This window comes from Lactuca saligna, chromosome 8 (genome assembly GCF_052625555.1).
Source record: "Lactuca saligna cultivar CGN05327 chromosome 8, ASM5262555v1, whole genome shotgun sequence".
Lineage (NCBI taxonomy): Eukaryota > Viridiplantae > Streptophyta > Magnoliopsida > Asterales > Asteraceae > Lactuca > Lactuca saligna.
This window is the reverse complement of record NC_136424.1, coordinates 113,833,245-113,905,333: the sequence shown is the minus strand read 5'-3', so window position 1 is coordinate 113,905,333 and position 72,089 is coordinate 113,833,245. Positions and strand designations below refer to the sequence as shown.

The 72,089-nt window shown below is 38.5% G+C and overlaps 1 protein-coding gene across 4 annotated transcripts; it reads right to left on the bottom strand.

The window, feature by feature from the left end:
* Positions 1-42,578: 42,578 nt before the first annotated feature.
* On the bottom strand, positions 42,579-44,299 carry LOC145008664 (beta-1,4-N-acetylglucosaminyltransferase family protein). Of its 4 annotated transcripts, none has more exons than XM_078967262.1 (3): positions 44,069-44,299; positions 43,742-43,810; positions 42,579-43,592 (listed from the first exon to the last, which is right to left on the bottom strand). In XM_078967262.1, exons 2-3 carry the CDS (start codon positions 43,764-43,766, stop codon positions 42,691-42,693), a joined length of 927 nt encoding a protein of 308 aa, XP_078823388.1. In that variant the 5' UTR covers positions 43,767-43,810; positions 44,069-44,299; the 3' UTR covers positions 42,579-42,690. The 4 variants fall into 4 exon arrangements, with proteins under 4 accessions (XP_078823388.1, XP_078823389.1, XP_078823386.1 ...); XM_078967263.1 differs by having other exon boundaries at positions 42,579-43,614; positions 44,069-44,297; XM_078967260.1 differs by having other exon boundaries at positions 42,579-43,810; positions 44,069-44,297.
* Between the last annotated feature and the right edge of the window lie 27,790 nt (positions 44,300-72,089).

The window sequence follows — 72,089 nt, the reverse complement described above, 5'->3', positions numbered from 1 at the left end:
CAGCAATTTTTAATGAACCTGAGGATCCACCAACACCGAACCCAACATCAACATTTAGGGGAGAAGGAGATAATAAATTTGCAACACTAGATCTTGAAATGAGAGATGATGAAATCGATTTCAAGAAATCAACATGTGGGGTGGAAAATGTACATTGATGGGAAACTGAATAGGTTTAGGTTTTGTTGGTGTTTGTTGCATCTTTATCTTCTCTATGTATTTACTCCATCATCAAACTATATTATAGGTTTTGAAAAAGGTCCAATTTGGAAATCAAAATTGTGATAGTGCGATATCGAGAGGGACAAGAGAGATAGGGAGATATGAGTGATTTCAGATTTTGTTGAGAGAAGGAGATAGGGAGATAGGGAAATATTCCAACCGCTGGTCGGCATCTCTTTTATTATGCATAACAGGCTTGGGGTTGAGTCCAGGTTGAAGGCTTAGGAATTTCAAGTATGACCCGAACACCTGATTGGATGCAGGTTTTGGCTCAAGATATGTGTGGTTGTGATGGTTTGGGTGTGGTAAGTCCATTAGTGGTAACCATGGTTGGTTAGAAGTGTTGTAAGACTGGGATGGATCGTAGCATTCGGCAGTTCGAGGTAAACTATCGGTGGAGCTGGTCATGAGCGTAAATGGGGAATCAGTTCGTGCCTTGGGCACGCCGATAAGGATTGTTGAGATGTATTTCTCTCTTTTAGGTTGAGGACCATTGGGGTCCGAGGCGGAGTCGGGCATGTGTAGCTCTAGATGGGTGGGACCCGTAGGCGAGGCCGCTCCGTGGTATAGTTAGGTGGGACCCATGGGCGAGGCTCATGTGACTATGGCAATACAGGTGGGACCCAGCAGAGATTGTTGGGTCAAGATTTTGGATCTTGAGTTACAACACTTAGTAGGTGGTCAGTGTGTGGCACAACATGGTTTTTTAGGCTGGGTAGCCTTGTTATTTGGACTCTTGGGAACCCGGTGGTTGGACCAGGTTCGAGACTGGTAGTCTCGTCGATGGTTGGGAACCCTTATATCCCAGTCTAGTGAGGAGTTCTCATGAATCATAAGGTTTTGCGTGAAATTCAAGTGCAGATCCATGATCTCGAGTTATGAGCTGAGTATCGGGTTGGTTTTTGGTGAGACCTCGATTTAGGAATCCCGATTGTTGATGTGCAGGATTTTCTTTTCAACGGGATAAGAATTTGGGTATATATGTGTCGAGGGCATCACTCGAAGGGTTCAAGGGTAAGGAATGGATTCAAATTTGGCGATAGATCAAGCCCTTATGATTGTGTCTTGGATCGATTCTATTTTTGAATGGCGTCAAGATAAGTAAAGGCAATAGTATTGATTTGGAACTCGTGTATGGGGTTGCTCATTATTGGGAGAATATGTTAGGTCACTTGCAGTTTGGTTTAAATAATCTCAGAGTAAAATATTTGATCCTGTTGCACAACTCTCGTCTAAGTCTAACCGTCGCAGGGATAAGTCTTCTACTAGAAGCATTATCTGATCTTTATGTCAAGTATGAGTGTTCTGCAACAATAATTGGTCTGTGATTCTATTTTCTAGTAGAAACCTCCAGTTACCAGCAGTTAAGTAGTCAGTTGGCATGTATTTAGCAATGGTTCAGTATAGGCAGTCTGTTAGGGAGTCAGACCATCTCGAGACTTCAGATTTCAGGCAGAGTAGATGTGGTTGTTTCACAAGGGATTATTTCCAGGTGAATAAAGGATTCATTTATCTTTGGGTTGGAGAGCCCTGATCGTGTTGCTCACGTTGTCTGGCCTGCCAGACGATGGTAAGGAATGATTTCGAGGACAGAATATAATTTAAGTAGGGGAGAGTTGTAACGCCCTGTTATGAATCATTTCCTTATGCTGGGTGGTGACCCGAAGACCAAGCATCATCAAACTTAGGGCCTTTGAGGAAAAGAGATTTAGACCCATTTTGGTGTGGGTAAGGTAATTTGGATGATCTGGGAAGTTTGATTTTTGTTTTGGAGCCAAGAGTTATTTCAGAAAAGTGTTAGTTCGGGATTTTATGGAATTTGGATTTTTATTCGAGAGGTTTTAAGTCAAGTATGATTTGATAGAAGTGTAGAGCTTCTCGTTACCTATTTGTGGATATAAAGATCGTCGGAAACGGACTTATTACGAAGAAGTTATGGACTTCGGAAGATTCATGGTTTTTAGGGTTTAAGCGAGTACGTGGGGCATACACATGTGTATGCATGGCATACTAGTGTTGAGGTTAGTACAGTGGGCATATAATGTGTACGTTGGGCGTACTCCAGTCAAACCCAAATCTTAATTTAGGGTCTTGGACCCTATTTAAGCTTCTTAACTCACCACCAAACTCAATTAACTTCAGCCTCCATTCCTCTAAACCCTAGAAACGAAACCCTAGCCCCTATTTGAGTGGTTTTTGAGATTTTGGTGGTATTTCAAGCATTTTGGTGATCTTTGAAGAAGAAGGAAATTCCTGGAAAAGTGTGGGATTGATTGGAGATTTTGGATCTAGGCTTTTTGCATCTTGATCAATGTTCTAGAGGTAAAAAGTTGCTATCTTGATGACTCTAGGTGTTAGATCTACTTTAAGGAGAATTTTAGGTTCATTTTTGGTCCTTAGAGTCATCCATGTGAGTATAAGCTACTACATGAGCTTAGTATGCTGGATCTTGACATTTAGTTGGTCCATTGTTCATAAAAATGTCATATTTATGAGTTGTGTTGGACCATGCATGAGTTTCGGTGCTTATTATGGTTTGTATTAAGGTTTTGGTCCCATTAAGCCATGAAAAAGGAGTAAAGTTGCTAAATTTATGTATTAAGACATCTCATTAAGGTCATATATGAGTTTGGAAGTCGTTGGCTTAACCATTATGAGCTTAATATGTATTTTTGGTTCCTGATGAGTACGTTGGGTGTACGCAGCAATTACGATCAACGTAATGAAGATTTTGTGCGTCGTGCATTTGTACCTTGTGCTTCGTGGGTGAGTACGTAGGGTGTAACCATCCGGTACGTGGCACATACTCCCAAACAAGTTGATTTTTAGCTTTTAAGACACGAGCCTTGTTAGACGGGGTTCGATGTCGGGCAGGCCCGATGACAGGGCGAGACCCATTATGTGCTTATTTATTTATGTATAGTATGTGGTATTTTGGGGAACTCACTAATCTTTGTGCTTAAGGTTTTTAGTTTATATTTCAGGTGCTTCGGTTTTCAAAAGTATAAAAGCCCGGGATAATTGCAGGGCATACATCGCATGTTTCTGCATTCTGTGATTTACTCTGAATTAAGGATGTTTTTCTCAATCTTTACTACCTTGGTTTTATGTAAATGATATGTATTAATGATTTATTAATCTAAAAACGGAAATTTTATGTCATTATTTTTGGGACGTTACATATGTTATGACATGTACTCGCCCTGATGTGGCTTTTGCTTTGAGAATGGTCAGTCGTTATCAAGGAAATCCAGGTAGAGCTCACTGGATAACAATTAAGAATATTCTCAAGTATTTATGAAGAACTAAGGACTGGGACTTTGTGCTTAGTGGCAGTGATATGTTGAGCATGACAATTTGTTCTTCTTGTCTGTATAAAGTAAAATTTAAGATCCCAAATCGATAATTTGCTCTTAATATCTTATTATACATTCATATTCTGAAATAACAATAACAATGACGTCATTAGCTAACAATAGTTGAACAATGTAACATCTTAATTCCCATGTATGAGATTTAGTATATTAAAATCCAAGTTTCCCCTGGAACTCGTCGAGCTGATGGCCTCAACTCGACATGTTGAAAGGCCTTGGTTCACGCATCTTTTTGGACTAACTCGATGAGTGGAGAGGCGAACTCGATGACTTAGTGGCTGATTAAGAAACCGTAACTTTTAGGGTGTTGCACCCTATTTAAAGGCCTTATACCCTTTGGACGGCCTCTTTACTAATCTCTTCTGTCCAGAAATCCTAGTTTTTTTCATGCATCCTCTCACATATTTGTGTGTGTGTGAGAGAGAGAGCTTGAAGAGTGATTTCTTGGTGTTCTTTTGAAGGAGCTTGAAGTTTGAGGTGGCTTGATTGAAAGGAAGGCTATAGATCCAGAACCTACTCTTTTTTTGCAGTCATTTTGAGGTTTAAAGTCGACACCTTGCTTGTCTATTGCTTAGATCTCTTCCTTACAAGTCTATTGTCATATTTGGCTCATTTCTAGGTTTGTTAATGGGTTAAGTATTTTATGAAGTTATCACTTCAGATATGGACGTTTTTTAGCCTCATTAGACTTAAAGTTTCCAGCTTTATCAAGATCTAGGCCTCCTTCATGTTTTAGGTCCCTTATTAATCCTTTTTTTAGTGTTGGGGCCTCTTTATGACATGCATGGACATAAAGTTAGCAACTTTACTTGGTTTTTCAGCTCTTGGGTATCAAATCTACATTTTAAAGCATTAGACTTGATGAAAAAGGATTGAATGTGTTAAGCTAGGAAAACTCGGTGAGTTGGCTAGGGTTTTCCTGATTCTATGAATACTCTAGGAACTCGATGAGTTGGTAGGTGCACTCAACAACTTAGGTCAACATGGACTATTCACTTTCACATTGACCGTGGTTGACCAAGTTTGACTCTTGAGGGAATTTTGGGTATTTCGAGGTTTTGATGGGGTTGGTCACATGGTGGTTGTTGGCATTTGAGTCCGAAGCCGAGTTTGTAGTTGGATTCTACCAGCTCATCACTACTTGTGAGGTGAGTGTTCCTCACTATACTTGTTGGATCAAAGGCACCAAGGCCATCACTTTTGGATTGTTAACTTGATTATTGCATGATTGAGTATTGTAGTGATCTGTTAGATTTGTATCCTGGTAATAGGATGATGTTATGCTTAGTAATCTGTAAGATCTAACTATTTATCTATTGACTGGTTATGTATTTAATTGTTATGTATATGTCGACATGTTAAGGCCAACAGACCCAGGGCATCACGGATAAACTAAAGGCCAGTGGGGAGTACCAGTCAGGTCGAAATCCTGGAGAATGTTCCAAAGAGGCTAAAGGCTCGAGGTGGCGTACTAGTCACGTTGTAGGTTTTGTGAGCGTACCAGATAGACTGTAGGCCGGTGCGGCGTTCCAGTCAGACTGAAGGATCTGAATGCATGTTATTTGTGACATTATTATGGTCTTTGTATTGTGTTGGTATTTTGGGAAAAACTCATTAAGCTTTGTGCTTATAGTTTTGGATTATGTTTTATGTACTTCTAAGGATCACAGGAAGGCGAAGGCGTGATCGTGCACCACTCGTGTGAATCCAGTCTTAAACAAAGGAAAATGGTTTTCAAAATACTCAAGAAGGATGTGATGTGTACGATTAGCTGGAGACAGTAAGTAGACCCCAAAATGCAATACTATTATTTGATATTGTGATATGTTAGAACAGCATGCTAGTGATAGGATAGAAATCTTCAGGAATTACATGATAGAATTGCCTAATTATATGATGCCTGATAGCCTAGGGCCTTTCTTTTATGAAATTGACATCATTATTGTAGTTGCTTAGTGTATGTAGCATGGTTATATATAAATAAGATCTTAAATCCCGAGAATCTTTGTTTTGGCCTTATTTCTTGTTCATGTTTGATGAAGGGCTTAGGGTAGGATCAAATATTTGAATGTCTATAGGGTCCAGTGTTATGTATGGATAGCATACACGAGTGTTGTAGGGTTGGTGGAAGTTTCATGGATGAGTTGTGAAAGGTCAGTCGGCCAGTTATGAGACATTTAACTTTTCCTCTAGGGAGTAGGACTGAGTGTTCGTCTATGCTTATGAGTATTGTTAGGGTGAGGTGATGATCCTTGAGATAAATACAAGTAGGTGTGGAAAGCAGTATGGGCCTGTACTACTAGAAGTACAGGACCCGTATGCATAGCAAAGAAGTCACAACCCCTAGGGCTTTGTTGGGAGTTGGTTCCTCATTATTTATGTGGATTATCTGATATCTTCCTAGTGTACTTTCAGTATGGTGACTACGAGGCGAGTTGAGATTGGATCCGGGCCGGGATCAGGGACTGACAGTCAGATGAGATCAAATGAGATGGATGTCAAGATCAGGAGGATCCTACATGAGGAGGTTGTGGCCATCGTCCGGGCTCAGATTCCGAAGATGTTCAGGTCTATCAAGATTGTGATGATGAAGTTCTTTGATGATCGCTAAGCAACCATTTCTAATACGGTTGTTGTTGTAGCCACCGCAGCCATGGTGGCTGTTGGTGTTGGGGCAGAACAGGTTTTTCAGTATCTGGACTTCGATAATATGAAGCCCCCGAATTTCGATGGAGTGCATGACCTGATCGTATCCATAAGGTGGTTATCTGATTTTGAGGGGTGTTTCTTCACTTGTTCATGCCCTACTGACCAGAAGGTCAGGTGCACTATGAACCTTCTGAGGTCCGGAGCGAAAGATTGGTGGAGGCTTGTTATAGGTGATGGGTTTTGGCCATAAGAACATCCTATGTGCTCATACAAACTCTAATGCTTGGATCTAGGTTTCTCTATTGTACATGCAATTCATCCAAGACTATAAACCCTAATTCTAGCATATGATAATCGATATTAACATAATAATGGGTTTAAGATATTACCTTGATTGTTATGTCGCAATAACAATCACAATTCCTTCTTCTATTGACTTTTGAAAGCTTAGAGTCACATACGTCACTCCTCTAATGGTTCACAAACACCAAGAGCAAGAGGATGAAGAGGATAAGAGAATGAGGCTGCCCAAAATGTGTGGAAACCCTAACCAATTAGTTCACCACGTTTTTTAGGCTTAAGGGTACTATATATACATGTAGGCTATTAGGGTTTTCAACTAGGAAACCTTAATTTTGATGCTTATTCCCTAAGCAACCCATGGACACTTCCTTAATAACCCTTGGACGATTTCTAATGGGTTTCCCCATAGAATTCGTCCAACCTTATATTATAAGGTATTCCATAGCTCAATTGCAATTATCTTATAATTACAATTCCAGTCCCTTAAGTTTAATTAATCTCTTTTAGCCACAAACTTAATTCTTATTAATTCTTGACTAATATTAATTAAACAATATGATTTCTCCTTTAATATATTATTCTCATAATATATAAATAAATCATATTTAATCCTTTCTCTCCATAATTCATCCTATCAAGTTGCTTTGGTGAAGGCAACCTAAAAGGACCATGCACCATCGGGTCAAGTACATGCCAAAATAGTTATCGACCTAGACACTAATCCAACAATAGGATCATACATTGATGAGTAAAGGGATGTGGTATCTTTGGATCAACTCAGAGAGATGTTTCGTACTAGCTAAATTCCCCGGGTTGAGCGTGAGAGGTTGGTTCAAGAGTTTTTGGATTTGAGATAGAGATCAGAGTCGGTGATGGAGATCACCAGGATGTTTACTGAGAGGGCCATGTTTTTCCCTGAGTTTGCTTCGGAGCAGGCTCGGATGACCCGTTACTTGAGCATGCTCAAGATAGATGTAACATATCGTTTAAAACTAATTAAATAATTAATAAACTCTAAAGCCCCAAGATGCAATTATTATTATTATTTTATAGCACAAATCAATAATATTTAGTGGGGTGTTGGCTTTGGGGAACCAAATGATATAATTTGGATTTTTTGGGGTTGAATGTGTAATAGCAGGATTTATTTTGTAAATATTTTTTAAGGCTGAGGGTTGTTTGGTAATTATTGGATTTAAATTGAATAGATTTTTGGAAGCAGGGGCTAAAGAGTAAAATATAGACTTGGATTAAAAAGAATTGAGGTGGGAGGGGTTAGAAGTGCCAAAACCTTATGAAGTTTCAATGAGACTGGTTAAAACCCGTTACCTTACTCATCCATACTAACTCTAACCCTAGCCACGTTTTTTAGCCGCCACCACCTTCGGATCCTTCTCTGTCATCGTTGCCACAACAAGTCTGACTACCATTCTAACCTCCGCTACCTTGTCGTCGAACGCTGCCGTTACATCGCCTGCTGCCGCCAGTGACGTCGTGAACGGCCGAAGAAACTCCACCAAGAATAAAGATGGAGCTGTGACCGGCAAAACATGGGTAGTGTGCGATCGGAAAGCTCGCGTTGAGGCTAACTGCATCTATTCTCTCATCTCTTTCGCTCCTTTTTGGTTGTATGGGGTCGTAATCGCCGGTTTGGCAGCCTCCTCCGTTGGTCTCCATTTTTGATGCATTTTGGTGACGTCCTGCCACCTTGTAGGTGGCTAAGTGTGTGTATGTTCGCCAATAAGGGCTGATTTCGGAATTACGTGTGAAGTATGTGTGTTATTTTGGCAAGGAATCAAGATAACCCGCCACCACCACCGTGAGGTGGTGGCTATCATCTCTAACCACCATATACTGCCACAAGTTTGTTGATTGAGTGCATATCCCAATGTTGTTGTGTTTCAGACATGTGTATCTGTGTTGTTGTTGGCTGGAAAACCAAGGAAAACCCCACCACCACTATGAGGTGGTGGCTTCCACCTTCTGTCGCCGTTCTGCCACTACTAACCACCATCTCCGGTGGCTGTGGACTTTCGGGTTCGTTTGGATTGATGTTTTGAGTGCTTTTGGTGTTGCTTTGGCCCAAGATCATAACCACCACCACCGCGAGGTGGTGACTGCCGCCGTGAACCACCACTGCTCAAAGTGGTAGTGGGTGGTACCCGACTTGCTAGACGTTAATTACTGTAAAAACTTAACTATTGGATTAATTGGTTTGTGATTTGGTTTGAAATCCTAATTAGGTTTTAAAAAACCCTAATCGTGGGAATGTGAGTTTTGGATTTGTCGGGACCCACGTTTGGACCATTAGATTTGGAATTTTTAATTATGCTCGACCACATTGTATGTTTGGACTAGTGGAGTGGTGGACTTAATGGATTAAGTCCTTAATGGGTTAAGTAGGAACACTTAACCCTAGTTGTAATTTTATGTGAAAAAAACCCTAATTAGGTTTGGGTTCTTGTTGGGCCATTAATTTGACTAACTTGTTGTGGGCCTTCATGGTCCAAATAGGGAACATGTTTATGGACTAAGGAAATTATTGGGCTTTAGGATAAGACCCTTTGGAAAGGCTTTGGCCCAATTTGGAAAATTGGGCCATAGGTGGGCCATAATTGGGCCTTGATGATTATGAGATATTAGACCATCGGAATGTCAAATGTTTGGACTAGGATAAATGATTGGGCCATAAGATAAGTTCGTGCAGAGGTTTCGGCCCAATTTGGAAAATTAGGCCACACGTTGGGCCTTGGTTCATTGATTGGTTTTTGGGCCTTCAGAGTTTGAGTTTCGACCTTGGTTTTGAACCAAGCTAGGTTAGGGGTAAAATGGTCCATTTACCCCAAGAGTAGATTTATGGTTATGTATTGAAATCCAAATGGTTAATTGGGTTTTGTCTTGATGATTGACAATACGAGGATCGGTCAGCCAGCAGTCAGGGATTTATCCACGGGACTTCAGCAGTGCGAGGTGAGTCTCCTCACCATACCAATGGGTCGAAGGCACAAGGCCGACCTATTCAGTTAGTTAAGATGATTATTGTATAATCATTATTGATATGCCTAGTATGTATGTAACTGTGCTAGTACTTGTTGGTTATGCATGGAAGACTTCGGGGGGCCTCGTGGCAGCTGTATATTAGACCATGGGGGAGCCCATGGCATTCCACTTAAAGACCATGAGAGGGAGCCCATGACACATAGGTATAAGACCCTGCGGTGGAGCCCACGGCATCCTGGAGTAAGACCCTAGAGGGAGTACACAGCATCTCTATATGTTTAGATATGTGTTATGTAGTATGATAGTTATTTCTGTGATGTATGGTATGATTGCTGACTCTGTGTCATTTACATGGAAGACCCCCGGGGGGGGGGGGGGGGGGGGGGAGCCTCTAGCGATTGGATATTAGACCATGGGGGAGCCCATGGCATTCCAGATAAAGACTATGGGGGAGCCCATGGCACATAGGTATAAGACCCTATGGGGGAGCCCACAACATCCTAGAGTAAGACCCTGGAGGGAGTCCACGACACCTTATATGTTTATATGCATTGTTTATGTGTTATATGGTATACTAGTTGTTTATGCAGCATGTGGTATACTCATCGTATATGTGATGTGTAATATGTTAGTTGCCTTTGTGATATATGCATGGAAGACCACGGGGGGAGCTCGTGGCAGTTAGATATTAGACCATAGGGGAGCCCATGACATTCCAAGTAAAGACCATGGGGGAGCCCATGGCACATAGGTATAAGACCATGGAGGGATTCCACGCATCCTTATATGTATGTATGCATGGATTATGTGATTTATGTAGCCTATATAGCTAATATGGATTATATGATTATGTGGGTTGTGTGGGTTATGTTATAGGGAAATCACTAAGATTCGTGCTTACAATTTTGTTTATGCTTTCAGGTATCATCGGTTTGGAAAGGAAGGGTCCGGCTTGATCATAGCGCACACACCTTTGTTTCCATAATATGTGATTTTGGGATGAACTCTGATAAATGTTTAATTAGAAATGTTTTTGGAATACTTAGATTTAAAAGATATATGTGTTTTTATTATAATAAAACTGAAAATTTTACCCTTGATTTCTTGGTCATTACAACGGATATCCGACAGTTTGTTTCTACCCAGCGATGTGATACTTTACTAGAGTTGCAAGAGGCCGCCAGTCGGCGTGAGCTTGAGATAGAGCTTCGGTTGAGGGAGCAGAGGTCAGCCCCGACACAGTCGCAGCCAGCACCAAGGCGGTTCAAGGTTGTTGATTCTAGATCTGAGGGTCAGTAAGGCCGCACTTGTGGGAAGTGCGGAAAGCTTCATGATGGGGCTTGTGGATCAGGAGGTCTATTCCACCAGTGTACTAGGGAGGGGCACTATGTGAGGGATTACCGCCAACCAGCCCTAGTTTAGAGTGCGAGGATTTGCTACCATTGTGATCAGGTTGGCCATGTAAAGGTCAACTATCCGCTGCTCGCTGCCAAGCCGACGCAGGCTCCCGTGCTAGCTACTTTGAGGATCAATTACACTAGTCAAGGCAGAGTAGATCCGCCGAGGGAACGAGGTCGCGCTTTCCAGCTTACTGCCGAGGAGGCCAGGGTAGCACCAGATGTTGTCACCGATGCCTTTCTATCCCTTATCTTATTGATTATGTTTGTTTTATGTTAATCTGTTTGTACCTCTGATAGATACCTTCTTAGTGAACTCCTTCCCTGCTCTTGTATTGTTTGACTCGGGTACGAGTCGGTCCTTTGTTTCTCGGTCTTTTAGTAGGGAGTTTGTTTTGCCCATGGGGGAGTTGGAGTGTCCGTTGAGAGTTTCTATTGCCAACGAACACAGGGTTTATACTACTTCAGGTTATCATGATTGTGTTCTGGAAATCTTCGGGGTACTTTCTGATCGATTTGATTCATATTCCCATGGGGGATGTCTGCGTGATTGTGGATACGGATTGGCTGAGCCGTTTCGGTGCCATGATCAACTGCGAGGGATAATGTGTGGTAGTTCGAACCCCAATTAGGGGAGAACTGGTTATTTATGGAGAGGGCATCAGGTTGGGTTTAGGGTTTTGTTCGGCAGCCAGGGCTCATCAGGATATTTAGCACGGGTGTGCGGACTATTTGGCATATGTGGTGGATACGCGGGTCATAGATCAGGTTTCAGCTTCAGATGTTTCAATTGGTAGAGAGTTTGTTAATGTATTTCCGGGGGAGTTACTCGGTGTGCCTCCTGAGAGGTAGGTGGAGTTTAGGATCGACTTTGTGCCAGGTGTGGCCATTATTGCCAAGGTGTCATACCAATTAGCACAGCTGCTAGGCAAGCAGTTCATCCGTCTGAGCATTTCTCCGTGGGGAGCACCGATTCTATTTCCCAGGAAGAAGGATGGTTCGCAACGGATGTGCATCAAATATAGGGAGCTAAACAAGTTAACGGTGAAGAACCATTATCCCCTTCTGCAGATTGATGATCTCTTTGATCAGTTGCAGGGAGTATCTTGGTTCTCCAAGATTGATCTGAGGTCTAGATACCATCAGGTCAGGGTCAGGAAGGAGGATGTAGAGAAGACTGCATTCCGGACTCATTATGGCATTATGAGTTCGTGGTGATGTCATTCGATCTCACCAATGTGTCTTTGATATTTATGGATTTGATGAATATGGTATGCGGGCCAGTGCTCGATTGCTTAGTGATTGTGTTTATTGATGATATCTTGGTGTATTCCAAGACCGGAGAGCAGCATGAAGAGCATCTTCGAGAGCTTCTAGGGTTTTGAGGCAAGAACGACTTTATATTAAGTTCTCAAAGTGCAAGTTTTGGTTGCGAGAGGTTCAATTCCTTGGACACCTCGTTAAGCAAGATGGGATTTTGGTTGATCCGGCCAAAATTGAGGCAATGATGCAGTGGGAGGTTCTGAAATCTCCCAAGGATATCATGAGTTTCTTGGATTTGGCAGGGTACTACCAAAGATTTATTCAGGATTTCTCCAAGATTGTAGTACCCCTCACTCTTCTGACAAGGAAGGGGGTGGATTTCCGGTGGGGCCCTGAGCAACAGTCCGAATTTAAGACCCTTTGGCAGAGACTTCGCGAGGCCCCTATTTTGACCCTCCTTGAGGGAATTGAGGATTTTGTGGTTTTTTGTGATGCATCCATCACCGGCTTGGGAGCAGTCCTCATGCAGAGAGGACGGGTGATAGCATATGCTTCACGGTAGTTGAAGCCGCATGAGACGAGATATCCCTCGCTTGATCTTGAGTTGGGGGTAGTGGTTTTCTCCCTCAATATTTGGAGACATTAATTTTATGGAGTTTGTCGTACTATCTACACAGACCAAAAGAGTTTGAGGCATATGAATCAGCCTAACCTAAACATGAGGCAGCGCAAATGGCTGGACGTAGTCAAGGATTAAGACAGCAGGATCATTTACCATCCGGGTAAAGCGAATGTGGTGGAGGATGCCCTGATCCGCAAGTCAGTTGGATCTTATGTTCCAGTGACATGTTCGAGGATAGCTGTGGATTCTCCACTTGTGGTTTTGATTAGGGAGGCTTACACGGAGGGTGTTTGAGAGGAGAATTGGAAGATTGACAGGATCAGCGGTAAGATCACCAGGTTTATGCCAGACAGTCGTGGTTTGTTGACCCGTTGCGGACGGGTGTGGGTTCTTATGTCTGGTGGGGTCAGAACGATTGTGTTAGACGAGGCTCATAAGTATCATTTTTCTACCCATCCGAGGGCCAACAAAATGTATCGGATTTGAGATTGAGTTATTGGTGTCCATGCATGAAGAGAGAGATAGCTTGGTATGTCGAGAGATGCTTGACCTGCAGGATGGTCAAGGTCGAGCATCAAAGGTTGCATGGAAAGTTGCAGCCTCTGGAGGTTTCCCTATGGAAACGGGAGCATATATCGATGAATTTTATCACCAAGTTTTTGAAGACAGCAAGAGGTTTTGATGCTATTTGGCTCATTATGGACCGATTAACCAAGAGTGCCCACTTTCTGGCAATTCGGGAGAGCTCATCAGCTGAGAAGTTAGCAGATGTGTGCATTCTCTAGATCATTGCTCGCCATGGGTTCCGGTTTCTATTGTTTCAGACCGTGATGTTCGGTTCACCTCCCATTTCTGGTAGAAGTTCCAGGATGAACTGGGCACGAGGCTACATCTCAGCACAACCTATCATCCGCATATCGACGGCTAGAACGATCGGACCATTCAGACCCTCGATGGTATGTTGAAAGCTTGTGTTATTGATTTTGGTGGGAGATAGGACTCCTACCTACCTCTTGTTGAGTTCTCGTGCAACAATAGTTTTCACTCCGGCATCGGTGCTCCACCCTTCGAGCATTTATATGGGTGGGATTCCGCACCCCAGTCTATTGGGGAGAGGTTGGTCACAGGGTCATGGGTCATACTGAGGTGGTTCTACAGACTTCTGATGTGATCACACAGATCAGACAGAGATTGCAGACTGCACAGAGTCGGCAGAAGAGTTATGCTGACCGACATCGATCTGAGTTGGAATTTCATGTCGGTGACATGGTGTTGCTGAAGGTCTCACCTTGGAAATGCTTGATTCTCTTCAGGAAGAGGGGGAAGTTGGGTCCCCGATTTATTGGATCATTACGGGTTATTGCCAAGGTTGGCAAGGTTGCATATAGATTGGATCTTCCAGAGGAGCTTAGTCAGATTCATAGCACTTTCTACGTTTCACGATTGCGGAAGTGCATTTTGGACGAGGATGTAGTGTATCATTGGAAGATATTCACGTTCATGAGCTCCTGAACTATGTCGAGAGGCCGGTAGCTATTATAGAAAGGAAAGTAAAGGTTCTGTGTAGCAAGGAGGTACCTTTAGTAAAGGTACAGTGTCAGCATCGGAGGGCATACAAGTGGACATGGGTGTCGAAGGCTGAGATGCAGGAGAATTATCCAGATTTATTCATCATAGTAGGATTCGAGGACAAAACCTAGTCCAAGTGGGGGAGATTTGTAAAATCCCGATTCCCATGTATGGGATTTAGTATATTAAAAGCCAAGTTTCCCTGGAACTCGTCGAGTTGATGGCCTCAACTCGATGGGTAGAAAGGCCTTGGGTCGTGCATCTTGATTGACCAACTCGAAGAGTTGGAGAGGAAAACTCGACAAGTTGGTGGTTGATTAAGAAACCTTAATTTATAGGGTGTTTCACCCTATTTAAATGCCTTATACTCTTTGGATGGCCTCCTTACCAGACTCCTTTGTCCAGAAACCCTAGTTTCATGCATCCTCTCCCATATTTGTGTGTGTGTAAGATCTTGAATAATGATTTCTTGGTGTTCTTTTTAAGAAGCTTGAAGTTTGAGGTGGCTTGATTGAAAGGAAGGCTATAGATCCAGAACCTACTCTTTTGTTGCAATCATTTTATGGTATAAAGTCGACATCTTCCTTATCTATTTGTAACAACGAGATTTTCAAAACAAAATTTTCATTTTTCAACAACCAAATTTAAGTAAAAACATTCTAAAAAGTATTCAAAAATAGTTATCAAAATATAACATTTCCCAAGATCACAAGAAATCAAATCCTTTCTCTAATGTGTACAGGTCACGTCGGCGCCTTCCAACGGTCCTCGCTAATACCTGAGACACAAAACACAACAATTGTAAGCATAAATCTTAGTGAGTTCCCCAAAATACCATATACAACACATACGCCACTCGAGGCTACTGTACGACCCTCCGGTCTATGTGTCTCAGCGGGACCCTCCAGTCCCGTAGCTCGTTGGGCCCTCCGGCCCGGTCTAAATCATTGGACCCTCTGGTCCGGTCTGTATCGTGGGACCTTCCAGTCCGGTCTACACAATCATATAACATACAAATATCACATAGCACATAGATTCACATAATCTCATACATAACACATAAGACCCTCCGGTCCACATAAATACCACTCTAGGTAACGTATAGTGACAAGACTTACCTCGTATAGCTTGGTAACTCGTAAATCTCAGAAACCTCGGACTCCGTGGGATAAGATCTAGCCTCCGCCTAATCATATGAAATAAACACTCGACATCAATACATTTCCCAAGGCTAGACCATCCCTTCTCTTAATACTCTCATGAGGGTAAAAGACCATTTAACCCCTCACATGGCTCAAATACCCTAAAGTTGACCAAACCCTAAAAGTCAACAAAATTCAACCCTTCGGGTTACGCTGTGCGTACCAAACATGTATGTTGAGCGTAATCGATACCTTCAGAGGATCGGGGTGCGCCACCCCTTACGCTGCGCGTACTGGAAATACGCCCGGTGTAATACCCAGTTTCAGTCCTTTAGCTCTTGGGGTCTTAAACAGTTAAGACCCACGTCCAACTTTTAGATCTGATCATTTCTAAGCCTCTTAAACCATAGTCGATGACTTTAAGCCTTTGCATGGCTGAATAAGTCACTAGCACCCAAACATTTCATTCTCTAACCCTAGAAAGCATAGAACTCAAGCATGACCTCATATCAACGACCAAGATGGGAACTTTATGGATCTAGACCACAAATACTGTTAAAAAGGGACAGATCTCGGACATGGAGCACCTTACACTCATAAAGTCTCCACCTTTGGGGTTTTTAACCCTAGAAATGGCACATGCAACAACAACCAAAAAAAGAGGAAAGTTTTGAACTTTATACCTCTAAATGCAGCTCCTTTCTCTATAGATCTCAAATCCAAACTTGCACTTCAAGCTTTTAGTCTCCACAAGCTCCTTTCTTCCTTCTTCAATAACACACCAACGCATTATTAGCTCCAAGAACACAAACACTCACTAAGGATGATGGAAGGCTCTCTCTTAGGGTTTTACTCACTGATATGGAAGCTGAGAAATGAGCCCTAGCATCCTTTAAATAGTGCACAAGTCTTATTAGGGTTTTGCATCTAGGTTGGGTACGCCCGGCGTAACTATGGGTACGCCCAACGTACCTTAGCGACTCCGTGTCAACAATAAGCGCATATGTACGCACAACATACCCCTTTGGTACGCCCAGCGTACTCACTTGCAAGGCTTCCTCCACTCAAGGACTAATCATGACCAATTGACAAAGAATAAGGGTGGAATAAATGTACCTGAATCTCGGGGTGTTACAATTCTCCCCCACTAGAACCAGACTTCGCCCCTGAAGTCTAATTCTGCGAAAAACTCTGGATGTTGCCCTCGCATCTCCGACTCTGACTCCCAAGTCATCTCGAACCCCTTCCGATGTTGCCACTGAACCAGAACCAGAGGTACCTCCTTGTTTCTCAGAACCTTGATCTTCCGATCCAAGATTGCGATCGGCTTCTCAGCATAATTCAGACTCGCATCCACCTGGATATCCTCTAATGGTACCACTGCCGACTCATCGGCTATACACTTCCTCAACTGCGACACGTGGAAGGTATCATGAATTTGGTTCAACTCTGCGGGTAGGTCCAAGCGATACGCTACCCTGCCCACCCTCGTGATCACTCTGAACGGCCCAATATACCAGGGTCCCAGCTTTCCCCTCTTCTTGAATCGGATCACTCCTTTCCAAGGAGATACCTTCAGGAGCATGAGGTCACCGACCTGGAACTCGAGTTCGGATTGCCTATCTGAATAACTCTTCTGGCGACTCTGAGCGGTCAATAACCTCTGTCTGACCTGTTGTATCTGCTCTATCGTCTGAAGCACTATCTCTGTACTACCCATCACACGTTGCGCTACCTCGCCCCAGCAAATGGGGGTCCGATACCTCCTTCCATACAACAGCTCAAAGGGTGGCATACCAATGCTCAAATGATGGCTGTTGTTATAGGAAAACTCGTCCAACGGAAAATACGTGTCCCAACTCCCGCCGAAATCCAGTACACATGCTCGAAGCATGTTCTCGAGCGTCTGAATCGTCCGCTCGCTTTGCCCGTCGATCTGTGGGTGGTATGCGGTACTAAAATGCAGTCTCATACCCAATTCCTTATGAAATTTCTTCCAAAATCTGGAAGTGAAACGTACATCTCGATCTAAGACAATTGAGATCGGTACTCCATGCCGCCATACCAGCTCCTTCACGTACAACTCTGCCAGCCTCTCCACAGAAGAGCTCTCACTGATGGCAAGGAAATGAGCGCTCTTCGTCAACATGTCCACAATAACCCAAATTGCATTGACACCCCTAGCAGTCCTCGGCAATTTGGTGATAAAATCCATGGTAATCTGTTCCCACTTCCACTCGGGAATCTCTAACGGCTACAACTTACCATTCGGACACTGGTGCGCGGCCTCAACCTTGCGACGGGTCAAGCACCTCTCTATGAACCATGCAACATCCCTCTTCATACAGGGCCACCAATACTCCTTCTTCAAGTCCAAATACATCTTAGTGGCCCTGGGATGGATCGAGAACCTCGATCTATGCGCCTCCTCCATCAAGATGGTACGCGTTCCGCCTACAAACGGTACCCAAACCTGACCCTGGAAGGTCATAAGTCCTCGACTATCGGTAATGAACTCCGATACTTGTCCGATCACTCGCTCCCTTTTTCGGTTCTCTGGTCTTACGGCCTCCGCCTGGGCCCCACGAATGGTGTCCCGCACCTGAGTCATCACTGTCAATCTCATGCAAACGTCTCGTATCGGGGTTCCCTCCGTCCTACGGCTCAATGCATCGGCTACAACATTAGCCTTGTTAGGGTGGTACAAGATCCCATAATCGTAATCCTTTACTACGTCCAACCATCTCCTCTGGCGCATATTCAGATTGGGCTGATCCTTAAAATACTTCAAACTCTTGTGATCCGTGTATATTATGCAACGAACCCCATACAAATAGTGATGCTAGATCTTGAGGGCGAACACTACTACCCCCAATTCCAGATCGTGAGTAGGATACCTCAACTCATGAGGCTTTAGCTGTCTCGATGCATATGCTATCACATGCCCCCTCTGCATAAGCACCACTCCCAACCCCGATATAGATGCATCACAATATACCATGAAATCCTCCATCCCTTCCGAAAGGGCCAACACCGGGGCTTCGTATAATCTCTGGCGAAGTGTCTCTAACGAGGTATGCTGCTCTGGACCCCAAGAAAAAGCAACACCCTTCCGGGTCAACTTAGTGAGTGGCACGGCGATATTGGAGAAATCCCTAATAAATCTCCGATAATAGCCTGCCAACCCTAAGAAACTCCTTATCTCAGTAGGTGACCTCGGCACCTCCTAACTCATCACGGCCTCGATCTTGTCCGGATCGACCAATATCCCCTGCTGGTTAACGAGATGCCCAAGGAACTGGACCTCCTGTAACCAAAAATCACACTTGGAGAATTTGGCGTAAAGCCTCTCCGATCTCAGAACTCTAAGGATTTCCCTCAAATGCTGCTCATGATGCTCTCTGGATTTCGAATATACCAAGATATCATCGATGAAAACAATCACCGAATGATCCAACATCAGCCTGCACACCCGGTTCATGAGATCCATGAACGCTACTAGTGCATTGGTGAGCACGAATGGCATCACCATGAACTCGTAATGCCCGTAACGAGTTCTGAACGCTGTCTTCTGGATGTCCTCATCCTGAACCCTCATCTCGTGATATCCCGACCTCAATTTTATCTTGGAGAACCAAGACGCCCCCTGCAACTGATCGAACATATCATCGATCTTCGGTAACGTATAACGGTTCTTGACTGTCAACTTGTTCAACTCCCGGTAATCGATGCACATCCGGTGTGAACCATCCTTCTTCTTGACAAAGAGGATCGGTGCTCCCCAAGGTGAGCTACTCGGTCTGATAAACCCCTTTCCCAGCAGCTCCTAAAGCTGCAAGGATAACTCTTGCATCTCGGGCGGCGCAAGGCGATAGGGTGCCTTGGAAATAGGTGCCGCCCCTGGCACCAAGTCGATACGAAACTCCACCTGCCTCTCAGGAGGCACACCTGGAAACTCCTCAGGGAAAACATCAGGGAACTACCGCACAATTGGGACCTTATCAATCGAACTTGGCCTCCCAGCAGCCACTCGCGTATCTATCACATAGGCCACAAATCCCCTACAACCTTGCTGTAAACTCTTTCTCGCCCTAGCAGCTGAACAAAATGCTGACTCGGGATGGGTACCCTCACCGTACACCGTAAGTACTCCCCCACTAGGGTCTCGAATCGTCACCAGCTGATGCTCGTAGTCTGTAATAGCTCCAAATTGGCTCAACCAATCCATGCCCACAATGACACATACGTCCCCCATCGTAATCGGGACTAGATCGATCGGAAAACCCACACCGAAGATCTCAAGTCTACATCCTCGAATCACCTCCATGGCATACACTGCTCGCTCGTTAGCTATAGAAACTCACAGAGGTCGACTCAAAGCCTCCCGACAAATACTGATATGACGACTAAAGGCTAATGACACAAAAGATCGACTCGCTCCCGAGTCAAATAGCACTGAGGCAGGTACAAAATTCACAAGAAAAGTACCTACACATACCATGATATAAGCATAATATCTCAAACTCAAATAAATAGAAAGAAGAATACATACCGGCCACAACGTCGGGTACTGCGCGGACCTCCTCCGCTGTCAACTGGAAGGCCCTCCCATGAGCCTTTAGCGCCTCGGCCTTTACTGGCTGAACCTCGGTAGCCCTAGGTGCAGGCACAGATCCCTGCTGTAGCTGAGGACACTCGGCCTTCCGATGGCTGGTCTGGTTTCAATGGAAGCAAACAGAGAATCCCTTAGAGCAATCCCTTGCGATATGCCCCTCCTTCCCATACTTGTAGCATACCCCTGCCCTGCACGACCCCTCATGACTCTTGCCGCACTTCCTACAAGTGCGGCCCTTCACGCTCCCAGATCTCGAATCAACGGGCTTAGCCCGCTTGGCTGTCGGCTGAGACTGAGCCGGCTGCCGATCCATCCTCTGTGACTCGGCCTCCTCCCTGGCCTGAGTCTCCAACTCAATCTACCTCTTCCTTTCATTTTCCTGGAGCTCAGCAAGTGTCTGGTAAGTCGAGTTCTCCACGAACTCCCGAATATCTCTCCATAGAACACTCAGATACCGGCTCATGCGAGCCTGCTCAGTAGACACCTGCTCAGGGCAAAACATCGCCCTCTCGTGAAACTTCCTGGTAACAACTGTAACAGAATCAGTACCCTGCTTGAGGGTCAAGAACTCCTTAATCAACCGTTCCCTCTCCACTGGGGGAACATACTCGTCTCTGAACATGGCGGTGAACCTCTCCCGGGTCACCTCAGAAATCTCTGCCAGAGTGAAGCTCGCCGTAACAAACTTCCACCAATCCTTCGCTCCCAAGCGGAGCTGGTTCAGAGCGAACCATACCCTCAAGTGTTCTAGACAAGAAAACGTATAGAAACATCCCTCGATGTCATAGATCCATCTCATCGCAGCAATCGGGTCCTGCTTCCCATCGAACTCTGGTGGCTTCGTGTTGCTGAACTCCCGAAACAACAACGAGTCACCTCCCTGAGGTCTGGCAGCAGCAGTAGCTGCAGCCGTCGCAGCCTCAGTCACCGCTGCATACCGCTCGTCAAAGGTCTCAATCAGTGTGGTCTTGATGTCCCCAAACATCTATAGAATCTCAGCCCGGATGGCAGTGGCCACCTCCTCATGAATCAATCGACAGATCTCCTCATCGCTGACACCATTGCTCCCAGGTGTGTGTCGTGTCCTAACCATGATGCCTCCGAAATACAACATAAAAATATCAGAGACTTGATCGAGCATACTCGCACTTGATAACGCAACCATACTCATCCTCCAATATCCAAAGGATTCTTACTTGGTCTGCTCACTTATCCGGTGTCATTAGTAGTATGGGCCCTATACTACCGACCACACCGCATCAACATTCACCCCAAGTCCTCCTCCTTGGATCCCAGATCGCAAGTACTCTATTCTCGCTATGCATTGGCTACCCTCCGATAGACCTCTCATAAGCTCCTAACTGATACCTAGGCTAAGGCATCACAGATCAAGCCACTCTAGTCCTAATACGAATACCAAGGCCACTCTAGCATGCATAACATAACATATCATATAACACATAATGTAAGGGTATTTTGGGGATTCACCGTTCGGTCGCTGGCTGACCGTACACACTGCTCTGGTCTTCTCTTTTTAAACCTTTTACTCTTTTAAAAAAACTTGTTTTATTTTTAAAAAAAATCTCTCAAATCCTCAGTTTGAGTTCAAATACGCCCGAAGGTGCATCCGAATCCCTCAAACCAAGGTTCTGATACCAACTTGTAACGACGAGATTTTCAAAACAAATTTTTCATTTTTCAACAACCAAATTTGAGTAAAAACATTCTCAAAAGTATTCAACAATAGTTATAAAAATATAACATTTCCCAAGATCACAAGAAATCAAATCCTTTCTCTAATTTGTATGGGTCACGTCGGCGCCTTCCCACGGTCCTCGCTAGTACCTGAGAAACAAAACACAACAACTGTAAGCATAAAGCTTAGTGAGTTCCCCAAAATACCACATACAACACATACGCCACTCGAGGCTACTGTACGACCCTCCGGTCGATGTGTCTCAGCGGGACCCTCCAGTCCCGTAGCTCGTTCGACCCTCCGGCCCGGTCTAAATCGTTGGACCCTCTGGTCCTGTCTGTATCGTTGGACCTTCCAGTCCGGTCTACACAATCATATAACATACAAATATCACATAGCACATAGATTCATATAATCTCATACATAACACATAAGACCCTCCGATCCACATAAATACCACTCTAGGTAACGTATAGTGAGAAAACTCACCTCGTATAGCTCGGTAACTCGTAAATCTCGAAAACCTCGGACTCCATGGGATAAGATCTAGCGTCCGCCAAATCATATGAAATAAACACTCGGCATCAACACATTTCCCAAGGCTAGACCATCCCTTCTCTTAATACTCTCATGAGGGTAAAAGACCATTTTACCCCTCACATGGCTCAAATACCCTAAATTTGACCAAACCCTAAAAGTCAACAAAAGTCAACCCTTCGGGTTACGCTGTGCGTACCAAACATGTATGTTGAGCGTAATCGATACCTTCAGAGGATCGGGGTGCGCCACCCCTTACGCTGCGCGTACTGGAATTACGCCCGGTGTAATACCCAGTTTCAGTCCTTTAGCTCTTGGGGTCTTAAACAGTTAAGACCCACGTCCAACTTTTAGATCTGATCATTTCTAAGCCTCTTAAACCATAGTCGATGACTTTAAGCCTTTGCATGGCTGAATAAGTCACTAGCACCCAAACATTTCATTCTCTAACCCTAGAAAGCATAGAACTCAAGCATGACCTCATATCAACGACCAAGATGGGAACTTTATGGATCTAGACCACAAATACTGTTAAAAAGGGATAGATCTCGGACATGGAGCACCTTACACTCATAAAGTCTCCACCTTTGGGGTTTTTAACTTTATACCTCTAAATGCAGCTCCTTTCTCTATAGATCTCAAATCCAAACTTGCACTTCAAGCTTTTAGTCTCCACAAGCTCCTTTCTTCCTTCTTCAATAACACACCAACGCATTATTAGCTCCAAGAACACAAACACTCACTAAGGATGATGGAAGGCTCTCTCTTAGGGTTTTACTCACTGATATGGAAGCTGAGAAATGAGCCCTAGCATCCTTTAAATAGTGCACAAGTCTTATTAGGGTTTTGCATCTAGGTTGGGTACGCCCGGCATAACTATGGGTACGCCCAACGTACCTTAGCGACTCCGTGTCAACAATAAGCGCATATGTACGCACAACATACCCCTTTGGTACGCCCAGCGTACTCACTTGCAAGGCTTCCTCCACTCAAGGACTAATCATGACCAATTGACAAAGAATAAGGGTGGAATAAATGTACCTGAATCTCGGGGTGTTACACTATTGCTTAGATCTCTTACTTGGAAGTCTATTGTCATATTTGGCTCATTTTTGGGTTTGTTCATGGGTTGAGTATTTCATGAAGTTATCACTTTAGATCTGGACGTTTTGTGGCCTCATTGGACTTAAAGTTTCAAGCTTTATCAAGATCTAGTCATCCTTCATGTTTTAGGTCCCTTATTAAACCTTGTTTGAGTGTTGGGGCCTATTTGTGACATGCATGGATGTAAAGTTAGAACCTTTACGTGGTTTTTCAGCTCTTGGGTATCTGATCTACATTTTAAAGTGTTAGACTTGATGAAAAAGGACTGAATGTGTTAAGCTGAGAAAACTCGGCGACCTTGACTGTTAACTTTGACTTTGACCATGGTTGACCAAGTTAGACTCTTGAGGGCATTTTGGGTATTTCAGGGTTTTGATGTAGTCGGCCATCAAGTGGTTGTAGGCATTTGAGTCCGAAGCTGAGTTTGGAGTTGGATTCTACCAGTTCAACACTACTTGTAAGGTGAGTGTTCCTCGTTGTACTTGTTGGGTTAAATGCACCAAGGCCAACCCTTTTGGATTGTTATCCTAATTATTGCATGATTGAGTATTGTAGTGATTTGTTAGATTTGTATCATGGTAATAGGATGACGCTATGCTTAGTAATATGTAAGATCTGCCTGTTTGTCTGTTGACTGGTTATTTGTTTAATGGTTTTGTATATGTCAACATGTTTTTTGCGGGTGGGTTGAGGATAACCTGCTTTGTGCTGAAGGCCAACAGATCTAGGGCATCCAGGATATACTAAAGGCCAGTAGGGCGTACCATTCAGGCTGAAGGCCCGGAGAACGTTCCAGATAGACTGAAGGCCCGAGGTGGCGTACCAGTCACGCTTTAGGTTTTGTGAGCATACCAGATAGACTGTAGGGCGGTGGGGGCGTTCCAGTCAAACATAAGGCTCTGAATGCATGCTATTTGTGATATTCTTCTAGTTTTTGTATTGTGTTTGTATTTTGAGGGAAACTCACTAAGCTTTGGGCTTACAGATTTGAATTATGTTTCAGGTACTTCTGAGGATCGAATGAAGGCGAAGGTTTGATCGTGTGCCTCCTCATGTTTTTATTTCACGATTTTTGGATGTCTCTGATGTTGAAATCATTTTTTAAATATTGATTTTTTTTGGATTTATGTAAAAGTTTTAAATTTTTCAAAATTTTATGGATGTTACAAACAAACTCACCAATTTCTAAACCAAATCGATCTACTTTATAAACCTAACACCAGGTTCACATAATTTTAAAGACAAATAGGAAGATCATACATCTTCTACACCATAGAACAAATTAAATAAAGAAAAGTCGATACGGATTACAACTTTCAAGTACCAAAATCGAAAAACAAACAATGCACATATTTACGTAGCGTGAGGATATGATATAAACAAGAAACAAGGTACCGTATGAGTTTGAGGAGAATTATGTGACGACGAGTACTTAGTGGATCCACAACCATACGATTTAAGTCTTCAACAATCAATGCTGCAATCGGAGATGAACACGACCAGAATCAATCTCTTTTATCATGGATTATTCGTCGATGTTTTGCGATACAACTTGAATAGACTATTGCATCACAAAGAGATAGAGCATTCGACATTCAAAATGGAAATATTGGAGGTGTGTTGACGAGAATGACGACAATCAGGAAAGCAGAAGGCAACGCTTGGAAGGCTGATGACAGTGATCTAGAAACTAGATCGATGAAGATATAAGTGTGTGTGTGCGTTAGAGAGAGAAAGAAAGAAAGAAAGAAAGAGAAAGAGAGAGAGAGAGAGATGATACAAATAAGGAGATAGAAATTTTTCATAATTTAAATAATTATTAAGAAACTGATAATTTTAATGTCTAACATACCCCTATGATATTTTTAAAAAGTCTAAGATATCATTAAAATGGTTGGTAATTACAAAACTGTCATATTTCATCTAGACCAAAAAAAAATTTAGATCTAACGTTCCACTATTAGTTTTCGGGTTCTGAGGAAACTATAAGATATCATTAAAATGGTTGGTAATTACAAGTTCTGATGACCCTTGTTTGGAAGTAATGTGGATAACAAGCAAAACTATAAGCACACAAATACATAGTATTTAAATGGTTCGGTCAAGGTGACCTATGTCCATGGGTAAGAGCGGAGTATTGTTTATTTCAGAGTTCTCAAACAGAGGTTACAAGTACAATTCACTAGAGATTCGCCTATCACTCTAGAACTCAAGATACAAGGCACAAGAAGAATGACTCTGCATGCATCCCTATTTATACTTGAGGGATCAGACCTAAAACCCTAATGGGTCAAGCCCATTGGCTCATATGCTCATGAAAGGTGCCAACCAATTACAATCCGCCATGCAACTGTTGGGTTATGAGCATTCTAACACTCCTAAGTGTACATGCAACCCTAAATACCTTGGATCTATATTTTCTCTATTATACATGCAAATATGAATATCCAAGGTATTATCCTAAACTAGCATACAAAACTATCAATATAACAAGATAGAATACATACCTCTTTGATGGTGCTTGTCTTCATGAAGCTTGAGTGCTTAGTGCCCCAAGTGTGACACTTCAAATGGTTCACAATCATCAAAACACTTAGAATAACTTAGAGAGAATTCTACACTTCATGAAATCGGCTAGCCCTCTTCAAGAATAATACTAGTCTTTCTAGTGGCCGATTTTCCTCAATAATAAGATGCTTATATAGTTATACAATTAGGGTAAACCCTAATTGTCATGACTTTCCATTTTCTTGGATCCATGGGTTCAAATACACCATGGAGCATCCATGGAGCATCATATGGGTTTTGGCCCAACTAGATAATCCATGGAGCATTAGCCCACTATACAAGTATGGATGATTTACACAATCAACCCATATATTTAATTAGTCTTCTTTTGATCACTCAATTAATCCTAGATTAATTCTTGATCAATACTAATTAAATAATCTCATTATTCTTATTATTAATATACTAGAACTTATAATATATTAATAACCATAAGTGTCTTATTTCTCTCATTTAGTCTATCCAAGTGCATGATGGTATGCAACCCAAATGGACCATGTCGGGTCGGGTCAAGTCTTACCAATTATAGTTATGGACTTAGACATTAATCCAACAGTCTCCTACTTGGATAAGTCTAAAACTATTATTGCGTATGACTTCAGGAACCAACTGGCAATCGTAGCTCTCAAAAGCTTCTGTCGAACTCTGACCTTGTAGATGAACTCTGATCTTGTCAATGACTTGTCCATTAGATAAGGGATCATATATTCCTCCATTCTAGATATCATATGGACTGAGACATGGATTATAATCATTCTCTCTGTCAATTAGTTGTTTCCCGATTTCCGATTTATGACGACTGACTAATTGAACAAATCAAATCAGTCCTGGCTCGGCCGAGCACTTCCATTTGTCACCATCAAATCATCGAGGGGCCCACAGATATCGCTTTTATCCCGAAGGTAAAAGGAATGGATAAACTTCGACTCATATGGCTTGTTCTACTACTTGTTGAATCATACACAAAGGCACGTTTTATAGCACCGAGTTACCAAATGCGGTTTCGTGCAATCAATGTACAACCAACTCATAGTAACAACTCATATCTCTAGGTTTGAAGAATATAAGATATTATCGTCTCATGATCACCCGTGATAAAATCCATGAAGTGATTCCAATGAGCGCGGGTTGAATCCAATACTCAGAACTTATGAGCACTCATGAGTGTTGTAGCCCTTTGTCTAACACCTTAGACCTCTACAAGCCAACCCATGACAGTCTTAATTCATATCTACTTCCAACATATGACCAACTATGAATGGTTTGAATAACTTAGTCATTCCGGAAGAATAACCAAGTTTATTCGGGAAGTTAAAACATGCAAAGTGAAACACAATAATAACTGAATCCAATATGGTATCAAAACCTATGAACATAAATAAAACACCTTCTATTTATCACCATATGATTACACATTATTCATTGTCTACTGTTTCAGCTATCAACTTTATTCTTGAATTTAAAACAATAGTTGTCCCATGCTCCAAGCATGTGCACTATGTTTTCTAAACACTAGTCATGCCATACACCAAGTATGCATACTATGTTTGTCTATGATCTTTACTTTGTGAACTAGATCAATTGAACATAACTTCAATGATTCTCTTTTCACACTCCCAAATCCTTACTGCAAATACAAGAATTCCAAATTCATGTCATTTACTGAAATCTGTTAGATTCTAAACTTATATGCATTGATCCTCTTGTAATGATTATGCACAAAGTCAGAAAGACTTGGCAACAATCATTACAGAGTATTCCAAAGGAGATCAATTCCTTGGAAACATCCTTCTTGCATTAAGTTTCCTTAATCTTACACAGATTCAAATTTCTGACTTTGAAACATTTCCAGATTCATTTTGACTATCATTTCTGAACAAGAGTTGCCTCCTTACAGATTATGTCAATATGGTCCTTCCAGAATTATCACTATACTTCCAATTGTCCTTGAGCAACCAATCTTTGGTAAACCTTAGCTTTTCCTCGATAATTGTTTAATCCTTTTAGTCATATCCAGTTCTAAACCTTTTCCCTTCTTAATGCCCTAGGCATTTGGAAACTTTTAGAACGGATAACTATAGCACATGTAATCGATCCTATATCCGAAGCATATGGGACACGATTCATGATGTCTCACATAAAGACTAAACTAGTCTTTTGCTATAACATTTCCATTTCTATTTGCCAAGTTCTCATAATTCAGATTATGAAAAGGGATGTCGTAATCATAATCGAATTTTAGAACGCAAATAATGGACCCATATACAGAATTTCCTTATGTTGAGCCATTCCAACATGAAATTCATATATATCCTTGACTAAATGATTAAAACCTCACGATCTAAGCTTATAGATTTGAGATGAAGTATAATTTCATCTCCCTTAATTATAGCAAAACAACTTTTTCCCAATTGAAACCTTTTGTTTTCTATAATTAACATTGCTGACTTGCAATACTTATCATAATTATCATGCTCCCACTAACATGATGATCATTAGCATAACACTTATGCTCCCACTAGCTTTGACATGTACTCAGAAATCAGCTGGACTTCTAGAAATCAATACTTTATTGACTTTCTTCCTAAAGTTCAGATTTCTGATACTGGATTGTTTTGATAGAACTTTATCAAAATCATACACCTTCCCTTAGATAGAACATTTGTGTGTCTAAACAATTATGAAGAGGGATGCCGTAATCATAATGGTTAGACCTTTTTGCCACTTCTCACAAGTCCACGTTAGTGTGCCGGTAAACCACACACGCTCCACTAACGACTTTGAGAATGCAAATATCACAATTGCTATCTAACTAAAATCTACTTAGTGAAAGTGTTTCCTCACCATCATTTTCATGAATCGAAGAAAAACCTTATGACATTTAGATTTATATGGTGTATGAGTTCCTACCCATATGAATTTGTCAAAACCATAATCATAAGACAAAGATAATGACAAATCCAAAACCATATGGATTGAACTTCAATCTTAATTTCTTGCCACCTGGCAACTCAAGGACCTGCCATTGCTTCCAAGTTGTTGTGCAACCACTTGAGAACTCTAAGAACTCATATGCAAAGCTAACTTTAACTAGAATGGGCACAGAATATGTCAACACGATAGGTTATAAACCTCAAGTTGTGTGCTAGTGAGGAACTTCAGGTTTCATTCTTGATTAGTTCTTGAGACTTTCAAGGCCTTTAAGACTCCCACTGTCCTCTTACCTATAAGACTCCCTTTTCAAACATCCAAGAGATAGTGCGGATTCTAATCAAGACAAACACTTCACACAATTGGCCTTAGTTGGTCTTTGTTTTATCCAAAACATCACAACTTACCAATTTCAAATGTACAAGAGTAGAAAACTTTTACTCTTACATTTGATAAGTGTTTTAAACCTTCTTAAAGACATGTCACTTAAATTACAATCTTGGAGTATGACTCTAAGACTTGTATTGGAACGAAGTATGACTCATCTTCTTGATTTAACCATTTCAACAATTCAAGATCCCTTCTTCTTAGTCATAAGAATGCACTAAGACTTCCTTAGAGAACAAATTTTGATATGGTTTCTTAATCATTAAGATGATCACAAAACTGATACTAAAGTACTCTCCCATCTTTTCAGATTTGAGAAACTTTTATCCTTCTGCCTAATTTGATTCTTCTAATTCGCTCCGCCTTACATTGGAACCTTTTCCAATGTCTCAGAGTTACACTTAAGCCTGTAAGTATAATCATATTTACTGAGCTTTAGTAAACTATGACGAATGGTCTTATTAATCTTTTGTGGTGGACTTAATCAGTGCACATGACTATGTACTCGATCCCTTAGTCCATTACTTGACTCACACATCCATGTGAATAAGTAATTAGTCTTAATTTTCCAATACTTGAAAGTTCTCATTCATCATGCTATACACCTTGCATGATTCCAAGTTCCGGTCCAATTGAGACTTGGGTGACGAGAATCTTTCCTTTATTTGATAAATTTAGACATTACCACAAATGAAAGAATCAATTTCATACTTCCACTCTTGCTATTAATGGAATCATATAAGCAACAATTTTTCCTCAAATGTCATTGTAAGGATATTTTAAAATAACTAAAATAAAAAATTTTCTTTTATTTTAAAACTATGCGGATAAACTTATCCTTACAATCCATATGAAAACCTGTTGTTATCTATTCCTTAGCAATATCTCATAACTCCTAAGAAGTAGCTCAAGAATCCGATTTTCAAACTACGCGATAGAAATCCATCTATGCGATCAGATTCAGCATATTCTTTCTTTAAGTTCCTTTACTTTTCTTTGATTCTTAAAACATTACCATGTGACCCAGTCACATCATGTATCAGGAATCTCAGAATAGAAACTTAACAGAGTTAGATTAGTGGACTTTACCTGAAGTAGAGTCAAACTTATTGACTTTAACATCCTTAGGTAAACTTGGCAGCTTCGCAACCAATGCCCCTTCCTTTGGCAATATAAACATATGGACCCTTTGATAATGGTACACGAGACTATCACAGACTTAGACTTTTCTCTTTACCATTTCGTCAACCAAGTTGACTATGGCCGATCCCTTTCCATTGGGAAGAGAATGATTTTCTGGATTTCCTGTGTCACTATTGTCAATGTCCATCAAGTTTTGAGGAAGTTGATCTTAACAAATAGATAAGATCATTAAGGGTCTTGTCATAGTCTGTTTCATAGGTGTTCCAAAAGAACTCACTATGTGACTTAGAAAGTAGTTGAACCACCAACTTTCTCAAGACTTTGACACCCTTCTCTCCCGGCTTGTCAATATGTGACTACATCTCCAAGATATGATCACACCTAGACCTTGCCTTGCCAATGGGGCTTGAGTGATATTAAACTTTTCAAGAACTTGTGGGTTAGGGAGAATAACTGGAGGAGGAGAAAGAAGTATGATATCCATGGGACATCATCTTCATTAGGAATGCTTGTTTCAAGAGATTTGGGAAGATCATAAATGTCTAAAACAGACATGTTTTGGGAGATATTCAAGATAGTTGATCTTAAAGTCCTTAATATGACACCCAATATGAAATATTAAGGCTAGGACCCAACAAACTATTTTATAACTTAGAAGAGGTATGCCGTAATCCAAGCTATAAAACAATTTGAAGGTAGGTGAATGACGATTCACCAATTTCCACCAAGATAAACGAAATGTATTATTAGGTTTTAATTGGATTTGAAATTCCTAGATCTTTTGAGATTCATTGAACTGTTCAATGGCATGTTTCAATCTCGAGTGTGCCCTTCAGGTTTTGTGACTGGGATGCCGAGGATCACAAAACAAGGTGTGAAGTAACCATGCAAATTACTTGGTACCCTTAAATGTTTATCCCTCAATCGATGCGCCGGTTAACCACACACGCTCCATCGATACTATGATAAACATTAAGTTACCCTTTGCCTACCTTGTTAAATACGAGTTAGTGTGCCGGTTAACCACACACGCTCCACTAACCGACTTAAACAAAGTGCAAAGTGTAATTTCATGGATTAGCACCTTCTTCACATTTTCCTAAGTAACTAAGATTGGGTATTTATAAGAGTTTAGTTACTTAGTATTTATCATTAATACTTTTAATGAAGGGAGAATTATAGTCCTGTCAAACCCGTTCGGCTAACGACCCTCCACCAGTCAAGCAAGCGGTGGGTGAGAGTGGACACCCATTAAGTTGCCATTTTATAGGCAACAACCTTATACCCACCTTATACACCGGCTTCGTGAATGAGGCGTACTAGCGGTAAGACCGACTTTACTCTTATACATGTATATATTATTAACTTATAATATTATAAAGTATAAGGGTTGAATTTTAACTTTTAAAATTCTAAGGGCTAACTTGGAATTAAAGTATTCATAAGAGAAAACTTTACAAATTCCAAAACTTGAGGGCAAGTTTTGAAACTATTCAAAACTAATTAATTCCATAACTTATGTATTTAAAGTAGTTTTAATCCAAAAACTCTTCAAGTTCCATAACTTGTGGACAAATTATGAAAGACTTTAAACTAATAAAGAATTAACTTTTCTTTATTTTATAACTTATGGAATTAATTAAGGTTACATTATTTTTTTTATTTAATTTAATGAAGAGACTCTTGGTCCTCCATAACTTGAGGACAAATTATGGAGTCATAACTCCAATTAATTAGAACTAAACTCTTCATTTTTTTTGTAACCTTTGCCAATTTTATGAGTTTTATGAGTCTTTAATGTGACTCTTCATGTAACTTGAGGACAAGTTACACAAACACATTTTATACTCAACTCTTAGATTAAAATGGATTGAAAACAACTATTTCATTCAACTTTTCTATTAATCTAAGAAACTCATAAGAACAAGATAATTCAAATCAAACTTTTTCATGTAATTAGTCTAACCTTTAAACTAATACAAAACATGAATCTATTGACAAGTATCTTTGAAATTGGATTAGCATGAACATTACCACAACAAAAACAAGTTTATAAGTTCAAAAACAACTTAGGGTAATGTTCCTAGTCCATTTCTAGCCAAAAAAAACTCGAAAATATGCTATCTGGGGTCCAACTCGTCGAGTGCATGAACACAACTCAGCGAGTTGGATGCATTTTGCCTTGGACTCGTCGAGTCCCTTCATGGACTCGGCGAGTCTGCTGGGCTGACAGCATCAAAACTCGATTTTTCAGCTTCTATTGCAGGTATAACAAGAAAACAAGCCTAGGCTCTGATACCACTGTTGGGTTATGAGCATTCTAACACTCCTAAGTGTACATGCAACCCTAAATACCTTGGATCTATGTTTTCTCTATTATACATGCAAATATGAATATCCAAGGTATTATCCTAAACTAGCATACAAAACTATCAATATAACAAGATAGAATACATACCTCTTTGATGGTGCTTGTCTTCATGAAGCTTGAGTGCCTAGTGCCCCAAGTGTGACACCTCAAATGGTTCACAATCATCAAAACACTTAGAATAACTTAGAGAGAATTCTACACTTCATGAAATCGGCTAGCCCTCTTCAAGAATAATACTAGTCTTTCTAGTGGCCGATTTTCCTCAAGAATAAGATGCTTATATAGTTATACAATTAGGGTAAACCCTAATTGTCATGACTTTCCATTTTCTTGGATCCATGGGTTCAAATACACCATGGAGCATCCATGGAGCATCATATGGGTTTTGGCCCAACTAGATAATCCATGGAGCATTAGCCCACTATACAAGTATGGATGATTTACACAATCAACCCATATATTTAATTAGTCTTCTTTTGATCACTCAATTAATCCTAGATTAATTCTTGATCAATACTAATTAAATAATCTCATTATTCTTATTATTAATATACTAGAACTTATAATATATTAATAACCATAAGTGTCTTATTTCTCTCATTTAGTCTATCCAAGTGCATGATGGTATGCAACCCAAATGGACCATGCCGGGTCGGGTCAAGTCTTACCAATTATAGTTATGGACTTAGACATTAATCCAACAGCAACATCTTCAAGAACATCCTTCCATGTCATACACCCATAAGCATTAACAACACACATGGTAGAGCACCTTGTGCCATAGTGGAGCATCATGATGTACAAGTGGCGCATCATGAATACTAATGGCCCAACAACCATCATGGTGGCACAACATGGTGTAATCCTTGACTAATACCAACTTCAGATCATCCTTGAATGATCTTGAGCATCATAAAGGACTTCATAGTATACATGGCTCATCAAGGACCAAAATGGTCCAACTTGACCAATATCTCAAAATGGTGTAATAAGGAATATCAATGGCGCAAAAGGCTTCAAGTGTGCCGCAAGAACATCAAGATTTGACCAACAACATCACCATGGCGCAATAAGGCCATGTATGGCGCAACAAGAGTACCTCATGGCGCAAGAGAGGTACCCCATGGCGCAGGAGGGAGTGTCATGGCACAAGAGCATCACTCTTGGCCCATCCCTTTATTATATGGTGCAACAAGGTTCCCTTGTTGTTCCATATCACTCCCAAGTGCTCCAAATCTTTTCCAGTTGCTCCAAACCCCCTTGTGTACGATCTGTTCCTTTGACACTTGATCTGTTCCTTTGTCAGGCGATTTGTTCCTTTCTCAGATGATCTATTCCTTTGTAACATGCTCCGTGAACCCCAAGTGCTCCAAATACTCCATGAACATAATCCAAGTGCTCGAGTCACATTTAACATATATATATATATATATATATATATATATATATATATATATATATATATATATATATATATATATATATATATATATATATATATATATATATATTGTTTATACTCTATTTTAATGGCTCGATTCTTCCCACTTTAGACAAAGTCTAATACATCCATACGACTTTTGCATGTGGAAGAACATATTTTTAGTCATAGCTTTTTATATATTGTTAAAGATGCAATTTAATATATTTTTATTAAGAGGGTTGTTGGGTCCAGATTCATCTATTTGTTAATATATTTATTGTTTATCAACTATTAATATTTTAAATTATTTTAAACGAATACAACATGTTCGCATGGGGTACCTATTTCTGTATGTATATCTATGAGAAGACGGAAAATAATTTTAACAAGATTGCAACTTATGTTCGAGATATCATTGATTTACGGCATGAAAAACTCTCAAGTACATGTGTTTAGGTATTTTGTTTCCATGAGGAACCCTGATCAAAACACTAACCTCCTTTCCAGAAGCAATCACCCGGTCGAAAGAAATATATAAGCGATGCTCCATCATCCACGAATGCATCATTCTCATGCAACTCCCGTCACTTGTCGTCCAAGACATCTAGCACGTTTGATATCATTTTTTCCCTACAATATGGAAAATGTTTTATAAAGCATTTTACTTGTGGAAAGAAGTCTACTGACCCCTCTGTGGACTTATTGATCACAATAATATCATTTAATCGTGCTAGTGGTTTGTTCAACGGTTTAGTGTGTGTGAATGTGTGTATATATATATATATATATATATATATATATATATATATATATATATATATATATATATATATATATATATATATATATATATATATATATACACGCACACTAGATGTATGCCCGCACAAAACAACGACGATATATAGTTTTTGGGCGAATAGCTTTTTACGAGATAATAATTATTAGATTTTGTTATTAGTTATTACGTAATAAGAAAAATTACCATTTTTAATTAAACTATTTATGTTTAGAACTTATATTTATATTGTGTGTTTATACATTTGATGTAAATTAATTATTATCGGCATCTAGCTTAAGATATGTAAATTAACTTATGTTGATGGATTTAATATTTTAAAATTGTTATTTTGCTCCAAAATATTTTTTTAATAACCTTCCTTAATTCAAGTCTTTAAAGTTTTGACAAGTATTAATAGTTTTTGTACAAAAAACTTTGTACCTTGTAGCTCTTAAAATTCAAGATATGACTAATATGCTTTATATATAGTCAGGGTCGGCCCGTGGGCATGGGCAAGCTGGGCGACCGCCCCAGGCCCCCAAATGCTACAGGACCCTAATTTTTAACTTGTTATTTTGGTTATATACTAATAGCCCATTAATTTTTAGCCTACTGGAGTACTTCAAACCTCAATACTTTGATTAGGAACTAATCCAAAAGACGGAGCATGGGAGAGAACGAGACTTACCTGGCGTACTTCCTAATTCCAAGGCGCCGTAACTCTTCAACAGTAAGATTTCTATAGAAAATCCAAACATTGCCATGGAAAATCCAAATGACGTCTTCTCCAAAAGCAAGAGTTAACGATCATTCTTTTATTTCTTATTCAATTTTTTAAGTTAATCGATTTCTTTCATTCTTTTCTGATTTTCTGAATCCGTCCACAACAACCATCAGTGAATCAAATGTTATTTTAGAATTGAGAGACTGATTGTGTCTCGTTCTTTTCACGATTTCAGAAAACGAGAAACTCTATTGTTTCCCTTCTTGTTGTCGATTTCCTTTTTCTAATATAGCACCAATGGGAAGTTAATCAGATTATTTGATTTATTTTATGAATCCGGCCTAGATATTTGAATTGAGAGTTCCAGTCACCGCCTCAATTGGATTTCTTTCTCAATTGCTAGAAATTTGAAGGTTCAATTTTCAGAATCGATTGTTAGAGGTGAAATTGATTTATGATAATATGACTGTAAATCTCTATATGTTCTATCGCTCTTGAAATTTCTTATTCTTTTTTTAAATTCGATTTTTATAAGGCTGTTCAAGTTAGAGACATAATCAAATGTTAATATTTTTGAGTTAGAGACAGTTCTTGAACTTCATTGCTTAATTTTGATTTGTAATTTTAATATTCTTATTTTTGATTTATGAATGGTACTCTTTTTTATTTATATTTCTATGTTTTTGATATGTATAGAATTTTCTTGTTGTATTGTTTTTTCAACTACTTTCTAATTATTAACAACAACAAGCATTCTGGATTTAAGCAATTCACCTAACAACTTTTTATCGATGATAAATCTACTTCAGTTGGAGGTCAACAACTTATGTACAGAAACAAACAAAACTGAACAAGTTAATGAAGAAACAAAGGGGATGGGACTTTAGTAATTTTGTACTTCTAATAGCATTTTACTTTTAGTTTTCCTCATTCTATGGTGTACAAATTTAAATGTATTGTTATATATGTATAAAATAGTGTAATATACGAATACGTAAAATTTTTGAAAGGGCCCCATGTTTTATTTTGCCTTGGATCTCCAATCGTCTTGGCCCGGCCCTGTATATAGTTTAAGATATAGTGTGTGTGTGTGTATATATATATATATATATATATATATATATATCTTTTAATTTTAATAATTTGTTTTTATTTGGTTTATTAGTTATAAATACTACTTTATTTGTTTTGTAGATTATTTTCCTCAATCAGAAAAACATTTTTTCTGGTTTTAGGCAAGCTAGATATTAGGACATGGACTGTAATTACTTATGATAGTTATACGTCGGAGAATTACTTCATGAAGCTCAAATACCAAGGCAGATTTGCAACTTTTAGTCGTTGTATCGCCCAAATTGTAGTTGAATTTTTTCTATTGGTATTATACGGGGCATGAAGACAATGGATGATAAATTGCACTCTGTTGAGGCTAAACATGTGTCACTAAGGGGGACTTTAAGATATTGAAGTACTTGTTTTCATCTTTATAGAAAAAGTAGTATCCGTTTACGGTTATAACAACCATTTAAAGATGCCATTACTGATTTCCGACGTAGGGTGTATAACATTTTTTTGGGATCAAGATGAATATTGTACCGCAAACTCATTTTAGATGTTAAGGTACTGTTTGTTTTTTAGAAAAGAAAATGTGTGAAGTCTGCGGACCACCTCTGCAATCCACTGTAGCAGAAGAGGTGGAACAAACGGGTGCAGCATATAATAAAAAATATGTTTGTTTTTTAACGTATGCAGACTGTTGCAGTAAGTTAGGTGTTGTTTGTTTTTTATGAGACAAAATCTCTGCAGCCTACGGATCACATTTATGGACATCTGCAGTAGAAGAGGTGGACCGAACGTCTGCAGTCTGAAAAAAGAAGATTGTTTGTTTTTTTAACATCTACGGGCTACTAAAATAAATTGAAATATAAATAAACTGATTTTTTTAAATTTCAAAGTGATTTTTTAATATTTTTATCACTTTGTGATAAAGAGTTAACAATCTAGATCAATTTTTATTTATTATTGTATAAAAATAAAAATAAAAATGGTATGAATTAATGTATATATTTGATAAAAACCAACAACTTTATAACTAAACATTATAATTAAGGATCAAAGAATTTGATACATAAATGGACGAAAATAAACTTCGATTTTTTCAATTAAATCCATTAAAAACGTACCATAAATATTTTCTAGAGAAATTGACGATACTTTATTAAATAATATTTTACAAAATTTGGCAAAAAAATATAAGATTATATTATGATTTTTTTTTCATATTTATATAAACAACTTCAACGACTATTATTGTAATAAATCTTTATTTACAAATTTGTCAAAAATATCATGTTTGCATCGTCGGACGTTTTTTTAAGTTTTGTAATTTTTTTTTCAAATTGTTTATCATTAATAAAGTTGGAAAAAATATAAATTAAAAAAAAAAACTTTAAAAAAATAAAGATATATATGTTTTTGGGAGAATTTCATATATGCCCTTCTTAAACCTCAAAATATCATATTTGTCCAGCTTAATTTGTTAATATCATATTTACCCTTCATAAACTTTCAAAATATCATATTTGCCCAAATCCTTTTTTATAATGTTTTTAATATTTTATAATCATTTTTTATAACTTAAAATTACTATAATAATTAAAAATTTAACGATATTATCCTTACGTCTATGATAATGGAATGTGAACTTCTAAATTGTTGGAATGTCGTCTTCTTGACAAACAAAAATATTCATCTTCAACCCTCTCTATGAAATGTATATTTTGATTGTTTAGTTTTTTTTTTTATGATTATGTTGTAAATGAAGAATATTTTAGATACTACCATTGATATTTTGATGTTTAAAAGGTGCATATACAATATTTTGATATTTAAGAAGGACGTATATGATATTATGATGTTTAAAAAGGATATATATGATATTTTGAAATTTTATGAATTGTAAATATGATATTTAGAAATTTTATGAAGGGTAAATATGATATTTAGAAATTAAGTTGGGTAAATATGATATTTTGATGTTTAAGAAAGGCATATATGAAAACACTGGTCCACATATGCGCCAAGAAGAGGGCGTGTACACATTTTTAGGTTTGCAGTCTTAAAAAAACAAACAGTCTGCGAAGGCTAATGTCTGCGCGTTGTCTGCGCGGTGCAAAGAGAAGAGGCTACGCATATCTGTAGACAAAAAACAAACACTACCTTAAACTAAGGCGTGAAGATGTTTGAAGCAGTTAGTTTAGTATTGCGACATGCAGTACACACGCAGCAGTTTTTAAGTCAGAAGTTTTCTGAAAAACAAACAGTTGCGAAGGCCCAAAGTGTTACGCATGTGCTGCGCAACGCAACAATAAATGATATGAAGTGGTTTTTGTTTTAAAAACAAACAGTACCAAATAACTTTTACTATAGAAAAACTAGCATCGTATATTATTTTACATTATAGCAACCACTTAAAGATGCAACTACTATTTTTCGACATAGGATGTTTAACATTTTTTTGGGATAAAGATAAATATTTAATATTGTACCGCTAACTCATTTTAGATGTTAATGAACTTTTAATATTTGTTTTTTTTTATTCTTGAAATTTATATCTTTACATTTTAGTTTATCTTCTAAAATAGAACATGCAATAGATTTTCATCACAATAACATTAATTACACATTACAAGACAAATCTTTAACATTAATTTAATAAAATATGATAAATAAAATTATATACGATACGGAAAAAAAAAAAATTATGAACCGGAAGTCTAGAAATTGGTATGGAAATTTTTGTTCTTTTTGTGAATCGATTCTTTCACTAATGGGGATAATGATAGTCCTTTTACTTGCATGTATCTTTTGTGGCATGAGCTAAATGATAGCTTGAAGCCCCATTAGATTGCAATATTGCATGATGAATTTTGACGAGGCAATAGACATTTTTTCAGTAGTTTGCAATATTGCATGATGAATTTTGATGAATCATATTACATTTTTAGTAGTGAAGAGGAACTGAATATTTTTAGTGAAAATTCTTATGTATTACTGTGCTTAAATAGATGATTTGATTGAGTTGCTAGGTAGAAAAATTATTATTGGTATATGAAAAAAAAAAGTTTGTTAGTTCCCAAAAAAAAAAAAAGGCTATGTGAAATAGGGATGGGAATTTGACCCGAAAACCCGAACTGAACCGAATTAGACCCGAATAAGCAATTCGATTCAGTTTTCGGGTATCTATATAAGACTTATTCAGTTTTCAGGTTATTTGGTCCGAGTTACCCGAATAAGGACTTATTCTGTTCAAAAAGACCGAACCGAATATGAAAAGTCACATTTTCCCCCCTTGTACGATTGATTATTCGGTCTTGTGTTGTATCAATCATTACACAAAATACTCATGCAATGTTTAATGTTTAACTTATATACTTATAGATATATTTTTGAGTGTTTTGGATGTTTAATGTTTAGTGTTTAATATGTTGCTTAATAACTATATCTTTAAGATTGTGGTGGTTGGATTTTACATTTTATATATCAAAAATAATTAATCTGTGTTATTCGTGTTTATCATAAGCTACAAAAGTCATACAAAATATAATATTTATAATCACAATGTAAATGTTATGTGAGTTATTCGGGTTATTCGGCTCCTTAATCATCTTGTACATGTTATTTGGGTTATTCAGGCTGGAACCAAACCGAATAATACCCGAACCAAACTGAACCTGTATTGCTTATTTGGTTCGGTTTTCGGTTCATACAATTACCCTTATTCGGTTTTCGGTTTATTCGGATTCGAGTCGGTCCGATTCGATTCCGACCCGAATAACATCCTAATGTGAAATGTTCGTGCTATGATCGTTTCACATAGCCTCTTTTACATACCGATCAATTTTATTTTATTAAAAAAACACAAGTTTTATAAGGAAATTTGGGTCCAAAGCGAGTCCTCTGCAAAATAGTCATTTATTTACTTTCTTTTGTTATTTTTATTTGAAAGTAGGATAGTAAAATGGTTATGTTGGACCATTTCTCTTGTAATAATACTAAAATCATATCCATAAATAAATAACTTTAATTTAGAAATAGCTTTATGCACACAAGCATAGTTATCGATCCGTTACTCGCAAGCTCGTTACTTGAATTGTTAAATATTAATGTATTAATGTGCATTTACTAGAATATTTTTTAATACTCTAGGAAAGAATAAAATTAACAATAACAAACTCAATAAACTAACAAATCACTAAATAGATACAAATAAATAAATAAAAATTTAATATAAATAAAATAATAATATTCTAACCCAACAAATAATCTCATTAACTTGGATACTTATAGACCAAAGTTAGCACAATTAACCTCTAATATAGACCAATAATGTACCACTAAAGAAGACCTAATTTCAAATTTTGGGTCTTAGAAAGAGTGTCTCTCACCGTCTCATTCTTCTTTCCATCTCATTCTTTTATGTGGTACTAATTTACTTTCGGTTAATATGTTAAACTGTTTTTTTTCTATGCTATCTTCCTCTCCTCTATTTTTTTCAAAAACAATTATACTAATCTTGCTCTAAACTAAGGTTATTAACCAATGTATAACACAATTACCTTATGGACCACTCGATCATACATAGGCCACATGACTCGTATGAGTTGCAAGTTGAGTCGACTCGTGACGAGTCAAGAAGTAACTCGATAATTTTAATTTAGCAACATACAAAATCGAGTCAGCCTAACAAGTCAACTCTTTTAGGGTGTTAAATGACTCGACTTGTACGAGTTTAACTACTCACAATAATGGTTGATTTTTTTTTCAATCCCACGCTCCAAATTAGTTTTTCAGGCTCTCACCATATTTGTTTTCTCATATAATCCTAAGTACATTCATCCATGATGTATTTTTCATAAAATTGCACTTTATGTCGACCATTAAACCCTTTAAGTCGATGGAAATTTTAACCATAAACCTAATTGTGTCTAATATATAACTAAGCATCATATTTCATCGAATAGAGAAGATTCATCGCCTTATAATTATACAATGAATAATTTCTCTACATGTCATTTAATTTTAATATATATATATTTTAGCTAGTTAATCAATTAGTTATTAACAAACACCATTTTTATGAACTAGATTAAGAGTAAGCAACTAGCTTTTCATTTTAATTAGACTGTCAACATAGCCTTAATCCTCACCATAAACCACACATAAATGACATACCCAAAATATCAATATTCTACCCAAAACATCAAATATTCTATGACTTCCCACATTGTTCTTGAGACAAGTTGAGGTATGTCGTTGAGATAATGCAGTTTACTATTTGAAAGCTAATTCATATATGATGGTTTTTTTTTTCTATACACAAGTAATGTTTACCCAACTCTATAAATCATAAATTAAATTGTTATGTATGAATAAAACTACTATATACAAATCACTTCCCTTACCATTAACACTTAATGACTTGTTATTGGTTAATCGTGTTTCTGTGAAAATTGACCAAAACCTAACCAAACAAAGTGATCCGTATTTGGTTACCAAACCAAATTAAGAAAAAACCAAATAATCCAAGTCGGTTCGGATTTTATTATTCAGTTTCCATATTTTTCAATATCCGTACTTAATTGATGTACATATCTACTACTTTATGAAAGTAGAAATTGGTCTATTTGGTCAAAGGTATCTTACTTTATATATATATCATCATTTGTTTGACATTTAGCTATAAGTATAGTATATCTTTTACCAAAATGTTAACATTGTTATTCCTTAAAATTACCAAATCTTTAATACATCTATAAACAAATAAACTGAATTTGCTTCATTACTTCTCAAAATACGGCAAATAAAACTCACTCAGGTGAACGCTGACAACCACCGGGAAGAAGAAACTTAAACTGCTCGGCGTTTTCTATTAAATATCCCGGAAGATGAACCGCCGACGACGAACGAGGCACCGGCCCCATTTTTCCGATCAACTTCTTAAAACTAAATTCCTCCGGCAACATATCATACAAATCATCTCCACCACAAATCTTACGCTGAATCCTCGAGTAATCCAAATACTCTTTTCTCTTCACTCGATCCGCATGACTATACCCCGTCATCTTTGTAACGAACTCACTCAGGTGCCGGAAACAGAAGCTGCAGTGCCATCCGGCGTCGGAGAGTATCAGATCCGTCTGGCGGGAGTGGCGGTAACGACTCCACCGGCTGTATATATGAGCGGTGGCCCGCCAGCTATTGTAATCAACCGGAAACTCAAACGAGTAAAGGTAATTTCTCATTTCGAGATGCAACACCGACGGCAACCCGTCGCACAACCGGAGAAGATTAACAGTGTGTGAACTCGGAATCTCGTCGGTGTCTGATACAATCAGAAGATCGCCGTCGGAGATTCCAGACCGTCGGATTAACTCGTTCATGATGCTCCGGTGATGTGACTCGATCAAAAAGGGGTCGATATGGACATCGGAAGGTGGGACGTCTACGGGGAGGAAACCGTAAATTATTTTTTCTTCAGCGAAAGCAAAACGGTGGCGATTTGAAGCAAAGGTGAGAGGTTTGGGGATTCCGGTGAAGGTCATGTTTGATTCGAGGATTATGAATTTGGTGACGTAAGGGTAAAGTTCACGCCATCTGAGTTCAAGCAAGTCGAGTTCGTTGCTGAATAGGATAGCATCGAAGACGTTGCGTGGTTCAGAGCTTAAGGTCCATCCATGGAGGTTGCAGAGGTTGTTGATGGAGGCGTTTTCTGCGTAGTAATGAGGTATGTACTGAAATGGAGGTGGCGGTGTGTCCCAAAGTGGTCGTAAGAATGAAGTTATGTTTTGGAATTGGGGGTGGTTGAAGATGGCGATAAAAGAAAGGGTCACGAGTATCAGAAGCAGAAGAAATGTGTACCTAATAAACCCTCGTTTGGTGACATTCCGTCTTGCGTCCATGATTCAGGGCTTTCTTTCACCTCATGATCTGCACAAATGGAGGATTATTAGTTTTGAGCCACGAATAATTTTGATTACAAACTCATCTCTAACATTCAATGGTTTTGCATTTCGATTATCAGATTATCAAAGATGCCAAATTAAAGGTTCAGATGCCAGATCTAAGTAAGTATCCGTCGAACCACCAACAACCCCCCCCCCTGCTCTCTCTCTCTCTCTCTCTCTCTCTCTCTCTCTCTCTCTCTCTCTCTCTCTCTCTCTCTCTCATCTCCCCCTTGCTGCTCACCTGCGTACGCTCGCCCTATCTTCTCTGCTGTTCGCCGGACCGATCACGGCTCACCTCCTCCGACCGGAGTCCTTTGTGCACCACACCACACCACCACCTCCGTCCACTCTCTCTCTCTCTGCTCTCCACCGGATTTGGTACGCTCTCTCTTTCTCTTTGTTTCTCTCACTTGTGGTCATCTACTTATCTGAATGATTAGAATAAGTGAAACAGTGAACTGTGAAAGTCTGAAGAGACTGAAAGCCCGACAGCTCATTTTGTTTTTCATTATTATTTGTTACTTTTTTATTTGTTATTTTGTCCAACGAATTTCTCATTTGCTATAGTTTAACAAAATTTCGTAAATGGTCCTTTTGTTTGACAAAATATGTCAAGTTTCGTTCTTACAAATAATTTCTTATAAAGATGATCCCAGACTTTGAAAAAACATCCAAAAACAATCTTTTGGTTATTTGACTTTCATTCCTGCATCCTCATTTAAGTAATTTTAAATAATATGTTTTCTTGCTCTTTTTGTAGTTATGAAATGCTACAACCAAACTAAATTTATCTATTTCCCTCTGATCTTTTTAGGATATTTAACACTGACAAGTTTCACAATCACAATACTCATTATCTATGTGCTAATCAAACTTCGTTTTTGTAAGGAAAAAGCATTTTATGTTATTTTATGTTCATTGTCCAAGTACTACTTTAACTTGAATTGTTTATTTCCCTTAAACCAGCCTAGACTTGGATATAATTTTGAGAAACTTGGTTTGCTAATGATATAGTCTCTTTTCGGTTTTTCATCAAAAACTTAGCGGATGGGATTTGAAAATGGGGTTCAACACACTTTTCAATAAAGGGATGTTACAAACGACGATCATGCAAGAAAATTATAGTTTTGTAGCTTTAATTATTTCTATTGCTTCTGTTTTTTTTAATGTATAGCAGTTATGGCCTAATACAAGATTACCATCTATGACCCATGCTTCTTCTTTTCCAATATTGTAGCCTATGAAGAAAAAAAATAGTCGTTGCAAAGATGATCCAACAAGGTCAAGTCATCGAAATCACGATCAGGTTGCAAAGCAACTCAATGTTACACGTATAAAATAGAAACCTCAAAACGAGGTTTCAATATTTGTTTATATCGGTGCTTTTATATTAATGTAATGACTAATTTTTTCTATTCAAAGATAAACTGAATGTACTTTTTAGACATTTCCGTTTACTATGTTGGATATATTTCTCAAAAGGATGTTCTTTATTTTGAATAATATTTTTCTACGATAAGAAACTTGAACTCAATTTTAGGGGTGGTTTGGTGCACAAAAACCTTCCAATGAATGGCTAGTGTGCTTCATCTATCATCTAATGGAAATGCTTCTATTGAAAATATTGTTTTTAAAATCCATAATGTGACTCCTTTCTATTTAATATATTTTTTGATTAATCAAATTACAGTTAACACATCAAACTTTATTAAAAAAAAAACATTTACAAATCTATTTGTAATAATAATCATTTTTATATTTTATATGTTATTTTATTTTGTGAACCGTGGATTCCACAGGTTATAACCTAGTGATTAGAATAAGTGAAACAGTGAACTTTGAAAGTCTGAAGAGACTGAAAGCCCGACAGCTGATTTTGTTTTTCATTATTCTTTGTTACTTTTTTTATTTGTTATTTTGTCCAACGAATTTCTCATTTGCTATAGTTTAACAAAATTTCGTAAATGGTCCTTTTGTTTGACAAAATATGTCAAGTTTCGTTCTTACAAATAATTTCTTATAAAGATGATCCGAGACTTTGAAAAAACATCCAAAAACAATCTTTATCTTTTTATCTAACTCTGTTAAAAATAAATATTAACCTTTTGTGTGTCATACATATCATTATCATTACTGGAATTTGTCTTAAAAACATAAAACCTTAGGGAGAACGGCGTGCAGCGGTTTATTGGTGGGTTAAGGCGGTATCAATCGTACCGTCGGGCTGTGGTTATATGACTGGCGGGTCTAGCAGGTTCGAGGAGTTATTCGGCTATCAGCGTGTTTGTAAACCTATGAATTTATGTTTAATGCATACATGTAACCTTTTTTTTTGTTTCATTGTAAACCTATGAATTTATGTTTAATGCATACATGTAGCCTTTTTTTTGTTTCCATGCATCTGGTGAAGACCAAAGCTGCCTCTTTATTTATTTTTTTATTTTTTTTGTGTGTGTATATATATATGTGTGTGTGTGTGTGAGAGAGAGAGAGAGCATATCTCACTTGTAACGTTCCAAAAATTACAATAAATTTGGACTTTTAAAAACTCGTTTATTTAATATAAAATCTCAATTGTTTCATGACTTAACAAAAAACTGTTAAATTTGGGATGAAATTAGGTCCAAAACCGGACCGGTTTACCCGGACCCGAAAAACCCGGAACCCGAAATTGATGAATTATAAGAACCGGGAACCGGATAGGTATATGGTAACCAGTTCCGATTCAATTCCGGTATCAAACCGGGTAAAGTGGATATGGAACCGATTGGAACTGAAAATTAATAATTGGAATCAGACTTGTGTATTAGACCCGGAAATAACCGGAAACCAAGAAATGAAACCGAAAACCTAGAATTTTGGAACAAAAGAAAAAAAATGTTGTAACATGATTAGAGGTTCTAATGAAAAAAAAATTAGAATAATTAAACAAAAAATTGAATATATAACAGTTTGTAAAAGATCCATTGTATGTAAATAGGCTAAAAACTTATAAAACTTTAACTCATTAAGCCAACAAAAAGAATTTACTAAAAATAATAAAACTTCAGGCTAAAAGCTTATAGAACTTTAACCCATTAAGCCAACAAAACAAATTGATACTAAAAATAATAATACTTGATTTCACCCTTTTTGATCAATTACACTGTTATGTAGTTAAATTCACTCAAATTAAACAATATAACTTGTTACAAAAATTATTACAGTATAACGTATTTAAGCAGTTGCATAAGACTAATTTTTCAAAATTTCCTACAAATGACGAAATCACCCTTTTTAATTAAACCATTCTTTAACATATAAAAACCAAACTTATAACCATTTATCTAATGTTAATATTAACATATGAATTATGGTTCTTACAAATAAAGTTCCCGAGAGAGGAGAATGAGAGGTAGGCTGGGGTTTGGTTAAGTAAATAATTCATATCGTGAGTTATTCATTACTTCAATGTTTTCTCTCTTTTTATTATGAGAGCTGATATGCAATTTGAGATTATTATAAACATACATATATTTAGGCCATCTCCATTACTTCAATGTTTTCTCTCTTTTTATTATGGGAGGTTCAAATCGGTCAAGGCACCAAGTAAACTCAAAATGGAAAGACCTTTAAAAGAAATTTAACGATTTCAATCGCGTCTACAACCGTATGATGAACAACCTGGCTAGAGGGAGATCTGATGTTGGTGTTTTAAAAGATACACAAAGCGAGTATCGAATGACTTAGTAATCAGAAAGCCTTTCCTCATGAAAAAACTCGGGAGTAGTTGAAAGACCATACGAAATGGGCACTGGTTAAAAAAGTTGGTGAAGACTCCCTGCCTCCTTCTTTAAAACATACTAAAACATCATCCAACGCTTATACATCTTCAAATGCACATTATCCTCCCAAATTTCCTTTACAACAATAGTCGTTTGATGTTGGAAACTCACCGCCTCAAAGAAAAAGAAAAGAGTAAATTACACTAGTGGTCCCTATGGTTTAGGGGAATTTGCACGTTTGGTCCCTAACTTATTTTTTTAACTCGGAAGGTCCCTACTATTTGTTTTTGTTACGCGTTTGGTCCCTATCTTACCTAAAAAGACTATTTTATCATTGATTTTTTAATTTATTTAAATGAACACACCCCCAACCCCACTATCATCACCTTACCTAATCTATCCCACAATTTTTTCCTATTTAAATAATAGTTTTTTAGGTAAGACAGGGACCAAACGCGTAACAAAAATAAACAGTAGGGACCATGCACATAACAAAAACAAATAGTAGGGACCTCCGGAGATAAAAAAAAAATAAGTTAGGGACCAAGCGCACAAATAACCCCAAACCATAGGGACCATTCGTGTAATTTACTCAACATAAAATGAAAGAAAGTGACATCTACATCATCAGCATATAATGAATTATTTGATACTGTCAACAGAATTATCGGCATCAACACTACAATCAGGAAAAAAAAGGTGGAAGGAGTAAACGGTCCGGGGAAGAAAAATTACATATTTTTCAAGAAAATGGAAAACGAAACGCTCAACTGTTCAATCAGGAGATAGAGACCCAAGATATGAAATATTTTCTCCAACAGCATGATCATTTGAATGGATGTATTATGTGCACGATGCTTGAAAAGAAACGATAAATTGCAACTAAATATGGTTGGAATTTGTAGAATACGTGAAATTTAAAATATTTTATCTTTATCTTTTAGATGATCTTTTTCTTTTTCTCTTTCCTTTTCAAAAGATTCTTTATATAAGACTTTACATATATATATATATATATATATATATATATATATATATATATATATATATATATATATATATATATATATATGGGATAGTTCAAACAAAAACAGTAAATAGTGTGATAACGTAAAAACACCTTTTCATGTTATTATTCAGCAATGAATTTTGTATCGACACCTTTATGTCATTATTCAGTAAAGAATAAATGAATAGTCAAAGGTTAAAATTAAAATTAGAATTTACTACAAAAATGCTCATACATAAGTTTATAATAGAATAATAACATTATAAGGAATATATGACTAGTCGAAAGTTAATATTTATATTAGAATTACTTTAACAATACACATATACAAAATTCATTACAAAATAATAACATAAAAATAGTGTTTTTACGTTCTCACACTATTTACTGTTTTTATTTGAACTTATATATATATATATATATATATATATATATATATATATATATATATATATATATATATATATATCCTTAATAATTACTCTATTTTCTGTTTATACAAAATGAATCTAAACGTTCAGAAAATAGAAATGGATGATAATCACTATAGTTGATCATTTGACAATGAAGTTATCAAAGATAATTTGTTACCTATATTATGTCGTACAGCACAGCATTTGCATCAGAATAATGCTAGTTCAAACAACATTCAACGGAGAAACACCTAAGTCAATTTTTTTAGCCACGCTCCAAATAGATCATTTAGAAGTTGAACAACTACAATCCGACATTACTTTGCGGATGATTCAGCCTATGGTAAAGAACAATTTCGTAGAAGGTTATGTATGAGAAAAATGTTTGTTTATGCGACTTTTCATTGACCTGGAGATGAATTATTCATATTTTTAAACAACATGGGATGCAACAAATCAGAAAAGTTTCAGTGTGTTACAAAAATGTACATCAACAATACATCAATTAGCTCTTCAAAACTTTTGCTATGGTGTTATCCAAATGTATAAGGATAAATATTCATGTCGTCTAACATCCGCTAACATTCAAATTTTATATGAAGCACATGCAAATTGGTGGTTGTCAAGGCCAACAAAATTAATAATCCTAAATCTTTTACACTAAAATAGTGTATAGTGGTAAAATGGTCGAATCCACGGAGATTGGTTCAATTTGTTACTCAACGAAAATCTTTTTGTAAAAATATTTTTTAAATAACAATAAAAATAAAAATGGGGAGTTTTGGTCTTTTGAAATACTTGAAATAAACTAAAATTAAACTAAGTGTAACATCCCAAGGTCAGAATCAAGAGTTCAAGGGAGTAAAGTGTAAGTTTGGAAAAGAGGAACTCGGCGAGTAGGAGCTGCAACTCGTCGAGTCTAAGCGTGTCGGCCACATGATGAGTGACCGGACTCGCCGAGTCGGAGGCTGGACTCGACGAGTCTGTGCTGGAATGAGAAACCCTAATTCCTAGGGTTTGTACCATATTTAAGGAGCCTTAAGCCCCCCATTTCGGCCCCTTATTACCCATCTGAGGACCAGAAGCCCTAAAATCATAAGAGAAGAGCCTTAGGAGCATTTTGGAGCTTGGATAAGTGATTTAAGAAGGAAATCTTCAAGACTAAGGAGCTTGGATCAAGGAGGCTTAAGGAGATTTGGTTTACTCTTCAGTTGGAGGTTGTTTTGAGGTAAGGCTTCGTCATCTTGGCTTTATTCCTTCTAGATCCACCTTTTTGGAGCTTTAGGGTTTGTTTGGAAGAATTTTTGTTAAGATCTTGATGCATGAGTTAGATTTGGAGTTGAAACTCTAGATCTGAGTTCCATATGGATTCTATGTGAAGAAAGCCCTTTGATTAGCCATGCAAAAGCTAGCTCTAATGAGTTAAGTTCCATTTTAACTTGGTTTTTGATGAATGGGTCATGGAAGCACGTAAAGGTAGCAAATTTATGTTGCTAATGAACCATAGGGACCTTGGTCTAGTGTTTGGAGTAAGGGAGTGGCTCTGTGACTCGAGATTATGGAACTTCACGTTGGACTCGGTGAGTCTGGGAGATGACTCGGTGAGTCAGACTAGAGATTTGTCATGAGTCGCGTAGTAATTCGGCGAGTCACACAGGTGTACTCGACAAGTTGCATGAAGAAAGGAAGGAACTCGACGAGTTGGAAGAACAACTCGGAGAGTCTATTGAAGATTGCCTTGGACTTGGCGAGTCTGTTCATGGAGTCCTAACCTTTTCTGGTTGAACGGTGAATCGGTGAGTCGAGGGATGACTCGGTGAGTTGAGCGAAAAGGGACTCAGAATTGTGGGACTCGACAAGTCGACTGGGCGACTCGGCGAGTAGGGTCACACAGGAAGTTGGACTTTGACTGAGGACTTTGACTTTGATCAAGGGTTGACCAGTTGAATTCCAAGGGTATTTTGGTAATTATTTGTATTTATTGAGTTCAGTCATTTGGAATTGATGAGTGGCGGAGTTCGTATTGGAGGTTGGAGCAGGGTGATCTCATCTCTTCAGTCAGTAGTTGTGAGGTGAGTTATCATCACTATATCGACAGGGTCTAAGGCACCAAGGTCGGCCCTTTATCGGATGGAAATCTGGGTAGTTGTTATGTTATTGCTTTGCTATATGTTTGCATCCTGGTAGTTAGGATGGTATATGTTAGAGACCTGGTTAAGGTCGGAATCCTGGTATATAGGATGATGCTATGTTAGTGACCAGTTAGGGCGGTATCCTGGTTAGAGTGTGCTATGTATGTGATCTGCTAGATCGGTTGATTAGTGATGAATTGCTATATGATTATATGTTTATGTGCACATGGTTGATTGACTGGGGTTGGGTTGAGGTGGGTCCTGCTTTGTGCTGTAGGACAACATACACAGGGCGGACCGGATATCCTGAAGGCCCAGCGAGCGGTCCGGATAGGCTGTAGGCCCCACGAGGGCAAACCAGACGTGTCGAGGCTCGAAGAGTGGACCAGGCCGAATGAAGGCCCGGTGCGGGCGGACCAGTCATACTATCGAATCAGAGAGTGGACCAGGTGGGTTGAAGGCCCGGTGCGGGCGGACCAACCACACTGCAGACTCGATGTATATGGCTAGACTCGAAGGTTGGACCAGGTAGAGTGAAGGCCCAGTGTGGCGGACCAGCCACGCAGTAGACCCGAAGTGCATGACTGTTCTGTTTATGATATGATATGTTATGAGTATGGTATATGTGGTTGGTATTTTGGGGGTAACTCACTAAGCTTTCGGGCTTACAGTTTTCAATGTATTATTTTAGGTACTTCAGGAGATCGTGGCAAGATGAAGGTGTGATCGTACCACTCCTCAGGTTTTATGTATTTATGATGTGGTTCTGGGAAATACTCTGATAATAAATGAATTGAAAACCTTTTTGTAATGAATTAATGAACATGGGTTGTTTTTGAAAAGTTTAAATTGGTTGAAAATTTTTGGATGTTACACTAAGATTTAAATAGATAATTTAACAAAAACAAGAGTTTGATGTAAAATCAATAAGAGAAAGATGGTTGACTTAAAGTTTCCTCACTTTGAATTTTTGATGAACATATCATTAGAATCTAATGGTGCAATACTTTTTTTAAATCCTTAATTTGGATATGGTAATCCAAGAAGCTGTAGATTACCTAGACTTTTCTTCGTTGTTAAAATAGTTAGAGAAGATCATAACAATTTCCTTAGTCAAAGTCAGAATTTCCATTAAGCATGTAATTAGTGAAAGTCAACTAGCATTAAGAACCAAAAAGTCACCAAATCCAAGAGGAGTCAAAAGCTTCCACTACCATGTTGGAGAAAATGTTTTTATGATTGTGTGAAGTAAAACTAACACAAAAATCACTTGTTGCTTGCTAATTTGAAGATCCTTTACTTAATCAAGAAATTAGCCAACTAAAATACCACAAACACATTTAAACTTATGAATAAAAACATACAAGTAGTGATAAGATGTTAAAACACAAAACATTTTCATAAAGATTCAAGTACAAGTTCATGGATTCCTCAACATTCAACAATTAGTCAAATGATTTCACCAAAGTCAACAAAGATTAGTTTAGTCGAGCATGGCTAAACTCAAAGAAACAAAATTAGAGAAAATTGTACCAAAAATTTAGCAAGAATTAAGAGGTGAAATTGTGAAGTTCTTGAGGGTTCTTGGCCTTCAAAGTGCTCCAAAACTCCCGAGAGAAAGTGTTAAAATCGGATATCCAAGATAAGGCTGAAGAGGCACACCAACTTTCCCAATATAGAGCTCTAGGTAAAATCCCAAAATTGCCCCTTTCAGGAATCCACGCGGGCCGCGGGCTTTCTTACATGGGCTGCGTGACTTTGACGAGTTTTTGGGCTCCTTCATGTCATGGGCCCCCACAGCTAGTCCATTGGCCCAGTTCGAGTCTAATCAACTTCAACCCCATTTTTCTTTAATATTTCTTCAATTTGAGCCCAATTTGCCTCTCCAAATCAATCGAGGATTCCACAAACTCCCGATCATCGATCCCCGCATACTTGAAAATCCCCCCCCCCCCCCCCCCCGCATCTCGCAAATTTAAAGTTTAATTCTTCCAACCCTTCAAATTGTTGACAAGCCCACTTCATGCATCACCTCCATATCCATCAAGCCCAAAATCTTCGTTTTCCTCTAAGTCTAAATGCTTCCAAAAGATCTCGCACATTCCCACTCCGCTAGTCTCCTTAAAATTTGCAATTAAGCTCACAAAACTCGAAAGTACCAAAAAGTGGTCATAAAATAACAAAAAGGAAAATATGCATGGAAATTATCTAAATTATGAATGAAATATGCTAAAATAAACTATAAAAAGAAGTAAATAAAATGAAGCTATCACAAATAGACATAGATTCACTAGAATGCTTAGTAGCATCGACTGCATGCATTGGAGGAATTGTCCAATGGAATTAAGAGGCCAATACATGATGGGAGACTTTTTGTATCCAAAAATGATACTAGAAGCGGTGTTGTCACAAGATCTATGGTTTTGGCATTCATTCTATGGTGCATTAGGTTCGAATAATGATTTGAACATCCTATACTAATCATTGTTGTTTGATGAGAAATATCATGAAACATGATCCGATTGTTCATTTATCTGAATGGTGAACACTACAAGCATGGTTACTATCTTGCAAATGGAATATATTCAACATAAGTTGCATTTGTGAAGGCATATTCGCATCCAGTAATCGATAAAAAGAAACGGTTCAAGGCGACACCAAAATCAGCAAGAAAGGACGTAGAATGTGCTTTGGTGTCCTTAAAGGACGTTAAGACATATTAAAAATGTCTACATGGGCTATGTCGACGAAGAGAATAGAAGATATAATGTACACTTGTATTATACTACACAATATGATACTAAAAGATGAGGGTGTTGTGATATATTTATTTTGTTCATCAGCCCGACCCCCCCCCCCCCACCCTCCGATGAAGTAGATGAACTAGAAATATTATATGAATTGAACAATGTTTAAAGCTACCACGAGCTTGATCCGATCTTACTAATCACATTGAACATGTCTACATGAATTGACAATGAGTTGAGTGGGTTGGGAGGGAAAGGCTCCCTCGACCCTTATGTGGAGACCATTATCACTCTATGCCACCACCACCATCATTTTCAAATTAATTCCAAAAAACCAACATTTTTTTATCACAACTATCAATAACTAACAAACACTTATATTACACTTACATTAGAACACATGAAGCACATCATAACATGTTATACTTACATCAAAACACATGAAACACATTAACGACCAAGAAATATTTGATAGCATTATACATTTTACATTATAACACATCAAACACATCAATGACCAACTTACATCAAAACACATGAAACACATTAACGACCAAGAAATATTTGATACCATTTTACATTTTACATTATAACACATCAAACACATCAATGACCAAATTTCTTAGAATGAAAATCACCAAAGGAATTGAATCCAACAAAGGAAATGAAAACCACTACCATTGTCTGTCCTGTTATATACATCAACCACACAACTTGATAAGGGTCTAATACTAAATAATGTATTATGTATTTGATATAGTGGACATGATGTTAATTTTCCGTGTAGAGAGATTCTTCAAACCTAACTTCTTTGCCCCCAATTTTCACCTTATCGCCTCTTTTAAACTTCATGTTTTCGTTGATAAGGTTTCCTAGGACAATCAGGTTTCTGGAGGGGTTAGGATTTTTCGATGAGTAATAGAGTGGGTACATTTTGAATGGGGTTAAGACAATTTGATGAGGAACATGGATGTTGTATTGATTTAACAGAGATGAATAATCACCACCCTTGGTTGCGAGATTGAGTCTCTGAGATTTAGAGGGCTATATTGTCATTTCAATAGCAAAGGTTTACACTTGGGAAAATGACTTACAAGCCCGACTAAGTTTTCAAACCGTTCAAAAAATCTCAATAATATTTTGTTTGTTCAAGAAAACCCCACGAACCTAACCTTTGTCTAGAAAAACCCAACGAAGTTTACAAACCGTTCAAAAAATCTCAAATCATTTATTGTCCGTTCAAATGTTAAATTCATTGGATTTTTTTGAACAGACAAAACATGATTGATGTTTTTTGAACGGTTTTAAAACTTCGTTGGTTTTACAAGTCATTTTCGTAATATGGTAACTTCCATAGAATTGAATAAAAATGTAACATAGTTGAGATTTTTTAGAAAATGTTAAGTTTGTTTAGTTTTTCTAAACACAAAAAACATGATTGAGGTTTTTGAACGATTTGAAAACTTCGTTGGGCTCGTAAGTGATTTTCCCTTTACACTTAACAAACGGAGTTGGACATAAGAACTGTTCTTGCACAAATTTTCAAACTTAAAGGACCAACTTTACCATCTCACAAATAAATTTTCAAACTTAAAGGACCAACTTTACCATCTCACAAATTTTCTATTTGATCCAATTGGTTTGGCTGTAGAACCACGTTTACCCCAAGGACCAAAAGTGGGAAGGCTAGCAATAAAGGTAGGTCTCAACGTTTGACATATTAAGACAGCGTCACGTGAGTGGTGACCACATGATCACGTGGGATTAAATTACATATTTCGCTTTTAAGTTTCGTGGCTTTTAAGAGTAAAGAAAAAAAAAAAAATATTGATTCTGTCGGCAAGATTTAAATAGGTAGGTGTCCCAGGCTTAAACGATCCCTATACAGATCTTTCTTTATACATGAGATTATATTTAAATACATTTAAATGAACCGTTTCTATCAACATTATCAGTGTCAACCATCTAACTGAAAAAATATATTGAATATATCTTATATTTCTAATTATTTTATTAATATTATATTTTCTTATTGTCAAACTTAACAACGACTGATATTGTTATATTATTATATTATTGCTAGGATTACCAATATGTCTAGTAATATTACTTTAATATTAAATATTTTTATTGTTCATATTATTACTTCGATTAATTCCATTTTATCTCACTTATTCAAGTTATTGTAAAAAATTATCATATTTTGACTTATATTTATTAAAAGGTTATTTTGTTATTTGTCTGTTTCGTTTATGTAAAGTTTTTGTAGGCCCTCCAAGTTTTTTAGACTTGGACCATGTTTTCTATTTGTGGTAAAATGTAACATCTACTGTTAACATTGTATTTGGAAAATTTTCTATAACAAAGTATAATGTTGTAATACAAATAAATGAAAGCATATTCTTGTTTAAGGCCCAACAAATCTTGAAAGAGTGAAAAAAAAAATGATTGAATGCCGTAAATGGCAAAACACGTTTTGTCATATATTTCTAACATTTTACCTTAATTATTCATATTACAAAATTGTATTTGGAAAAATCTAACAAACTTTAACAAAGTATAGACAAAATTGCAAAAATGGTCCCTGTAGTTGTCAAAATTCTGCAGTTTTGGTCCAAAAAAGTTTGGCGGTGCATCAGTGGTCCAATTTCAAATACCTTATGCAATTTTGGTCCCTATAGTTGGAATTGTTGTGTGTTTTTGGTCCAAACCCAACATGAAATGACGAATATGCCCTTTGATAATTCTTTTTTATTTATTTTTAATTTTTTATTACTATTTTAATTAAAAAATAAATTAAAAGATTAAAATAAAATAACTCTACCCCCCCTCTCTCTCTCTCTCTCTCTCTCTCTCTCTCTCTCTCTCTCTCTCTCGGTAGCCATTCTCCAAACACCACCACTCAGTTTTGATTTAGGGATTTTGAAGATTGCTTCCAAAATTTTAACAAAGAACCACCGATGGACCACCCGATTTCCTCCTTGAACACCACTATTCTCATCACAGTAACCAGAAAACACCACAACCGGGACCATCCTTCTTTCTTCATCTCCAGAAAACACCACCAACGGAAACCTTCTTCATTCATCAGTGGTCCCGATCTATATTTTTTAGGGCTATGGTTTCCTTGTGGTGACAAATGGTGATGGTATGCGACAACAATGGTGGTGGTCAGATCCATTGTGCAGAAGTTCAATCAAACACAGTAGAGCACCAGAAATTAACTTGAGAAGGTGAACGAGACGGAGCCCCCTATAGAAGAAGAGAAGAACGGTCATACACAAGCCCTAATTTTCAAAAACTAGTTTAGGAGGACTTGGAAGAAGCTCCAATGGAGGATGATGTTGATGGTGGCTTTAAAGAGCCTGATTTTAGAGAAACTCCACCATTTTCGTCCATTAGAATCCATGTTTCGATGAGTGGTCATAAGATATAGGAGAATGAGAACCAGAGGAGAACAGTGGAGGAGGGAGAAGTGACGAAGATGCTGGTAGTTGACAATGACGAAGGAGTTTGGTGTTCGTCTTCAGAAAATGGAAAAGGGGAACAGAAAGAAGAAGAAGAAGAAGAAGAAGAAGAAAAGGAAGAGGACGATTATACGGATTGTGTTGGAGTTCAGGTGCTCGCCGGAGTTTTGGTGTTCGTTGGATGTCTTGGTTTTGGATGAAACTCACACTTCCTGTTATGATTTCCGGTGAAAAAATAACATTCCCCCGTAAAGAAGTCTCCTACGTTTTCGGCGAAAATGGTGGGCGTCGGAGGTGGTTTCAGGCGAAACGGCAGCCACCGATGGTGGTTCTGGACAAAAGAGGGTTGCACCGGTTATGGAGGTGGAGTTGGTGATGAATGGGTTTTATGATAAAGATGGAAGAGTAGTGGGTTATATATTTATTTATTTATTTATTTTGTTTTAAGATGAAAAAAAATATATAAATTAAACTAATTAAAGTATTACAAAAAATAGAAAAAATAAATTATAAGGGTATAAAAGTAATTTCAAGTGTATAGGGACCAAAATCACTAAAAAGATTCAAAATTGGACCACTGGTGCACCACCAAACTTTTTTAGACCAAAACTGCATAATTTTGACAACCACAGGGACCATTTTTGCAATTTTGTCCAAAGTATAATATATTGTAGTATACAAATAAAAGTAAGTTATTATTATTATTATCTATAGACAAAACTGCAAAAATGGTCCATATTGTATGTATTTTTTCAACGTTCAAACCCTTAAATTTTTAGATTGGTAGTCATTTTGAGCATTTTTAATTGCATATAAGGTCCCTCATAAAACTGAAAAGACTAAATTACCCTTCTGATTTTTTAGTGTTTTTTATATTTAATTAAAAGTTTTATTACAAATATAGGCTCACATACAAACTCTCTTTCTCTCTCTCTCTCTCTCTCTCTCTCTCTCTCTCTCTTCGTACGATGCAGGTAAAAAGAACCCCAACTCCTTGCTCATAATGCCTCACCGACACCATCATCCACCTCTAAACATCCTCTACCACTCTAGATGTTGTGGTTCATAACCGTCGCATACTAGGTTGGTGTTCTCTACCACATCCGTTGATATCCATATCCATTGCAGGCGTCCCCGTCCTATGTTTCTCCTTCGCACCCCCGATAACCACCATCACACCACCATCACATCTGTGATAACACATGTGTGTATGCGTGTTTATTTGTCTATTAGTTAACTGATTTCTCTAACTAAAACCCCAAACCTCCATAGATCTTGATTCTAAAGAAGAAGAAGGGGTTTTGAAATGGAGAAAGGAAACATGTAAGATGGTTATCTGAGAATTTGAAATTGATTTGAAACAAAAACCCACATCAAATATGGTTCTGCATTTGTGATATGTGCATATTTAGTGTGTATTAAGTGTAGTTTATTATTCATATATTAGCTAAATTGTTGCATATTATGGACAAAAGGTACTTAAAAGTGTTAAATTATGTTTTTCAGTCCAAAGATGAAGCTCGGAAGCGAAAGGAAGCAAGAGAAGCGGTTAGGAGCTCAAGAGTGGAAAGAAGAAAGAAAACACCCATAAAAGGCTTCTACTCGTCGAGTTGCCCCTTGACTCGACGAGTCCGGTCGCGGATTCAGAAAGATAAGCATTCGGAAGTCAAGATAGTTATCGGATTACGACTATTGTGAGAGGGACTCGACGAGTCGGAACGCATATATAAAGATAACTCTACAATGCGAGGAGGGAGAATTCTGGGAAGTTTCAGAAGTGCTTAGCTGCGAATAAGAAGCCAGAAGAACCCTAGAAGTCGACCAAAGAAGCTAGAATCCAATCCCGGGAGTAATTAAGGCGTAATTTCACCATTCTACTTAATTCTTTTGTTTTGTCAACATGATTAAGCAACTTGAACTTATTTGTTTGCTGTTATTTACCCTAGTTATGAACTAATTTCTTTAGACTTCTGTTTGGGAATACAAAGTTGACAATATGGTTTGATTGATTGGTAGGATTAATTCCAAGTTGGTGATTAATTGTTATTTTAGCTTGCTAAAGAACCTTGTGTATGAATGATAATTAATTTTCTGTTTGGGAATACAAAGTTGACAATATGGTTTGATTGATTGGTAGGATTAATTCCAAGTTGGTGATTAATTGTTATTTTAGCTTGCTAAAGAACCTTGTGTATGAATGATAATTAATTTTCTGTTAATAGGAAGATAATTGATTAGCATGAACATCTATTGATTATCAACCTCATATGATATGTGACCACTATACCATATGTCTAGAATTAACGAACATGAAACTAGGATTAATAAGGAAAATGAGTAAACTCATGTGCAGGCTTGTAAGATGACCATCGAACAAGAGGTTAATTAAGAATAACAAATTAATTAGCTATTGCAAGTCTAACTTAACCCGAATAATTAATCTAGTAAATATAATTAAATTAAGCAATTGGCCACTGTTTGAATTAGTTTATTTGCTAAGGATTAGGGTAGTGAACACAAACTCAATCACTTGAATCGGTAACCAACGAAAGAATTAATCCATTGCACTATTACCTTAAAATCAACCATAAAGTTAACCGAGTTGAACTAAACCGAAGTTTCTTTCCCATTATTGAATCTAGTTAATTTGTTCTTTTCTAGTCTTGCATTAGTTTTAGTTAGTAAGTTTCTAGTCTTGTAAAACTAGAGAAAAACCCTTATTTGCTAAAGTAACTTAGATAGAATTAGTTTTTAATTTAATTTGCCGTTCCCTGTGTTCGATACCCTGCTTATTTAGCTATACCACAATTGATAGGTTCACTGCCTTTTGTGTGTTATTTGATAATTAAAGTAGGATTAAAACTAAGTGAGTTTTACACACATCAACTGCATTTGGTTCTCAGACCGATGGTGGTTGGGAGGGGTTGGATGGGTTTTATTCTAGTGGATAGTGGTTTTTTTTTTTTGTTACACGTCAATGTCGGAGGTTCTCGTAGGATTGGGGTGGTTTTGTGATGCCATGGGTTAAGGAATTTACAAGATCTTTCAGATTCTTAAATGTTGTGCACTTTAGATGGATGATTGTGACATATGAAGATCTTAAGATACTTGCGGAAGCTTGTGGCCATTTTCTTTAGGTTCTAAGTTCGATTTTGTTGAACAGTAAGTTGAGTCAATCTTCATGTTCATGTCCTAGGACACATCTCCGATCTTTGGTTTTTACTCTGGAAAAGCATGTGTAAAATGGACCCAAATTATTTCATATGTAGATGTACGTGCTCTTAGAACTCAAGTAATCACATCCATCTATAATCCTCAGTAGTAATGTCTCATATCAATTTCAATATCGTCTGTTAGCAACTCAATGCTACTCACTCAATGCTACCAGAATATTTAATTGATCAAAATCACACAAACATGTAACTCAAAAAAAATCAAAAACTAGAAAATCGAAAGAAAATATAACAAAGCTTTAGTTTGCAAAAAAAAATGATTTCCAAAGTTTAATTCAAATATTTTACAAAGTCCAAACGCGGATAACGGTCCTAATTAAAATTTTCCAAAACATTAAGCAGTTTAATACAACAATTCATGCAAGAGTGTTACAATATTGTAACATCCTAAAAATTAAGGTAAAATTTTCATTTTTTAAACAAAACCAAAAACCATAAATGTTTACAAATCTTAGTTTTCAAAAGTCAAAATCACAAATCAGAGTATCCTAAAATCAAATCTCATAAAAACCGAAGGATGTGCACGATCAAACCTTCGCCTTACCCCGATCATTTGAAGTACATGAAACATAGAATTTAAACTGTAACACAAAGCTTAGTGAGTTCCCCCAATTACCACATGCAACCAAACAAATATACATATTGTATTTTGGGTCCACAATCTCCCAACTGGATTACCCCAGCCCACAACCTCTTGGTTGGATTTCCACTCTGGCCCATAATCTCCCGATTGGATTGACACTAGCCCACAATCTCCCGATTGGATTGCTCGGGTTTGTTGGTCGACAACACAAAGTAGTACAACCTTAACTCACCCACACTATGTGGACATATGTAACAGGTAAACATACAACTAGCAAATACATGTAATCATATAAATCTACCAATCTAACATATAATGAACATAACATCATATTATATATCAAGATAGCGGGCCGAGATTGGTTCCTTCGACCCACGAGTACAGTGAGGAGAAACTCACATCACGGTCTGAAAAGATACATGGACCAAACATTGCTTCGAATATTGCCTCTACCGATCACCTACACAAATACCAGGGTCTAAACTCAACTACTACTCAAAATACCCATAATGCCCCTAAGTCAAACTTGGTCAAACCCTTAGTCAAAGGTCAAAGTTAGAAAGTCAAAAAGTTAAGGGAAGTCAAATCACACTGAGTACGCCCCGCGTACTCAGTCGCTAAGTTCGGTGTAGTCGTAACCCTTCCAAGTCACGGGGCCTCATCCCAATACGCGCAACGTACATCCTGGTACACCCAACGTACTCCGTCTGGGTCCATTTCTTTTTATTAAGTGCTTATTCCTTAAAGGATTTTCATCCAAACTTAGACCTAGACCCAAAACATAGTTGTATGTCATAAAGTTTCCACCTTTATGACTTTTCATGGCTAGAAATGGTCCAAAAACTAAAAACCTAACTTAATATTCCATTTAGACATCATAACTCTTGCATGGAAGGGATAAAAAGGGCCAAGAGCATATTTGTACGGTTCTTAGCACCTAAAAACGTCTAAATGGACATCTATTATGGTTAGAGTAATCCATACTCATCAACACCAAGCTTAAGGGACGAAAATTAAACAAAAACTCTAGGCTAGCAAGATCTAAGCAAATAACTCATCAAGTTTCAAACTTTATACCTTCAAATGATGCTACATAATGAGATACTTCTAGATCTAGGTTGTCTTGATCTTCCAAGATGATTCCACTTCATGCTCCTTCCTTTAAGAACACCAAATATACACTCTCAAGCTCAAAAAGGTCTCATACAAGGATGAGGGTTTGCAAGGGATGATTTGTGAGATGGAGGCTGATGAGGGAAAATGTATTGAGGGGTTAAGAAGGTTTAAATAGTGCTCAAACCCTAAAAATTAGGGTTTTCACTTTTTCCACGTACGCATCACGTACCAAAGAGTATGCCCAGCGTACACGTAAAATCACGCATCCCACATAAAGGAGCCATGGGCCACTTTTGCATAAAAATTCATCTTTGGGTCAAAATAGAAATGTATCTGGATAATGAGTGTTAACATTCCACCCACTTGAATCAGACTTCGTCCTTGAAGTCTGGTGCTATGAACTACTCAAGGTAGTGTTCTTGCATCTCTGCCTCGGGTTCCTAAGTCCATTCGGAACCATTCTGATGTTGTCATAGAACCTTGACCAGATACCACCTTGTTGCGCAAGGCCTTGGTCTTCCTATCCAAAATCGCCACTCATCTCTCAACATAATTCAAGAGATCATCAACCTGAATTTCATCAAAAGGAACTAATTTTGAATCATCAGCCACATACTTTTGAAGCTGTGATACGTGGAAGGTGTTGTGAATATGACTGAGCTCCTTAGGTAAATCCTGTTGATAGGCCACCCTACCTACCCTCACAATCACTCGAAACAACCTGATATATTGAGGCCCCGATTTTCCCCTCTTCCTGAGGCGTATTACACCCTTCCAGGGTGATACCTTTAGTAAAACCACGCCCTTGACCTAGAATTTCAACTCGGATCGACGTCTGTCACTCTTTTGCCGACTCTAAGCTATATGTAACCGCTGTCTGATCTGTTAAATAAGCTCTATCTTCTGAAGAACTACCTCGGTCTTTCTCATGACCCTGCGACCAACCTCTACCCAACAAAATGGGGTACGACACTTCCTCCCATAAAGAAGCTCAAATTGTGACACACCGATACAGTGTGATAACTGTTGTTGTAAGAAAACTCGGCCAGAGGAAGGTAAGAGTCCCAACTGTTGGATTATGTATCTAAGTCAATAACTAAAATGGCTATATATTTAAACTATTAACAAAGTCCTTTTGGGTTTCCTTCAAACCAAGTAATTGGATATGATGACTTTTGGAGAGATAAAGATTGATTTATTGATTTATTATATGATTAATAAATATCAATAAATGATTTATTACTATATTGTGAGAAGAACGTATTAATTAGAAATAGTATTATTTAATTAAGAATTAATCATAAATTAATTAGAATTAAATTTGAGATTAATTCGACTAATTAAAGGTGTAAGGTGTAGCGTCCCAATTTTCACGTCCAAAAATTTCGTTTTAAAACATTACTTTAGAAAACGTTAATAATTAAAAACTTTGTTTGATCAACCACATCACATCGTAAATCATGTCTAAAAGCCAAAACATACAACCAATCAAATATCAGAGTATAAATCCCAGGGAAATCTAATAGATGCGGAAACCAGCATGTGTGCATGATGTGCCGCTACCGTGCCAGCTCCTTCCCCTTCGATGAAGAGGTACCTGGAACCAAAACTGTAAACTGTAAGCACAAAGCTTAGTGAGTTCCCCCATTGTACCACATACCATACAATCACATAACATACATAAGTTGTCAAGCATATCTGGGTGCCCGACCTACCCCTTCGGTTGGATACTGCCTAGCATATCTGGGTGCTGGCCTCCCCTTCGGTCCTCTCGACTGGATACTGCCTAGCATATCTGGGTGCTGGCCTCCCCTTCGGTCCTCTCGACCGGATACTGGGGACTATTTCACCCCCTACTACCACCACATAACACATATATCACATGGTCTATATAGCATGGCTGGGAATGACTGCCCCTTTGACCCTATCGACCGGTATTCTGGGGGACTATCTCACCCTACTGTCACTAACACATAACATAACACATGTAGTAGCAACCCTAGATGAATATCACAAAGACAATCATCTAATCACACATCTCCTACTAGTGGGCCGACATTGTGGCCTTAGACCCACCGCTACTGGAAGGTAACTCACCTCGTAGTAGCTGCTGATCTGTGTGGGAATAGTATGTATGCTGCTACTCCGTAAATCCTCCGGCTGAAATTCCCACCAAACACTTAGTCAAATAGTGCTAACTATCCTTTGGGTAAAATGACCATTCTACCCCTGATCATGCCCTAAGTCAAAGTCAGAGTCAACTTTCAGTTGACCCGACTCGTCGAGTTGGCTCGCCAACTCGCCGAGTCCATGTCCAAATGACTGACCTGAATTCTGCTTCTACTCGTTGAGTTAGGCATTGACTCGACGAGTTCTCCTTCCAAACTGATGTTCAAGTCCTTCATCCTACTCGCCGAGTTGTATGAACAACTCGTCGAGTTCATCTTTATCCGATGAACAATTTATACTGTGACTCGCCGAGTCTGTTCTTGATCTAAGGAGATTGCCTTGAACTCGCCGAGTCTGGGCATCGACTCGCCGAGTTCCATTATGGGTGAGTTTTGGCTTCCAACTCACCGAGTCCACCCTGGACTCACCACACAACTCGACACAGCTAAAAGGGGACAATCTCGGAGACTCGCGACCAGACTCGCCGAGTCAGATGAGCGACTCGCCGAGTCTGCTTCATGCAAGAGCCATAAACGCAATTTTGCTTTAATCCAGTCCATGTCATTCGTAGATTTGGGCTCCTAGAGCATGAATAACACGTAAAGTTTCCAACTTTACGTGTAAATATCCATCTACGAGGGTTTTAGGGTTCAAAATGCACCAAAAGAGTAGATCTAAGGTTTTCATGCAACATGGGTCCATAAAGGCAGTAGATCTGAGCTCCTGGAGCTCAACCATGCCTAGATCTAGAGGTTACTCAGCTTATTACGAACCCCCACACATACACAAGCTTGGAAATGGGTCAAGAAAGACTTTAATGGAGCTATAAGGGACTATAAGCATGAAAGCAAGGGGAAAATCGAGTCATACCTTAGGGAGCACACTGAGAAAGCTCAAAGATGCTTGACCTCCTCTTCTTCTTCTTGATCTACTCTTTTCCCCACTCCAAAACTTCAAGAGAGCACCCAAATGCTTCAAACTCACAAGGAAACAACTCTTGAACAAGGTATAGAGCTCTGAGGGTGAATGGGGGCGATATTGGGGCAGAATGAGAGTTTAAATAGGGTGCAATCCCTTGAAACTTAGGGTTTCATCCAACAGCGGTGACTCGCCGAGTCCAGGATATGGACTCGCCGAGTCGCCAACTTATAACGTGTCGCGGGTCCCGGCTCTACTCGGTGAGTCGGGCCTATGACTCGCCGAGTCCAAGGCTAAAAATGGAAAACACTCAAATACGATTTACATACCAGGAACCATCTGTGATCCGCAGGGTCGCTGGAGCTGGCGCCTTTACCGGCTCTGAAACTGTCAACTGGGGCAATTGGCCTTCTTGTGGCCCCTCTGGTTGCAGTGGAAACACAGCAACTCAAACGTCTGAATAACTGCTACCGAAGCAGTGCAATCCCTGCTAAAGTGCCCAGACTTGTCGCACTTGTAGCAGCCTGATGATCCCAACCTGCACGCCCCCTCGTGCGTCTTGCCGCATTTCCTGTAGCGGCCCCATCCCTGTTGGCCTTTCGGCCCCACATCTGATCCCTTGGGCTTCTTCCCCGAAGCCCCTCCTGGCTGTCCCTCCTTCGCCTTCCGTTTCCGAATATGCTCCAAATCTATCTCCCTCTCCCTCGCCCTGGCAATCATGGAGTCCAAGGTGGGGCAGGCTGAAAAACTAACGTGCTCCCGGATATCAGCTCGGAGCATGTCATGATAGCGGGTCCTCCTCATGTCCTCATCGCCCGCATATTGGGGCACCAACAGTGCCCTCTCCCGGAACTTGGTGGTGATCTCCACCACAGTCTTAGTCGTCTGTCTCATGTCCAAAAACTCCCTGGCCAGCTGCTGAAGCTCGACAGCCGGTGCAAACTCTGCCCTGAAACTGGTCACAAAGTCCGACCAGGTCATAGCCTCGATAGCTGAGGCTCCCAAAGAGTCACCCACTGACTCCCACCAATCTCGAGCTCGGTCTCGTAAACACCCTGCTGCATACCTCACCTTCGACCCCTCGGGGCAGAAGCTAGTCAACTGTGCGGACTCGATGTCTGTAATCCATCGTCTGGCAACAATGGGGTCCTTCACCTCGTGGAAATCCGGTGCACCACTGCCCCTGAAGTCCTTAAAGGACAGCGTGCAAGATCCCGACTGACCAGATGCCATGTTGCTCCTGAACGCCCTGAGGCGATCCTCCATCAACTCGATGATCCCTTCCTTGATCGACCCGAAGATAATGGGAGTCGACTCAAGGATACCTCTGGTGATCTCTGATGTGATGAACTCGCACAGCCTCTCATCTACTGGCTCGGAACCTGATCCCGAACCCGATCCCTCTCCTGAACTGCCAACTGATGGTCACAGGCGTAGTACCACCATTCTGAAATACAAAGAAATAACAACTGTTAGCGATACTGATACCCCTGGAGGGATCCCACCCACTACAAGTTCCCTAGTCTTATGTTAGCCTTCCTCGGTTCGGGTACGGATCCTCTTCTTTTAGTAGTACAAGCCCATAATACCTTCTACATCTATCCGTACCTTCCCCAAGGACCGCCTCGACTTAACCAGGTCCCTTCCCCTACCGCTGATCACTGCTACTCTTTATCCTAGGCTTACCCTAGGAAACCTCTGACTCCACCCAACCCAGTCCTCAGCTGCTGAAGGCCTCTTGGTGATGCCAATTAACTATTACCTTAATACAATCACATGTGCTGAGGCTCGGATAATCCTTCAAGTAAGGGACTCATCTCTACCATGGTTAGGACTCAAACAAGAGCTACACAATAGAGTCAATCCAACACTTTGAGATTATTCAACCCTGATCACATGTGACTTTAACGTATTCACCTAACAGTTAACTCCCATCACTTCAAGGCCCATATAGCACAAAGCAAACAACATTTGGACGTAAGAAAGACAATCTCAAGCAACTCTATCCTCGAAGAGAGAACTGAACCAGCATACAATGCTAAGCTCGTACTATCAGGAATAACCTAAACAGGCTACCTTACTGCTGTCTACTCAACTCTAGCATGCAACTATTTCATATACTGAAGCACATAAAGCAGGCACATAAGGCATCACTCCTAGATCCTTAGTCCTATTCTAGCATGTTGTTCTACAGAAACTGATAAACATAAATAAACTTGTATGGGTACATTGGGGAATACTTACTTGAGCTTGGCCGGTCGCGCACATCACACACATTGTTCTTTCTCAAAACCCTTTACTTAACCTTTTAGAAAATATTTTCTCTTTCCAAAATCTTTTAATCCCTCGATTTGAGTTCAAACACCCCTGAAGGTGTGTCCGAATCCCTCAAACCAGGGCTCTGATACCGACTTGTAACGTCCCAATTTTCACGTCCAAAAATTTCGTTTTAAAACATTACTTTAGAAAACGTTAATAATTAAAAACATTGTTTGATCAACCACATCACATCGTAAATCATGTCTAAAAGCCAAAACATACAACCAATCAAATATTAGAGTATAAATCACAGTGAAATCTAATAGATGCGGAAACCAGCATGTGTGCATGATGTGCCGCTACCGTGCCAACTCGTTCCCCTTCGATGAAGAGGTACCTGAAACCAAAACTATAAACTGCAAGCACAAAGCTTAGTGAGTTCCCCCATTGTACCACATACCATACAATCACATAACATACATAAGTTGTCAGGCATATCTGGGTGCCCGACCTACCCCTTCAGTCCTCTCGACCGGATACTGCCTAGCATATATCGGTGCTGGCCTCCCCTTCGGTCCTCTCGACCGGATACTGCCTAGCATATCTAGGTGCTGGCCTCCCCTTCGGTCCTCTCGACCGGATACTGGGGAATATTTCACCCCTACTGCTACCACATAACACATATATCGCATAGTCTATATAGCATGGCTGGGCATAACCGCCCCTTCAGCCCTATCGACCAGTATTCTGGGGGACTATCTCCCCCTACTATCACTAACACATAACATAACACATGTAGTAGCAACCCTAGATGAATATCACAAAGAAAATCATCTAATCACACATCTCCTACTGGTGGGCCGGCATTGTGGCCTTAGACCCACCGCTACTGGAAGGTAACTCACCTCGTAGTAGCTGCTGATCTGTGTGGGAATATTCTGTCTGCTGCTGCTGCTCCGTAAATCCTCCGGCTAAAATTCCCACCAAACACTAAGTCAAATACTGCTAACTATCCTTTGGGTAAAATGACCATTCTACCCCTGATCATGCCCTAAGTCAAAGTCAGAGTCAACTTTCAGTTGACCCGACTCGCCGAGTTGGCTCGCCAACTCGCCGAGTCCATGTCCAAACGACTGACCTGAATTCTGCTTCTACTCGTCGAGTTAGGCGTTGACTCGACGAGTTCTCCTTCCAAACTGATGTTCAAGTCCTTCATCCTACTCGCCGAGTTGTATGAACAACTCGTCGAGTTCATCTTTATCCGATGAACAATTTATACTGTGACTCGCCGAGTCTGTTCTTGATCTAAGGAGATTGCCTTGAACTCGCCGAGTCTGGGAATCGACTCGCCGAGTTCCATTATGGGTGAGTTTTGGCTTCCAACTCACCGAGTCCACCCTGGACTCACCACACAACTCGACACAGCTAAAAGGGGACAATCTCGGAGACTCGCGACCAGACTCGCCGAGTCAGATGAGCGACTCGCCGAGTCTGCTTCATGCAAGAGCCATAAACGTAATTTTGCTCGAATCCAATCCATGCCATTTGTAGATCTGGGCTCCTAGAGCATGAATAACACGCAAAGTTTCCAACTTTACGTGTAAATATCCATCTATGAGGGTTTTAGGGTTCAAAATGCACCAAAAGAGTAGATCTAAGGTTTTCATGCAACATGGGTCCATAAAGGCAGTAGATCTGAGCTCCTGGAGCTCAACCATACCTAGATCTAGAGGTTACTCAGCTTATTACGAACCCCCACACATACACAAGCTTGGAAATGGGTCAAGAAAGACTTTAATGGAGCTATAAGGGACTATAAGCATGAAAGCAAGGGGAAAATCGAGTCATACCTTAGGGAGCACACTGAGAAAGCTCAAAGATGCTTGACCTCCTCTTCTTCTTCTTGATCTACTCTTTTCCCCACTCCAAAACTTCAAGAGAGCACCCAAATGCTTCAAACTCACAAGGAAACAACTCTTGAACAAGGTATAGAGCTCTGAGGGTGAATGGGGGCGATATTGGGGCAGAATAAGAGTTTAAATAGGGTGCAATCCCTTGAAACTTAAGGATTCATCCAACAGCGGTGACTCGCCGAGTCCAGGATATGGACTCGCTGAGTCGCCAACTTATAATGTGTCCCGGGTCCCGACTCTACTCGGCGAGTCGGGCCTATGACTCGCCGAGTCCAAGGCTAAAAATGGAAAACACTCAAATAAGATTTACATACCAGGAACCAGGTGCTACATAAGGACCTAAGTTGTAATTGTTCAATAGTTGAACAAAAGGGATTCCAGAACCCTCCACAAGAGGTGGACGTTTTTTAGGACTATTCTAGGGTTTCTAGAATAACCTTTAACGATAATATTGATTATTAGGAAACTAGATAATTACCTAATTTGAAATAATATTATTTTAAACATGTTACGGTTATCTAAGGTTTTTCTATCAGCTATAAATAAGGTCTATTAGCCTCATTTTTTCGGCCACTCCTTTTGCTAAGAGCATAGCTAGAAATCTGCCTCCCTCCTCCTCTATCTTCAAGTTTCCTTAGTTGCTAGAGTTTGAGTGTGAACCATCATATGCATGAGATTTATGGTGCTTGCTTCCAAGAGCCTTTGAAGAAAGACTGAATTGATTTGTTTACTACAACAAATTAAAAGGTATGTAACCTTAATTCTTGTAATTTGATTATACTAGGAAGTCATTAGGGTTCTAGATATTTTCTTTTCATGGCATGTTACATTCAAAGTGTTAAAGTCATAGATCATTTAGGTTGCATGTGCCCTTAAGTGCTAAGTGAAATTCCGCCAGCACATAGTTATTGTAATCTATAAAACCCATCAGTGGTATCAGAACCTTCGTGTGTCTAACATTGTTTGTAAACTAGATGAACTGATCAAAATCGTTTTTGAGAAAAATTATTTCTTACGTCGTAAGCATTTGTTACTCACCACGTGAGATCTGCTATTTCCAGTATGTCAGATTTTTTCTGCCTAACTTGATTTATATGGTTTTTATTTGGTAATTATCTCTTTTAATATCCACCAAATCCGAATTTTTCTTATATAAGATAATTAAATAAAACCCTAAATATAAGGAGGTTTTCTTAGACTAGATATTGATTGATTATAAGATTAATTAATATTATCCTTATTGATCTTATTATTAATTTAATTAAATGACTAATTAAAAGAAAATTAATAAATCCATAAATTGGTTTAAATTTAATTGAATTAAAAGGTTTAATTTATATAATTAAAAGATTAAACATTGTATTTTTAAATGTTTTAAAATACACTTTATACTATATATAATTAAAAGTTTAATATATTATATGTATAAGACAAAGTCAATCAAATCAATAGTAGGCCTTATTCACGAAGCCATACTATAATGGGAGTTTAAGGAAGCATCATATAAAATGACTGACATTTGGTTGTCCACTCTCACCCACCGCTGCCGTGTATGGTGGAGGGTCATTAGCCGAATGGATTTGATATGACATAATCTCATTAATAAGTATAATGATATAAAGTAACTAAATTTTTACAAAAAAATCCCACTCATAGTTATTTTAAGAAAAATGCGAAAAATATGCAAATCCATGAAAACACACATCATGGTTTATATGTCGTTAATGGAGTGTATGTGGTTAACCGACACACTAATGGGGACTATAAAGAGATATTATGGGCATCTTGAAAATTATCATTGTTGATGGAGCATATGTAGTTAACCGGCACATCAATGTGAGATGCTAAATGACATCAAGGTTGTCAAGTGGGTTTGCATGGTTATTCACATCTCGTTTGTGATCCTCGGCATCCCGGTCATAAATGTGAGAGCATAATCCAAGATTAAACATGTCATTGATAAGATTTAATGAATCTAAAAAGATCTAGGAGTTTCATAAGATTAGAATTAGTAAAAGCCTTACCTACCTAAAACATATTAAAATTTGATTACGACATCCTTCTTCAAAGTTCGAATCGAAAATATGGGTCCTAGCTATAATTTGAATCTATGGGTTAATAATTAAGGATTAAAATCAACTAACTTGAATTCTTTTTCCTCCTAATTTTTTAAATATCTTATAAAGATTGAAATGGTCTTCCTTATTCTCATGGAAATGGTTTTCCTCAATCTTCTAGAGATGGTCTTCTAATTTCAATTCAAGGTGAAATTATTTTCCCTTCCTTAGGAAATGATGGAACTAGACGTCATTTTTCTTCCAACTCCTCCTCATGTGACTCTCCCAATGTTACATTTCCCTCAAGTTGAAAGATACGAGACTAATCAATCCCTATTGACATGTAAACATCAAGATGGAAACTTTGTGTGTATTCATATTTTGAAAATGAAATCGTACATTGACAAGTTGGATAGATTGGGTGTCATTTCCCAAGGGAGCAAGCTATTGAATAGGTTCTTCTCTCGCTTCCAAAGTCATAT

Coding starts and splice junctions, on each gene's coding strand:
- LOC145008664 (XM_078967260.1), bottom strand. CDS start 43,782: ATGGACGCAAGACGGAATGTCACCAAACGAGGGTTTATTAGGTACACA.